The sequence below is a fragment of the Sorex fumeus genome, unplaced genomic scaffold (assembly GCF_029834395.1).
Source record: "Sorex fumeus unplaced genomic scaffold, SorFum_2.1 ptg000051l, whole genome shotgun sequence".
In the NCBI taxonomy this organism is placed as follows: domain Eukaryota; kingdom Metazoa; phylum Chordata; class Mammalia; order Eulipotyphla; family Soricidae; genus Sorex; species Sorex fumeus.
Genome location: NW_026606108.1, coordinates 13,728,568 through 13,800,656, shown reverse-complemented (window position 1 = coordinate 13,800,656; position 72,089 = coordinate 13,728,568). Strand labels below are relative to the sequence as shown.

The 72,089-nt window shown below is 39.2% G+C and overlaps 1 protein-coding gene and 1 pseudogene across 1 annotated transcript; both read right to left on the bottom strand.

Annotated features, from left to right (window-relative positions):
- Positions 1 to 28,914: 28,914 nt before the first annotated feature.
- Positions 28,915 to 29,483, bottom strand: LOC130033127 (protein FAM136A-like; annotated as a pseudogene).
- Positions 29,484 to 42,249: 12,766 nt separating this feature from the next.
- On the bottom strand, positions 42,250 to 49,831 carry SPINK1 (serine peptidase inhibitor Kazal type 1). The gene is made up of 4 exons (XM_056124805.1): positions 49,764 to 49,831; positions 48,300 to 48,331; positions 45,802 to 45,908; positions 42,250 to 42,362 (listed from the first exon to the last, which is right to left on the bottom strand). Exons 1-4 carry the CDS (start codon positions 49,816 to 49,818, stop codon positions 42,317 to 42,319), a joined length of 240 nt encoding a protein of 79 aa, XP_055980780.1. The 5' UTR covers positions 49,819 to 49,831; the 3' UTR covers positions 42,250 to 42,316.
- Between the last annotated feature and the right edge of the window lie 22,258 nt (positions 49,832 to 72,089).

Genomic DNA, 72,089 nt, shown 5'->3' with positions numbered 1-72,089 from the left:
TCTTTCTGTCACGCTTTCTTTGTGTTAATGTATTTAGGGGATTAGATTTTGTCAATAGCTAAGGATATGACATGCTATAATGTGGGATGAAAAAGCATAATGGAAAGCCAAAAGATTGATTGTTCTTACAGCAGAAAAAGAAGTGTAATGCTAGCAATCATGACCACAACTCCATTATAGATTTATTAAGTAAGCATTACATAATAATACATACCTTTGCTCTAATGTTAAAATGAGGAACATTTTTTCCACTTTCAGGTCAGGCCCTGAGCTGTTAATATTATGTGAGAAAGATTCAGATTAGTAAATCAGAGACATCAAAAATTACAAGAAGTTCCATTTTAATTACCTTTACCAAAACTTTGCAGCCAGAAGATGTACACTTTATCCTACTTAATTTAAGGATATGTGTGTTTTCTTTTAATTTTAATATAGTTTTGCCCTTGAGTTTTTGGTTAAAAAAACCATAATTTTCATAATTTTTACAATGTATAGAGACATTAAATATGAGCCAGGAAATATAATAAGGACACACATCTACCCCAGAGTGAACAAAACATATGATTACTATCTTGATGGAGTATAGGCCTAGTGGGTAAGGAAAACGAAGAACCACAAAACCAAGTCACTCAAATATAGTAGATTTTCACACGTGCTATGGAGCAATGTACAGAAAAGCAATGGAAGACATGAAAGAACTAGAAATGGTTCAGCATAGACAGACATTTAAACTGAAAAATAAAGGCTGGATGTGTTGGTCATGTAAGAAAAAAACTAGGGAGAATTTCAGCGAATAGGCTGTATTCTGAGGAGAATACAAAAATACTGGAATGAGGGAAATATTTTAGAAGGTCATTGGCAGCCAGAAAAATGGTAAGAGAACTTAGGAGGGTGGGTAGGGGCGATTCTGCAGTATTATCTAGCCAGTCATTGTAAGACAATTCAAAAACAATTTTTAATGCAATGATCTAAAATTGCCAAAGAAGCTGAAAAGTCAAACTACATGTGAAAAGGTGATCTTGATGGATTCATTCTATGGGGTCCCCGAAGAGGAGAAAATCGACTCACTCTTCTAAATGAAGGCTGAAAGAACTGTTCTCACCTCATTAAAAGTGTCTGACATAGAGGGAAAAGAACTTTCCCCTTCCTGATACAGTATAAATAGAGACAAGGTGAATTGCTCTTGGTAAGAAAGGAACTGTTGAGTATGTCTCTGTCTTGCAACGACTGAAGGCAGGGGTATGGGGTTAATTCACTGCACACAGAGATGGGACTGTATCCGGGTGGTAGGAAAATCAGAGCACGAGTGAGGGGCATTAAGTCGGGTCTGCACTTTTTAGAGGCACCCATAAGAACCTGGTCTAAGAAGTGGAAGTCATGGTATGCAGTGCAGGTATTAAGGAGAGAGCATAAAAGGGAATGTGCCTGCCACAGAAGAGGGGTGAGGGTGGGGATGGGTGGGTGGGAAGGGATACTGGGAACCTTGGTGGTGGAGAATGGGCACTGGTGGAGGGATGGGTATTCACTCAATCATTGTATGACTGAAACGTGAGCATGAAAGTTTGTAAGTCTGTAATTGTATCTCATGGTGATTCATTAAAAAATAAAACATATAAAAATAAATAAAAATAAATACAAGAAAAAGAAGTGAAAGTCAAGAAGTTTCTACTTGATTCTTTGGTTCATCAAATAAGTTCTTTGGGAATCTTACTTTTGGAGAGAAGCTAGAGAGTGTATATGATGACAGGACTGTAACTTTTCAGCATGTGTGAATTGACACTGGTGAATTCAGACATACAATTCAGGGTTTGGAAATGGTTACTTTAAATTTATTTTTTTATATCTTCCTTGCACTAGGTTAGCTGAAAATAAACTATAGAAAGGAAGTGTATTTTCAGGCTCTATCCTTTTCGTTTGTCTGGTTTTTCATGCTTCATTGCTTCTACATTAGAACGTGGTGGGACACTGGTAACAAATACAGCTGCTGCTGCTTCTTTCTGCTTCTTCTTCTTCTTCTTCTTCTTCCTCTTCCTCCTCCTCCTTCTTCCTTCTTCTTCTTCTTCTTCTTCTTCTTCTTCTTCTTCTTCTTCTTCTTCTTCTTCTTCTTCTTCTTTTTCTTCTTCTTCTTCTCCTCCTCCTCCTCCTCCTCCTCCTCTTCCTCCTCCTCCTTCCCCCCTCCTCCCCTCCTCCCCCCTCCCTTTCCTCCCCTTCCTCCTCCTCCTCCTCCTCCTCCTCCTTCTCCTTCTCCTCCTCCTCCTCCTCCTCTTCTCCTCCTTTTTCTTCTTCTTCTTCTCCTCCTCCTCCTTTCCCCCTCCTCCCCTCCTCCCCCCTCCCCTCCTCCCCCCCTCCCCTTCCTCCCCTTCCTCCTCCTCCTCCTCCTCCTCCTCCTTTTTCTTCTTCTTCTTCTTCTTCTTCTTCTTCTTCTTCTTCTTCTTCTCCTCCTCCTCCTCCTCCTCCTCCTCCTCCTCCTCCTCCTCCTCCTCCTCCTCCTTCTTCTTCTTCTTCTTCTTCTTCTTCTTCTTCTTCTTCTTCTTCTTCTTCTTCTTCACAGAATTTGTGCTACTTGGCTAATGTTTGGTGTTATTAGAACTATGTCATCAGCAAAGTGGAGATGGTGTAGTTGCCAGCCATCTATCTTCACTCCCGTTCCTTCCCATTCCAGTCATCGCATGATGTTCTCGAGGGTGGCACTGGAGAGTTTCAGTGAAATGGTATTACCCTCACGAACCTCTCTCTTGACATCGATGATTACTTCCTCATAGAATGGTGAGATCCTGGTAGTGAATCCATAATACAGCTCGTGGAGCATCCTGATGTATTAAATTTGAATGCTCTGTTTGGCTAGGGCTTCAATGACCACTTCAGACTCAACAGAATCAAAGGCCTTCTTTAAATCAATGAACGTTAGACAGAGCGGCATCTTGAACTCCCAAGAAACCTCAATGAGCTTCGTTATTGTGTGGATATGGTCAATCATGCTGAATCCTTTGCGGAACCCAGCTTGCTCACATGGTTTTCCTTCATCTAGTGTTCTGCCAATCCTATTCACGATGACTCGAGTGAACAGCTTGTAGATGACAGACAACAGGCAGATCAGACGATAGTTGCCAATGTCGTGGATGTCTCCCTTCTTGTACAGTAAAACAGTCCTGCTGGTTTTCCGTTGGGATGGAACCTTGCATTCAGACAGGTAGTATATGAAGAGCTGAGCCAGGTAGTATATGGGTACTTAGATCGTTTCCATATTTGGATATTGTAAATAATGCTGCAGCTAACCATAGTGATAAATCTATTACATTCTTCAGATACATATCTAGAAATGGAATTGCACCAAATGCACCATTCTTCCTGCATTAACATGTGCCTCAGAGACCTAGGCCCTAGAAACTCAAGTGAGAGAATTGATGATTACTGACGGCACAAATGCTGGCCGACTTTGACTGTGAGTGTGGAAATGTTGGATTGCAGTTGAATCTCACGAAGACAATGTTTATGAGAAATGAACTCATTCCTGACATTCCATTCGCTCTCAATGGAATGAACATCTCCAAATGCAACAGTTTCGTGTACCTAGATCGAGAACTCAACATGACTGAATGACCTGGCACCTGAGTTGCACAGGAGGAAAAGAGTGTCTTGGAACACCTTCAAGAGAGTCCAAGAAATAGCTAAGAGGACGAAGAGCCTCTGGCTCTGGGCACATCTCTTCGATTTCACCATTCTTCCTGCATTAACATGTGCCTCAGAGACCTGGGCCCTAGAAAACAGGATGAGAACGTTAGTCGGGTCTCCCAAAGAGGAATCGAAAGAGGCATGCTTGGAGTATTACAATTCACTCAAGTGAGAGAAGGAATCTGGAGTTCTGACCTCCATCGACAATGGAGAATCAGGGATGCTGTCTCATTTGCTAAGGTGTCAAAAATCAGATGGACTGGACACATAATGCAATTTGGAGATTACTGCTGGACTAGAGCCGTTACTGACTAGATTCCATGGGATGTTAAAGATCACATGGCTGCACACCTACGAGTTGGTCAGACTTCTTCGTCAAGGCCCTGAATGATTTGTTTGAGGCTCTTCATGTTCCTGGAGTGAGCAGATGCAATTGGGCTACACTAGCACATGACAGGGATGAATGGAGAAGTTACTGGCATCCACTCAAACAACTCGATGAGTAACTGGATGTCAAGTGATCAAGTGATCAAGTTATCAGTATACAATTTGTTCTTGCTCCAATTTTCTATTTCTCTGGATGTTGGTCTTTAAATGGGCACTGGTGGAGGGATGGGAACTCAATCATTGTATGACTGAAACACAAGTACGAAAGTTTGTAAGTCTGTAACTGAACCTCACAGTGATTCACTAATAAAAAAAATTTTTAAAAAAAGAATTTCTTGAAGACCTGAGGAAAAGAAATAGATTTTTATGGGGTTTTCTTCTTTTGTTTAGAGTTGTTTGGCAAAGGCCTAGAGCTCAGGATTAGAAATCAAGCCTAGAGAAAGGATTGTATACCTGTCCTCTGCTCAATGGAATGTAAACTCTGTTATTCTTACTTCTATATTGCCCTCTTCCTGTGGAACATCGTGTTAGCCTGAAATTTGGGCCACAGTTCCCTAAAGAGCTATTTGAGCTATGCAGAGAGACTCAGAATTATACCATAGAGATACCTTTAGGAATCTCTGACATTCAACTTAAGGTAGATTTTTAAAAATCAAGATAACATTGATGTGACATTATATACATTTTAGCAATACAATTGAGATTCTTCATAAACATATATTAGCATCCCTTACTCTCAACTAAACTGCTAAAATCATTTTGACTTCATTGTCCTGGTAACTTCTGTTCTGTAGTCAAAATCCAAGGATTGGTTTTGATTTGTTTTTGTTTGTGCTTTTTAAAAAAAGAAATATTTATTTTTGTCTTTTTGGGTCACATCCAGCAATGCTCAGGGGTTACTCCTGACTCTGAACTCAGGAATTACTCCTGGTGGTGCTCACGGAACCATATAGCCTTACTTGCTGTACTATTGCTCAGGCCCCAGGTTTTTGTCTATTTTTATGCTTTATTTTAAACCAGTGTTTGTCTTTTAACTTATTTCTCTTAGCTACCTCCCTCCAGTTCATCCATGTTATTACAATAACAATATTTTATTTTTAATAGCCATATTCCATTTTATGAATTTTATTTATGAAATATCCTGTATTTGGGTACTTAGATCGTTTCCATATTTGGATATTGTAAATAATGCTGCAGCTAACCATAGTGCATAAATCTATTACATTCTTCAGATATATATCTAGAAATGGAATTGCTGAATATTGTAGTAGTTCTATTTTTCACTTAATCACTTAACTTCCCGTTAGTCGTCGATTTGCTCGAGCGGGCGCCAGTAATGTCTCCATTTGTCCCTGTCGCGTGCTAGTGTAGCCCAATGGCATCTGTTCGCTCCGTGAACATGAAGGGCCTCAAACCGATCGTTCATAATCTTGACGAAGAAGTCTGACCATCTGGTAGGTGGGCGGCCACGGGGTCTTTTGACATCCCGTGGAATCCAATCAGTAACAGCTCTAGTCCAACGGTCGTCTTTAAATCTCATTACGTGACCAGCCCATCTGATTTTCGACACCTTGGCATATGAGACAGCGTCCCTGATCCTTGATCGTCGACGGATGTCAGAACTCCGGACTCGTTCTCTCATTTGAGTGAAACGTGATATTACAAGCATAACTCTTTCTATTCTTCTTTGGGAGACCTGAATAGTGTTCTCATCTTGTTTGCATAGGGCCCAGGTCTCTGAGGCATATGTTAATGCAGGAAGAACAGTGGAATCAAAGAGATGTGCCCGGAGCCGGAGGTTCTTCGTCCTCTTAGCTATTTCTTCGACGTTTTTGAAGGCGTTCCAAGCCGCTCTCTTCCTCCTGCGCAGCTCGGGTGCCAGGTCATTTGTCATGTTGACCTCTCGACCTAGGTACACATAGCTGTTGCATTCGGAGATGGTCGTTCCATTGAGAGCGAATGCGGCATCAGGAACAAGGCTGTTTCTCATAAACATTGTCTTCGTAAGATTCAGCTGTAGTCCTACCTTTCCACACTCACGGTCGAAGTCGGCCAGCATTTGTGCCGCTTGGCTGATGTTTGGTGTTATTAAAACAATGTCATCAGCAAAGCGGAGGTGGTGTAGTTGCCGACCATCTATCTTCACTCCCATTCCTTCCCATTCCAGTCGTCTCATGATGTTCTCGAGGGTGGCACTGAAGAGTTTTGGTGAAATGGTATCACCCTGCCGCACCCCTCTCTTGACATCAACGATCACTTCTTTGTAGAAGGGTGAGATCCTGGTAGTGAATTCGCAATACAGCTCACGGAGGATCTTGATGTATTGGGTTTGAATGCCCTGATTGGCTAGGGCTTCAATGACCGCTTCCATCTCAACAGAATCAAAGGCCTTCTTTAAATCAATGAACGTTAAACAGAGCGGCATCTTGAACTCCCGAGAAACCTCAATGAGCTTGGTTATCGTGTGGATATGGTCGATGGTGCTGAATCCTTTGCGGAACCCTGCTTGCTCGCATGGTTGTCCTTCATCTAGTGTTCTGCCAATCCTATTTAGGATGACTCGAGTGAACAACTTGTAGATGACAGACAATAGGCAGATCGGGCGATAGTTGCCAATGTCATGGATGTCTCCCTTCTTGAACAGTAGTACGGTCCTGCTGGTTTTCCATTGGAACGGAACCTTGCATTCAGACAGGTAGCGTGTGAAGAGCCGAGCCAGTGTATTGATGAGTACTGACGGCAGGTTCTTCAGGTGTTCAGGTCTGACCTTGTCTGGGCCGGGTGCTGTTTGTTTCTTTACTGACGAAATGGCATGTCAGATTTCGGAAGGGAGAATGTTGGGAACGACATATCCATCCTGTGGAATTTGGTATGTCGGCAAGTGGACATGGCTATCGAAGAGATTTGAGTAGAAGTCATGGATAATCTTCTCCATTGCCGTTCTGGAGGATGTGATGGATCCATCAGGACGTCGGAGGGCAGTCATCTTGGTCTTATAGTTGGCGAAGGACAGGCGGGCGTTACGAATACTTTTCCCGGCTTCTGCCGCATCTACCAGTACTTCTGCTCTTCTCTCTTTGAGGTCTTCCTTGATCGCATCTCTGCACTGCTTTGCGAGCTCGGATGTTAGCTTGCAGTTGCCTGAGGCATGCACCAAACCACGCTGGCAAATTAGCTCAAGAGTTTTCGAAGATAGGCGATTTTTTGTGGCTATCTCTCTCTTGGCGTTCCTCGCACATTCATGGAGGTGCTGAACCAGTCGATCATATTCCTCGTCAATGTTGTCAACAATGGCATCTTCCCATGTTGCCGCAACAGTACCAAAGAGTTCCCAGTTGGTGGTCATTCTGGGAGTTCTCTTTTTGAACTTTGCAGCCTTTTCTCCCCGCTCTGTGAAGTAGATTTTTGCACGAAGGAGACGGTGGTGGTCCGATCCTGTTCAAAATTTTGGGACAACAGTGACATCAGTCAGGCAAAACCGTCGATTGAATATGATGTGGTCTATTTCATTGTGGAATCGTCCACCGGGAGACTCCCATGTCCATCGTTTAGATTCTGCCTTCTGGAACTGTGAGTTACCATGAATGGTCTTGGTCGACATGATGAACTCAGACAGTCTCTCACCCTGTTCGTTCCATTCTAGGCCATGGGTTCCGATGTGAAGTTCTTCAGCTGATCTTCTCGGTCCTATCTTGGCATTAAAATCACCCACAATGATCTTGTAGAAGGTGTGGTCTTCTTTATAGAACTTCTCTAGCTCCATGTAGAACTTCTCGATTTCTCTTTCATCATAATGAGATGTTGGTGCGTAGACAACGAAGATAGAAACTGCAGGCAGTGAGCCACATCTATTCAAATGTAAATGTCCGATTCAGGTTGTTAGGCATTCGAATGAATCAATGCTCTTGGCCAAGTTTGTGTTGACAAGGACACCGACGCCTCCAACGCCTCTTTTATCGCATGTTCCGAGGAACAATTCTTCTCCAGTGTCGAAAACGGCATGGTGAGATTCATGCCTTCTTGTCTCAGTCAGACCAATGATGTCGTATTTGATCATTCGCGCTTGTACCATCAGGTCCTCGATGGATGCATCTGATGCTAGCGTACGTGCATTGAAAGTACAGACGATCAGGACGCTCCAGGACGCTTTCCGGACCCGCGCGGCAGCTCCGGCCGAGACCCACGCACGACTGAAGACCCACAGAACAAGATAAGCGGAACTCTCTGAGACCTTGGACTCTAGGTTCGGCGGACCCAGGGACAGAGCTTCTCTGCTTGCTCCCACCACCACAGGTGACAAAGGGATTCTAATCAGAAGCCCCACCCTACCCTGCCCTGTCTGCTTCCATCAACCACCCAGGGATCGAATTGTGCACAGGAGACCCACCCTACCCAGTTCTATTTTTAACACTGATAAAATTCTATACTGTTTTCCATAGAAATGAGAACATTTTACATTCTTATCCATAATGTACAAGGGTTTTCTTTATTCTACACTTTTTCCAACACTTCTTTCTTTCTTTCCTTCCTTCTTTTTCCTTCCTTCTCTTCCTTCCTTCCTTCCTTCCTTCCTTCCTTCCTTCCTTCCTTCCTTCCTTCCTTCCTTCCTGTTGGGGAACATGTTACTGAAGTTGGGGAACATGTTACTGCTATTCTTTTTTCCTTAGGGTTGCTTTGGCTTTGGAGAACTTTTTTTGGTTTCATGCAAATTTCAGTAATGTTTGTTCTTTTACCTTGAAGAATGCCATTGGAATCTTGGTAGGGTTTGCCTTGAATATTAGCATTGTATGAGGTGAGAGAAACTTTTAAACATCCGTCATTCTAATCTTTGGATATTTTCTTATCTCTGCATCTTCTATTGAATGTTTATATTTATCTTTTATTGTATTATTTTTGTTTTGGGACATGCTTTGAACAAACATGGTGCTCAAGGCCTATTCCTAGCTCTATGGTCAGGGGACATTCCCTGGTGATGCTAAAGGGACCACATGGGCCAGGAATTGAACCAAAGACTTTGGCATGCAAAGAAAATGCAGCAGTCCCTTGAACTATCATCTTGCCATCCCTAAACACTTAAATTTTTTTAAGATGTTGATGTAAAAAGAATTGATTTCCAGATTTCTTTTCAGCTGTGTTCATTGTTTGTATACAGAAATATAAGAGATTTCTGTGTAGTTTGTGATTTGGTATCACATCAAAGATATTCAAAACATTTAAACTTTTTGTATTACACTAAGAAAAATTGGCCATATTTTTTCCAGAGTTGAGTATTTGACCTTAGATATATGAGAGCAAAGTAACAGTTACAGAATTCAAGAGTACTCTTATTATACCATTCACCCCTAAAAGGCTAGCTGTGTAAGAATGTCATGAATACTGAATTAAACCTCTCCTGTCAGGATATTATATTATCCTAGCTAAGGCTTTTGAAACCTTACTTCACAAGTAAATTAATATTGGGTGAGAAGATCTCACTTCTTTCTACGTCTTCAAATAATTCATTTTCCAAACCTTAACATTTTTTCCCTATAGTCATTGCATTACTGGAAACCCAGCCATGAGGAATAGGTCATATTGCTTCATGATTATCTCTCTTAGATTCCTAGCAAGATGTAATTTGTGTTTGCAAGTCAGAGCAATTTGAAAATGTAGAGCACAAGGAAATGTGGCATATTAAATTTTATAAAATTTTTCAATAAATATTAAGATTTCTCTTACATTATAATTGGGATAAATATTCATATTTTATTTTGAGACAGCAAGTTACTAATGTCTATGTGGTTAATACCTAATTTCTGAAATTAAAACACCTACTTGAAATCAGATACAATGAAAAACTTAATATTTTCATGTCCCAACCAATTCTATTTGGTGATTCAAAGTAAATAAAAATGCTTTGCATCTTACAGTATTCTAATTTACATCCTAAGTTTTTGAATCCAACTTTATACAATCAACTCTATAGAGGTGTGGTAGAACAAGAACAGGTTTATTTTATGTATTTACCTTCAGTCATGTAATTTGGCAGGACCTTTTGCAAATTATAGAACAACCAGGAATATATTCTTTTTCTATGCTACTTAACAGTCTAGATTTGAATTTTACAGATTATATTTTGTTTAGCATATTTTCCCTGGAAGAATAAGGTTTAATTCAGCTTTACACTAATCTCTTAACAATTTTTAGAAAATTAATTATTCAGTTTATTATAGTTAGCTTAAAATGGTTGCAATAGTGTTAACATTTATGGCACCGTTGTACAAAGTTTTAATCACTTCTTCTAACCAAGGATATTTTTTAAAAATTTTTTTATTAGTGAATCACCATGAGGTACAGTTACAGACTTAAAAACTTTCATGCTTGCATTTCAGTCATATAATGATTGAGTACCCATTCCTCCTCCGGTGCCCATTCTCCACCAACAAAGGTCCCAGCATCCATTCCACAACCCCCACCTCGTCCTCCTACCCCACCCCACCTCTTTGGCAGGGCATTCTCTCTCTCTCTCTCTCTCTCTCTCTCTCTCTCTCTCTCTCTCTCTCTCTCTCTCTCTCTCTCTCCCTCCTTTTGGGAGTTGTGGTTTGCAATGGAGATGTTAAGTGGCCATCGGTCTATAGTCTACTTTGAGCACACATCTCCTATCCCGAGCGAGCCCTCCTAGCACCCTTTACCTTGTGGTCCCTTCTCTATCTGAGCTGCCTTGTCCCACAGCATGTGAGGCCAGCTTCTAAGCTGTGGAGTAATCCTCCTGGTATTTATTTCTACTATTCTTGGGTGATAGTCTCCCATTCTTTTACTTTATATTGCACAAATGAGTGCAATCTTTCTGTCTGACAAGAATCTTAACATTGAGAGCAAGCCAAGGAATATCAAAGCACCATTTACTTTATCTACCTTCTTCTGTAATCGTCTTTGCAACAAGCGTTTGTGTATGGCTCCTCATTGGCAGAGGCTTCTCCTAAGTGATACTTAGGAGTCTCCCAGATGTTTCCAAATTATTTTTAGCCAAACAGGCCATCGATTCTATATGAGGGCCTGAGAATGGGGCACTGCTGCATTGTGGAGAATGACCCAGGTCACCCAGAAAATGCTCGGAGAACTCCAAGGCTGTATCCAGCAGTGCTTGGGGATCTATGTAATACTGAGGATCAAGTGGGTTGAGTTTATGCAAGGCACAAGCCTTATCCCCTGTGTTATATCTTTGGCCCACTTTTGAAGCCAATGGAGATCATTCTTTTCCCCTGAGATCTCTGAAGTCTTTAAAGCCAGCAGGAGGGGTTGGAGAGCTAGTCCCACATGTAAAGTGTTTGCTTTCCAAGTTTGACCCCAAGTGGTCTTCTAGGCCTGCCAAGAGTGAACTTTTAGCACAGAGCCTGGAGTACAGAGTAAGGTCAGGTATGACCAAAAAAAAATTTTTTTAAAGATTTTAAAAAATAGCTGAAGTTCTGTGTGTTTCAAAGTCCAATATCAAAGACCAACATTTTAGACAAGACTTCATACATGTTTAATAATTTGTATTCAGATTTTCATTGGACTGTCTCTTATTTCTCATGCCCAAGAGGGCAGGTAGGCAGTTTATCAACAAAAATGTAGCTTGCTCTTTACTAAGAGCTTTAGGATAAACTGCAGTCATAGATGACTACACTGCAGGGAAACCCTCAGACACAGTCAAGCTCCCTGTGTCTCCGGTAGGTGGGCTGTAATTAATACACACTTTATTTTTCAGGGTGGGGAGGAGGTGGGGAGGGTCCACATCTAGCATGGTGGGGTGTAATGTGGTTCCAGGGACCGAGCCTAGGTCTCCCACAAAGCATGTATTCCAGTCCTTTGAGCCATCTCATGACACCACACTACACACTTTTAAGTGGCACAGTGAGCATTTTTCTCTTCTTAGATGTACATCTTTGAAATTTAGGAGTAGGACAGACTGAATTAAAAAATTAAATTATGAAAACAGCTTTCATTATTGAGATCCTGGGGAAGCCTACTCTGATAGATTGTTCACACAAATGAAAGTGGGGAGAAGGAAACTTAGATGTACTGTTAGTGTATCTGTTGAAAGGGCTGATACACAAGTGTTCAGAAGATCTCATCCCCAACGGGATGATACCCAAATAATCAGATCATGAATCTAAATACTACACTTAATGATAAGGAAAGAAAATTGGGCCCTCCAGGCATCAACTCAGCGCACCAATGGCCCTGATCCAGAGACACAGCAGTGAATCCCAGAAGACAGCAGCATTCAGGAGATCTCTCCAGACTCTATACTGAGTCAGTTCCACCAGGTCACCTCAGATGGAGCAGGTATGCCCTCTTCTCTCACTCCATATGATATCTCATTAGCCACGAGCTTCCAGAAGCAAAACCTAGGTATGCGGGTTCAAAGACTAAGACTCCAGTCCACATGGTGCCAGCAGAGACTGGCTGTCCCTTCCCAAATCCTCACCTGCTTAGGGTCCTGGCTGTTATGTCCACGATCTATGTCCGGTTCCCATCTTAGTGAACCAATGGCCCTGATTCAGAGGTAAACAAATGAATCTCAAAATGGATTAGTTCTCTACAGAGATGTCTCTGGACCCCAACCAGTTACAATTTTAGAATCCAGAAATTTGTGGCAGCTTTCACGGCAGAGTGACCTCTCATAATAATCACAATAAGCAATAATAAATAAATTATCTAGCTTCTGCCCCTGGCAGCCAGGCTTGAATGGTGGTGGGAAAATTCAAAATAATGGTGGTGGGAAGGTGTAATGGTGGTGGGATTGGTATTGAAATATTGAATGTAATAAATTAATGTGAACAAACTTATGAAAATAAAATTTAAAAAAAGAAAAGAAAGTTGGGATCGTTGGAAAAATGGCCGATTCTAGGACTGAGCAGTTGAAGTGCAAGATGAGCCTAGAACATTTTGTCATGCCAGAAAGTAAAAAAAGTATTCAAAGAGTGATCAAGACATTTTAAAAGTCAGCTTGAAATGACTCCCACTAGCAATGTCTGGGAAATTTAATAAAGTATAAAAATGAATAATGATAGTAATTGTTTATAATCCATTGACTAAAATGAGAATCCATGAAAATATCTGTCAAGAACAAACAACATAATGAAGTGTAATAACTAGAAGAGAATGGAAAGCTTTCAATAGAATGCCAACCAATAAGTATAAAAGGATATATTCATTATTTGGCAAGTCATCTTTTAGCAGAGAGATGATACTATTATTAGGCATGAATTGTCAATGTATGCCAAAACTAATGAGTAGAAGTTTGATGAGGAATAGAATATTTAGTCTCCCACAAGATCTCTACTAATTACAAAGGAGAAAGTGATAACTACAGTGAAGAAGACCAATTGGTATTTCTTTAAGCAAGCAATTATAATTTATATCAGGAAGAGTAGGACAAATGAAATCAAGTCCCTTCTTAACACAATGCACTGAAAAGAACATGCTACACATCACCTTTGAAGTATTTCTTCTACCTGAAGGCATTTTCTATTCTTACCATGAGCAAACAGCAAACACATCCTTTAAATTAACTGACCTGCACTGTAATAAAATTTGACATTTGCTTTGCTTTTAGGGGCACACTTGGTTGTTCTCAAGGTTTTACCTAGCTACTCTCAGGAATCACTCCTGGACGCCTCAGTGGACTCTATGTGGGGCCAGGGATGGAACTCAGATCAATTGCATGCAAGACAAGTGCCCTCCCTGCTAGACTGTTTCTCCAGTCCCAAAACTTTGAATTTGAAACTGAGAAATACTGCAGTGACTCTCGGCCCTTTCTAGCTTTCCACAAGGACTTTTTTCAGTGCAAGAACTTAGACTTAGAGGCACAACTTTGTCAATTTTATCACAAATCTAGCAAAGGGTTTAGACTGGAATAGGATATGAATGAAAAGTAAGAGTATATGTTATGTGGAGGCAACATTTAGGAGAAGTGTTGGTAATTAGGATGAGAGCAAGTGAGAAATCGAGTACAGAGCAGTGTCTAATATTGTAATAATCGTTTCCTTGAAGGCAATGTGTCCTGATGTATTCCTTCTCCCTGAGCTCTGTGTAATTGTTCTTCAGCTTCAATTGTGACTCTCCAAAAAATCAGCCAAGATTTTTGGATCATCTGAGAAATCTTTTTCCTTTTCAATACTGGAAGAAGCAGAATTCTACAGAGCAACGGAAAGTAGCTTTTTCTTAAAAATTTCTGTTCTCCAATTTATTGACTTTCTTAAGAAGATAAAGCCAGGGCTAGAGTGATAGCACAGAAGATAGTGCATTCGCCTTGCATGCAGCTGATCCGGGTTAAATTTCCAGCATCCCATATGGTAACCCAAGCACCACCAGGAGTAATTCCTGAGTGCCTGAGCCAGGAGGAACCCCTGTGCATCGCTGGGTGTGACTCAAAAAGCAAAATAAAAGAAGATAAAGCTAATGAGTAAGTTCCTAAATAAATAATATGCATACATGGTTGAGAAGGTTGAGAACAAATGAATAAAGCAGGAACTAAAAGAGGTATAAAATCGAACACATTCCCCTGTCTCCCTCATTATCACAGCAGTTCTGCTCTGTGGTTTTGCTATGAGAGGAGAGTTAGCTTGAGGTTTTGAATGATTGGGTATTATCTTAACTCTATATGTGGTCCAGTAATAATGTTCATTATTCACCAATTTTATGATGTAATTATTTTTCAAGAAGTACAATTCAAGTGTCCTTCTAAACCTACTTATTTGGAGTTGGAAAGCATCTAAATTGTTTTAATTTTTCCCTTCCCATATGGGTTGTGAGTTCAAGGTGGAAAAGGAAGTAAAGGTAGTCAATGTAAACAAATATGGCAAAAAGAAGTTGAAATAAGAGCAAGTTTGCCACAATATCCAGATAGTCATAAAGAGAATGTTATACACTTTTTTAAGAAATGTTTTAAGTCATAATTAAGGTAAAAGGTAAAGGCCCTCCTGTTGTTCATCGATTTGCTTGAGCGGGCCCAGTAACGTCTCCATTGGAGACTTTGTTGTTACTGTGTCTGGCATATCCAATACGTCACGGGGAGCTTGCCAGGCTCTGCCGTGCAGGCGAGATACTCTCGGTAGTTTGCCGGGCTCTCCGAGAGGGGCGGAGGAATCAAACTCGGGTCGGCCATGTTGGCTGCGTGCAAGGCAAACGCCCTACCGCTGTGCTAATTACTCATTAATAATTATAGTAGTGTTTTTAATTGAAAGTCAGTGTTTTTATTACAAAAATTAACATAATTTGATACACCTTTCATTTAAGTTCTAAAACTTAGAAATTTTGAGTTTACTTACAACTTACAGAATACTAGATGATGGGTCAGAGAGATAACATTATTAGTTAAGATACTACCTTCCTTGTGGCTAAAGCAGTTGGCCTCTAGCACCAAATGGTCCACTGAGTATCACCAGGTGGTCTGGGTCATCTCTTGCATTGCATTCTTGAACCCTCACATTGAATCACTAGTCTAGTTGGCTGAGAATTACTAGGAGTGATTCCTGACCCACCCAAACTCTGCATGAAAGAATTCACTCCAATACCAATATTTCGAGGGCCTGGAGATAGCCTCCTGGGGATGGTTCAGTAGCAGTCTCTGTCCTATAAGTATGGGGCCAAAGATTTAACCCCTGGTGTTACCTTACTTGTATCTACATGAGGTTCTATTGTTACTTCCACTTGGGATTCTTCTTTTTTAAAAAAAGATTTTATTATTGAATCACTGTTATATAGACCCGTACAAAGCTGTTTATGATTAAGTTTCAGTCATAAAGTGTTCCAACACCCTTCCTTCCACCAATGTACACTTCCCAGCACAGTGCCTAAATTTTCACTACCAGTGTCCCCAGTTTCCCTCTTAGCCTACCTATATGGCAGACACTTTTCTTCTCTCTCTCTCTCTCTCTCTCTCTCTCTGTGTGTGTGTGTGTCTGTCTGTCTGTCTCTCTTTCTCTCTCTCCATTTTTCAGCATGTGGTTTGCAATACAGATACTGAAGGTTGATCTGGTATATCCCTTTACCTACTTTTAACACTCAGTTCTTGTCCAGCGTGATCATTTCCAATTATTATTGTCATCCTGGTCTCTTCTCTAACTTATCACAACAAAGTGTGTGCTCTCTAGCATAAGTGCAACCCCTGAGCATTGCTAGGTATGCCCCCCCCCCAAAAAAACTCGTACAAATAACTTGATCAGATTGAGGGTTTTCACTTCTTGGGACAATTCAGACTTCAATTCTTGTAGGATCTGAGACTTTAATTGTGCTTTTTTTGTAAGGTTGCTGTAACTTTTTGTTAAATTTCTTACTGACCATAGAGTAGTGAGAGGCTTCTCAGATGGATTTGGGGACTGCAGAAAAATTCTACATGCTTCCCAATTACATAGGGGAATAACAAAACCTTAAAGTATAGGGGCTATTTCACCTCAATAACTGAGATTAAAGTCCCCATGTTTATTTGTTTTCTGAGGGACATAAGAATACCCAAACTGAGAAACTTTCATATTGTTTTCCAAAAAGGCTGGACCAGTCAGCATTCCTACCAGTAGTGAAGAAGAGTCCCTTTCTCTCCACATCCATGCCAACACTGGTCGTTTTTGTTCTTTTGGATGTGTGCTAGTCTCTGTGGTGTGAGATGATATCTCATAGTTGTTTTGATCCTGATGATTAGAGATGAAGAGCATTTTTTATGTGTCTTTTGGCCATTCGTATTTCTTCTTTAAGAAAATTTCTGTTCATATAAAGTAACAAAATAGGAGACTAACACCCAAGAGTGGCCGAGATTAGTATCAGGAATTCTACTCCATGACTTGGAGGCCACACATGCTAGGGGAAAAGGGAACTCAGATAGAGAAGGGGGCACCAAATAAAGGGTGTTGGGAGGATCCTCCCAGGATGGGAGAAGCATGCTGAAAGTAGACTATAGACCAAACATGATTGCCACTCAATGCCTCTTTTGCAAACCACAACACCCAAAAGGAGAGAGAGAACAAAAGGGAATGCCCTGCAACAGAAGCAGGGTGGGATGGGAGGTGATGGGGGGTGGGAGGGATGATGAGACCCGTGGTGGTGGAGGACGGACGCTGGTGGAAGGATGGGTACTTGATCATTGTATAACTGAAACCCAAGCACAAAAATTTTTAAGTCTACAACTGTATTTCATGATGTTTCACTAATAAAAATTAAAAAATAGAAAAAGAAAGTTTCTGTTCATTTCATCACTCCATTTTCTAATGGGATTGGATGTTTTCTTCTTGTAGAGTTCAACCAGTGCCTTGTTTATCAGAAAAAGAGGGACAGGCTATAAAAGGACTGCACTCATTTGTGGAATATAAAGTAACATAATAGGAGACTAACACCTAAGGACAGTTAAAATAAGGGTCAGGAGGACTGCCCCATGACTTGATAGCTGATTTCATATGCTAGGGGAAAAGGTAGCTGGGATGGAGAAAGGAGCAGTAAATAAATGATGGTTGGGAGGATTGCTCAGGATAGTAGATGCATATTGAAAGTAGACTATGAACCAAATATGATGGCTGCGTGTTAGCTGTATTGCAAACCATAACACCCAAAAAGACAGAGAGAGTAAGAAAGACTGTGCTTGCCACAGAGGCAGGAGGTGAGAAGGGGTGGAAGTGGGGGGAGGGATACTGGGAACATTGGGGGTGGGGAATAGGCACTGGTAGAGGAATAGGTGCTTGAAAATTGACTTAAATGCAATCATGACAGTCTCTAAGTCTGTAAATGTATCTCACGATGAGTCATTAAAATAAAAAAAATTTAAAAAATAATCCACAAACTGCCAGATGATGGTCTCATCTTTAAACAGAGCCATGTAGTACAAATATTATCACTTGGAAATTAGTACCATTTAAAAATTCATTTTTTTCAATTTTTTCTATGATTGAAACAGCAACATGCCTTGACTGTTGGTTCAAAGCATATGCCACTTCCTTAAGGAGAGTATCATACATTTGGGTAGTATTATTTGCTAGAAGTGTGAGACTTCAGTAGTCCATTCTTATATTCTTAGCGACAAAGTATATGGTAAGATCAATAAAGTTCATGGTCCAATCAGTGACTGACTCTGTTTTCTGTCGGATGAATTTATTATTCAGGACCTGTGGTAGATTGAATAACTTCACTCACATTTATAAACCTCTACCTCTTTGGAAACCGTGAATGTGCAAAATATACAGCAAAGGGATTTTTCACATGTGAGTTAAGTCTTGAGATAAGGAGATTATCTTGGATTTCTGGTTGCTTCCAATAGTGCAATCACAACTGTCCTTTATAACAGAGACATACAGAGGAGAAGGAAAGGTACTGTGTTAACATAAGTGGAGATTGCAGTGGCACACTTTGATCATGGATAAAGGGGTCAGAGTCAAAGAATGAAGGTGATCCATTGAAGTGGGGAGAATAAGATACAGCACTCTCTTCTGAGCCTCTATCATTGCTAACAATTTAAGCTTATTACAACTTTACAACTTCTGACGACACACATACAAACCCACTCCCCCCACCCCCCACACACCCACAAGGACATGCACAAAAACACCCCACTGCCTGCACTTTTACTATTTATTCTGACAAAGTCTTACCATGGAAGACAGATGTGTAAAACAGTAAGTGACTTCATTACTTGCTTAGAATATGCTTCCCACCACCATTGTCCTTAGGTTCCTCACACTCCCTCCCATCCCTTTGGTAAGTGTCCTACTAAAGACAAATTGTCAGTTTCTGTTGCCTTTGGGGTTTTGTTATTCCCCAATACAGTTTCTTCACATTCTGCATATTAGAAAGATCCTTCTGTGCCTGCCCTTCTCCTTTGACTGATTTCACTCAGCATGAAACTCTCCAACTCTCATCCACATTTCAGCAAAAAAATTGCACATTTTCACCCCTCATTGAAACAGGTTGTAATGCCTCTGGACTCAAAGTCACCATGCAATTAAAAATTTAACTCCAACCATATCACTCTACTTAAAAGTTTAGAATTCCTGGAGCATGCGACATATCATACTCTATACCACTGATATACCAAGAGTAGCACACCACATGGAGCGTAAAGTAGAAGGCAACCTATTTTGACCAAAAAATATATGTATATATTAGTACACAAGGGTTAACTTGTAACAACATGTTAGAAGTTGCTTATTACAAGGGCTTAATGGCTCCATGGTGAGATACTACATTCTTCACACACTTTCCTCTAAGGAAACTTTTGGGATCATCTTTAGTTAATTATTAGTAACAAGCAATACAAAATAAATTATTTAGGGCCAGGTTTGGGTGGTGGTTGGGAAATTTGAAATAGTGGTAGTGGAATGGTGTAATGATGTTGGCATTGGTGTTGGAATATTGAATGCAATGAATTATTGTGAACAACTTTATAAAAATAAAATTCTAAAAAACAGATTGTATCAGTGATGACTCAGTTTTCCCAATTTTTTCTTTTCCCAGATTGAAACTCTGTCAAATTTATACTCTACCTTAATATAAGATATAACAAATTCATATTTGGTTGATTAGTGGGCTATTCTGATGGTCATTGGAGCATATAAATAGACTCACTGACTGTATCAGTAATTTTCAATCAGCAGAACACCACTAGCCCCAGAATGGCAGTTTAAAATCACTGGTCATCTTTACATAGTGTTTATATATAGCACCATATAAACTCTATATCATCTTTACATAGTGTTTACTAAAAATGTTCAAAAGGTAATCCTTTAATAGTCAAATAGTAAATAATTTAAAATTTTTCACTGGTTATGAATTTCAAAAAGAACATAGAAGGCAAAATGATACAATAGAAATTTCTAAAGAACACTGGGAGCTTAATATTTATTATTATTATAAGGAAAACAAAATATTTAAAATGCAAAATATCAGTACTAAAGTTAACTTGAAAGTTAGCAACATAAATGGACATAAGTGCATAAAAGATGCACAACATTATTAGTAATTTGTAATCAGAGAAATGAAAACTAAAACCACACTCAGACACCATATACTAAACTGGTTAAAACAGGTTAAATTGGGGCTAGAGTGATAACACAGTGGGTAGGGCATTTGCCTTGCACGCGATCAACCCAGGTTCGATTCCCAGCATCCCATATGGTCCCCTGAGCACCGACAGGAGTGATTCCTGAGTGCAGAGCCAGGAGTAACCCCTGAGCATTGCCGGGTGTGACCCAAAAAGCAAAAAAAAAAAAAAGATTACATTTAAAATAATTATCAGTACTATGTATGTATGTGGTACCTGGAAATTCAAGTGTAGGGAAGAAGACACTGATGGTGGCATTGGTGCCGGAGCATAGTATGTCTAAAACCTAACTATGAATAACTTTGTAAATCATAGGAGACAGAGAAGCAGGACTAGAGCACGGATCAGCAAGTGGGTTGTCACTGTCACTGTCACTGTCCTCCCAATGTTCATCAATTTGCTTGAGTGGGCCCAGTAACGTCTTCGTTGTGAGACTTGTTGTTACTGTGTTTGACATATCTAGTACACCATGGGTAGGTTGCCAGGCTTTGCCGCATGGGCGAGATACTCTCGGTAGCTTGCAGGGCTCTCTGAGAGGGGGGTGGAGGAATCGAACTCGGCTAGGCCGGGCTGGCTACATGCAAGGCAAATGCCCTACTGCTGTGCTATAGCTCCAGCCCAAATCATAGGACATGATTTAATAAATTTAATAAATTTCTTTGAAAATTAAAAAATAATTTTTAAAAAGAGAAATGATATTTATTCTTTTTAAGTGACAAATCCCCCTAGCCCCAGCCACAGCCCCAAGGACTAAGTGAGGAAGGGTAAATTTGGAGCAATATCAGAGGGGCTTAAGAGATATTACATGGGTTAAGACACTGCCTTGCACACAGTCAACCCAAATTCAATCCCCAGTACCTCAAGTCCCCTGAAGCCACCAGGAGTGATCACCCCACCCCACCCCCCAAAGAAACCTGCTTTCCTTTTCATTCTCAGTCTATCACCTTGACATTGACAGACATCTTTTTAAGTTTGGTTGTTGAAATTTGACTCTCATTTTCAGCATTGTTGATTCTGTGTTTTGGATAATTAGCTCTACCACTTCTTTTGCCACTGATGCACTTGGACTCCTTTGGCCCCTGCTCCTCTCCCCCTTGGTTCTTGTCTCTCTCTTCTTGCCCCTTTGGTTTCTTAGCTTCTTTGCTCTTCTCCTGTACTCAGCGGCTAGGCATCCCCCCTTTCCAACATTGCATTCCCTTGCCAACTTATTTTGTACACCATATGTATATGAGATCATCCTGTGTCTGTCCTTCTTCCCCATTGCTGGTGGGAGTATCTGAGTACCCACAGGACAAAAAATATTAATTCAAAAAGATATATACACCATTATTTATTGCAGCACTCAGTCTGATAGCTAAGATATGAAATCAACAGAGTTGTCCAGTCACAGCTGAGTGGATAATGAAGATGTGGTGTACATTAACAGTGGAATGCTATGCAGCCTTGAGGAAGATGAAATTATACAGTTCACTGCAACCTGGATAGGATTAGAAGATAGCATATTAGATGAAGTATATTACTCATGAATCTGGACCAGATAAAAGTTCTGATCATTTAGACTGGATTTGTCTCATTTTAGCAGAGGCGTAAGAGCGATAGCTCAGGAGGTAGGGTGTTTGCCTTGCACACAGCCGACCCGGATTCAATTCCTTCGGCCCTCTGAGAGAGCACAGCAAGCTACTAAGAGTATCCCGCCAGCACAGCAGAGCCTGGCAAGCTACTGTGTGTATTCTATATGCCAAAAACAGTAACAACAAGTCTCACAATGGAGATGTTACTGGTGCCCACCCAAGTGAAATCGATGAACAACGGGAGGACAGTGCTACTGTGCTACTATGTATGTGGTAAGGATTACCACACTATGTGGTAAGGATTACCATACATTGCTCGTGAGATTAATAAAGATCTACTAGTCAATGAAATCATAACTACGAATTTACCAGAGTTAAGGACTACATGCACCCAGATCCAAAAAAAAAAAAACTCAAAGGATTCCAACCAAAATGAACTCAAATAGAAACACTCCAAAACACAGTGTAATTAAATGACAAAGTCAAATATAGAGACAAATTGTTGACTATTAAAATAGCAAAATTAAAGAGGAATTTATATGCAATGGATTTCCCATAAGGTACAACATATCTATTAAATGAATTTCTACATTCCAGAAGGGAATGGTGGTATAAAAATAAAATATTTATAAACAAAATAAACAAAAACAAAAAAATTGAATGAAGTAAACAAATCATCAAGAATAATCTCTCCAGTTAGGGCATTACTCAAATTTGAATAAATGATATAAATCCTTGGAGATAAGAAACAGTTTAAGAAGTTCATAGCCATGAAACCAGTTTTATAAGCAGCACTGAATTCTCTTCTTTTTAAGGATAAGAAATACCTTACTAACACTAAAAATTTTTATGAAATGAAGTAATATATTTCTTTACCTTAATAATGGCAATAAATTCCTCCATGTCAATAATGTCCCTTATCATCAATGGCCTGAGATTACCAATCAGGACATAGAGAGTGACAGGATAGATAAAAAGAAAAAAACTGAAGCCAACTTTCTGCTGCATACAAGAGACACATCTAAACAGTCATGATTAAAACAGATACAAAGTCAAAGACAGGGAAACAATCTTAAATACAATTGCATAAAATAGCCTGGGGTAGCTATCTCATATCACACAGCACAATCTTCAAATTACAAGAGGTCATAAAGGACAGGGATAATCATAGTTTACTGATGGGGGGATCTGTAGATCAAGAAGGATTTACACTCCTAGGTAGATGCACCTAATGGTGAACCATTGTGGTGAACCATTATGATTTTAATAGCAATTGCCAATAGACCTGAGGAAAGATATTGATAGCAGCACAATAGCAATAGGAGTTTTGGGCATTCCTTTTCACTGCTGAATATATTACCAAGGCAAAAAGTTAATATGGCAAAACTGACCTGAAAGGAAGAAATAGAAAAGATGATGCTTTATAGACTTGCATAGGACTGTTCAGCCCATTAGGTGAGTACCCATTCTTCATTGCACAGGGTACATTACTTAAGATAAACCACAATCTGGGAAACATAAAAGCAAGAACATGAAAACTGTATCAACTATCTTCTCAGGCCACTATGCTTTAAAGGTGAAAATTAATCACAAATAGAAACTGAGGAAAAACTAAAACAAACAAAAATGATTATAAAAGAAACAACTTACAACCAGGGAGTCAAAGTCAAAAGCAAAGGAGAAATTAAAAGATTCTTGGAAATAAATTGAAATGAAGACATTACATACCAGAACATGGGACACAGAAAGTGAGGGCTATGAAGAAAGTTCATAGCAGCACAAGCCTTCATCAAAAAATAAAAGTGACTCGAATAAACAACCTAACTGTACAACTTAAGTAACTAAAAATGTAACAACAAAGGTAGCTCAAAGTAATAAGAGGGAAGAGCATAATAAAGCTTAGAGTAGAGATCAATAAAATAGAAACAAATGAAATATGCAGAATGTCTATGAAACCAAGAGACGGTTTTTAAAAGCATAAACAAGGTCAATAAACTATTAGCTGGATTCACAGAAAAAGAAAGAAAAAAAAATAACCAAATCAGAAATCAAAGCAGATGTTACAATAGATGCCACAAAAAATCAAATAATCAGAAGAAATTACTATGAAAATATTAATTGGGGAGAGAACACACCCCATTCACAACTGTGCTTCAAAAAAAACCAAGAACCTGGGAATCAGCTTCACAAGAGTTGAAAGATTTCTACAAAGAAAATTATGCCATAATTAACAGAATAGAAGACACAGAAATGGAAACAGATCCCTACTCATAGATTAGAAGGATTAATATTTTCCATCCAATGACTGGAGAAATAAGACAGAGGCAAAGATTTTTGCCTTGCATGTGGCCCACCCCACTTTGATCCCTGACATTGTATATGGTCCCCTGAGCACTCCAGAAGTGATCCTTGAGCACAAGCCAAGACTAAGCTCTGAACACTGTGGGGTTGCCCCCCGTAACCCCCCAAAATGTGACCATACTACCCAAAGCACTATATAGATTCAAAGTAACCCCTATGTAAATAAATTCCCATGACATTCTTTAAACATATAAACCAAATGCTACTGAAATTTATAGTGAGTAACAATACTTCCCGAATGACTAAAATAACCTTAGAAATAAAGAAGATGGAGACTTGGAGAGATAGGACAGCAGGTAGGTGCTTTCCTTGCATAGGATAAGTCCCAGACACCATTTATTGTTCCCTGAGCTCTGCCACGAGTGAATCCTGAGCTCAAATCCAGGAGTAAGCCCTAAATAGTGCTAAGTTTGACTCCTCCCCCAAAATAAAACAAACAAACCAACAAAACAAGGAAGATAACAGGCTTTTCTTTTCCCTGATTTAAAGTATAATATTAAGCTGTAATAATCAGAACAGTGCGGTACTTGAGTAAAGATAGATTCTCAGATCAATGTAATAGAACTGAGACCCCAAAGACAGAGCCCAGGGACAGGTATATGGACAGCTTAATCTTTGACAAAGGAGCTAAGAGTATGAGTTAGAGCAAATAAATTCCTCTTTACAAATGGTGATGGAAAAACTAGTTAGTAACATGTTTAAAAACAGGTATTCAGGCACCTATCTCACACCGTACAAGAATGTCAGCTTAAAATGCATTTTAAAGACCTAATATCAGACGTGAACCCATAAATTATATTGAGAAAAACATAAGTAGAGCCCTTTATGTTACTGAATCTGGAGGCATCTTTAATGACTCGATGTCATTGGCCAAGTAAAGGGAAGCAAAAATTAACAAATGAGATTACATCAAATTAAGAAATTGCAAAACTCTGCACTGCAAAATAAATGATAACCAGAATTAAAAGACAGCCCAGAGATTAGGAGAAAATAACTGTCTTCCACTCTCCAACAAGGGGTTAATATAAAATATATAAAGGCACTGGCAGAACTTAGCAAGGAAAAAAATCGATCCTTTTCAGAAAGGGAATCACTTAATCACTTAACTTCCCGTTAGTCGTCGATTTGCTCGAGCGGGCGCCAGTAACGTCTCCATTTGTCCCTGTCGCGTGCTAGTGTAGCCCAATGGCATCTGTTCGCTCCGGGAACATGAAGGGCCTCAAACCGATCGTTCATGATCTTGACGACGAAGTCTGACCATCTGGTAGGTGGGCGGCCACGCGGTCTTTTGACATCCCGTGGAATCCAATCAGTAACAGCTCTAGTCCAACGGTCGTCTTTAAATCTCATTACGTGACCAGCCCATCTGATTTTCGACACCTTGGCAAATGAGACAGCGTCCCTGATCCTTGATCGTCCACGGATGTCAGAACTCCGGATTCCTTCTCTCATTTGAGTGAAACGTGATATTCCAAGCATAGCTCTTTCTATTCTTCTTTGGGAGACCTGAATGGCGTTCTCATCTTGTTTGCGTAGGGCCCAGGTCTCTGAGGCATATGTTAATGCAGGAAGAACAGTGGAATCAAAGAGATGTGCCCGGAGCCGGAGGTTCTTCGTCCTCTTAGCTATTTCTTCGACGTTCTTGAAGGCGTTCCAAGCCGCTCTCTTCCTCCTGCGCAGCTCGGGTGCCAGGTCATTTGTCATGTTGACCTCTCGACCTAGGTACACATAGCTGTTGCATTCGGAGATGGTCGTTCCATTGAGAGCGAATGGGGCGTCAGGAACAAGGCTGTTTCTCATAAACGTTGTCTTCGTAAGATTCAGCTGTAGTCCTACCTTTCCACACTCACGGTCAAAGTCGGCCAGCATTTGTGCCGCTTGGCTGATGTTTGGTGTTATTAAAACAATGTCATCAGCAAAGCGGAGGTGGTGTAATTGCCGACCATCTATCTTCACTCCCATTCCTTCCCATTCCAGTCGTCGCATGATGTTCTCGAGGGTGGCACTGAAGAGTTTCGGTGAAATGGTATCACCCTGCCGCACCCCTCAGAAAGGGAAAGAAGAAATAAATAGAAGTTTGATCAATGAAGATATACAGATGGCCAATAAATATATGAAAAAAGAGAGAAAGTACAGTGGATAAGGTGTTTGCTTTGCATACAGTTGATCTGGGTTCAATCCCCAGTATCCTGAGCACTGCCAGGTCAGAGTAATTCCTAAGTGTAGAACCAAGAGAAATCCTTGAGCATGACCAGGTGTGGCCCCAAAACAAAAACTAACAAACAAACACTAACAAAAAAGAAAGGACTGTATCACTGGTAATCAGGGAAATGCAAATTGAAACAATGAGATATGATCTTCTACAGTGAGACTGATACACATCAAAAAGAATAAAATCAACCAGTGTTGGCATGGATGTGAAGGGAAAAGGAACACTCATTTCTTACTGGTGAGAATGTTATTGGTTCAGGCTTTTTCGTAAACAATGTAAGCACTAAAAAAAAACAACAACAACAAACAAACAAAACAAAACAAAAAAAACCCACACTTACAAATTGAGCTTCCATTAGACCCTGCAATCACACTATCTTTCTCAAGGGCTCAAACACGCTATTCAGAAAAGACATGAGCTCCTAGGTTCATTCCAACTGTTCACAATAGTCACAACCTGAAAACAACCCAAAAGTTCAAGAACAGATGACTAGCCAAAAAACTTTGGTATATACCCATAACAGAATACTACGCGGAAATAAGAAAAGATGAAATAATGCAGTTTGCCTCAATGTGGATGGAACTGAAAGGTGTCATTCTGAGTAAAGTTAGCCAGAAGAAAAGGAACAAATATAGGTTGATCTGTCTAATATGTAAGATTTACAAAGAACCATAGTTAGGAAGTATTAAATGGCCTAAACTAAAAGTATTTAAGAAGTTGTCTACAGAACTCTTACAGTGGAGTAGGATGGTGAGCGCAAGTTAAGGAGGGGCCCTGAGACAATGGGAAATATAGAAACGGACAGTCTGGTGTGGTGGCTGTGTTTTTGAGACATTGTATGCACGAAATCCTATCATTTGCAGTAATTGAAACCAAGGTGATTAAAATAAATTTTTAAACTTAAATCTTATTTATGTTTTAGAACCAAACCACTAGGAAAATATATCACAATCTTGAACAGCAAACAGACAGGCTATAATATCAAGTAAAAGACTGGTAAAAAGACAAGGCTCTCATCAAATGATAAGGTGCTGGTACTGGGACAATGAAGGATGTAAAGCCCCAGGCAAAAGTGTATTTGGTGAACAGGATTGTTTTCCTTTGCTCTAAAGGAGTCATAACTCCTGCCAATTCCTAGCTACTTGCTTTTTCTCTGTTGCCAAGGGATTGCTTCCCTAGGGTTCTGTTATTTTAGGGGGGCAGTGAACAACATACAATACTGAATTTAGGCTTTCAGTGCATTTTATCCATGAAAGCCAGTTTTTTCTAGCTCCAATCAAACTCTTTTAATAGTGATGAGTTGCTCTATCACTGTTCATTCCTATACACTCAAATGCACCCAGCCAACTCCCTTGTGTCTCCCAGGGAGAGTGTTTCAATACTATCCTGTTACTCAGTTGCAGAGAGCTTGGGTCCTTCTGGCAGCCAGTAAGAGAGAAGCTCCACCTCAAACTCACTGTAATCTTGCCTGTCATGTTTCTGCAGGGTCTCCAAGATGAATGATGCAATGCTGGAAAACTTCAAGTAGTTTACATTTACATTGTAATGGCCACAAATAGACACAAAGAATTTCAAAGCTCTTAAACTATTCTTGTTTCCCAACTCTGTATCTTAAACTAATTTCTTGCGCTTGCATATAAAATGAAACCAAGCAAAATAGGACCCAGTTCCCCTCCGCCCCCACCCACAATCAATCAATCACAACCATCCTGTTATTCGTCGATTGCCTCGAGCAGGCCCCAGTAACGTCTCTTAGACCTAGCCCTGAGATTTTTTTAGAAAGTGCCATATTCAAGGCTCTTTCAGAGTTAGGAGAATGAGACCCTTCATTGTTACTGGTATTTGGCATATTGGGTACACCACGGGGAGTTTGCCAGACTCTGCTGTGTGGGCAGGTTACATTCAGTAGCCTGCCAGTTTGTCTAAAGTAGGAATGAGATGATAAGCTTCCGGGAGCTGGGTTTTATAGTCGCTGAATCTTGGCCGTTGATGGGATTACACGGCACCAGGGGACCAGTTGGTGGGTGTGACCCCCGCCTACTGGAATTTGGAGGATCTGGGCGGAGGATGCTCAGCCCCAATCTGAGTAGGCTTGGAGATCTCGGCCCTGGAGCCCGCGTGGCTTTGTCCCTCTGCCAGTACCTTCATGTGTGCGGAGAGTGGTCTCAGCATGGTGGTGGCTGGTTCTGGAGGTCTTCAGCTGCCGGAGCCCTGGTCGGGGCGGGGAGGAAAACTCAACCCGCTCCCCTCCAAAGGGCCCCGGGCGAGGACAGCCAGGCGTGGGGGCAGGGCCCCCACCCACACCCCCCTAAATTAGGGATCTCATGGAGTTTTTGCTTTACTGGTTTATGAAAAAAAAAGATGTAGTGATCTTTATGGTCAACAGGAGGTTGGAACAAACACCTTCCTTCACTCTCCATCAGATCACTGGCAGATAAGAGGAACTTGTCAGCTTCCTGGTACCCAACTGAGTGCTAAGAAGCAGCTGGCACATTGGAGAACTATGGTCTTGTATGAGAGATCCTACAGCCAGGACAAGCACTTGCCACAGATATTTAGGTTCTCAAATGTCTCCTGTATTATCTCTAATCCAGACTTAAGCACCAGTTTTTTTCTTTTTCACTTCTAAGACGCGGGGGGGGGGGGGGGGGGGGGAACCAGTGTCCAGAGGTAAATAACCAGCCTTAAACTTGCTGCCTTCCTTATTTTCTTCATTTGTTGACACTGTTTATAAAGACCAACATTCCCATTTCTCTCTTTCAAAGACACTCCTGCCCTTGGTCTCCATGGCCTGGGGCACAGACTTCTATTTTGCAGTGGATGAGAGAGACTCTTTCCTCTTCTTGGTCATGGTTGGGATGAGATGCGTATGGTCATCCACAAACTTGGTGACACAACTCTCCAGCTGTCATTTCACCTGAAGCTCTTTACTCCCTGGCATCCATTGAATATTTGGCTTTGTTGTTGAAATGCATGGTGGACTGGGCCAGCCCGTCCTGGAACTTCTCCAGCTCCCCCCCACCCCATCACCAGAGCCTGAGGTTGGGCCAGAGGTGCATTGGAGCACTCAATGCACTGGTTTACCTGCGGCAATGGTTGCCTGTGTGTCCTCACAGCAGCTGGCACTGCACCGGAACATGAAATTCTGCATTTTCTGGATTTTCTCGCAGTCCAAGTTTTCACCATGGAGTCTGTCCACCACCTCCTGCACCCAGAGCTGCTGCACCTCCACCATGGCAACCCTGCGCTCCACACCTGCTGCTCTGGTGCCCACATGAACTCGCGCTCATGGGCCCGCCCCCAGCCCTCCGCTTCCCAGGTCAAAAATAAAATTTTTTTAAGAAATAGAGAAAAATCCTTAACAACATACAAATAATCCCATGATAAAATGAGGAAAAGGGCTAACTAAACACGCACATCCTCAAAGAAGATATACTCTTGGACAGCAGGTAAATTTTAAAATGCCACAGCCATGCCCACAGTCGCTCTCCACATGCTCGGTCTGCACCTCGCCCATGAGTGAAATTCCCAGAAAACCATGTATGCGGCTTTGTGACTGAGAACTCTGGGTCCAATGGGACTGGGAACAGAAATCCTCTGTCTATATCACCCTGTGTCCGCAATTCAGCAGTCACAGCCATAAGCCACATCTGGCTGGCGCCAGGTAATCTTCTCATTGACCACCATCCAGATTACATGTCCCTCTCTTTGGGAAGGGAGCGTAACATGACACTTGTCATAACCATGACACCAGACCCCGAACCAGGCTGTTTCACTTGGGGCGCCCCCAGAGGGGTGTGGGTGGGTGAGACCCCTCCCCGCCCCAGGATACCCAGCCCTGCCAGCCAAAAACCTCCAGAACTCAACTGCCACCATGCTCACAGCTGCTCTCCACACTATCCAGCCAAGCCTCACCCATGAGTGAACCTATTCTTGGACCGCATGGCTGCTTCTGTGGCTGTGGGACACTTCATACGACACACCCTACCCATACTTCAAGAGTACCGTACAACATTCGATGGGGTTCAAAGTAGGAGGCAACCACTTTAAGACAGAAATAAATATATATAATATATATAAAAGATGGGGCTGGAGCGATAGCACAGCGGGTAGGGCGTTCGCCTTACACGCGGCCAACATGGCCGACCCGAATTCGATTCCTCCGCCCCTCTCGGAGAGCCCGGCAAGCTACCGAGAGTATTCGATATGCCAGACACAGTAACAACAAAGTCTCCAATGGAGACGTTACTGGGCCCGCTCAAGCAAATCGACGATCAACGGGAGGGCCTTTACCTTTATATAAAAGATAAATAATATATATATATGCACACAAGGCTCAACCTTTAACAACATGTAAGTGATCTCTTCTAGAAGGGCTTAGTGGATCCTTGGTGGCATACAACAATCTTCACACTCTTTCCTCTAAGGATACTTTTTTGTAGTATTTTCAGTGGTTTTTCAAACAATACAAAATATACTATTTTGGTTATGCTTTGGGGCAGGGATTGGGGTTCTGGATGGAAACATCCGAAATATGGTGGTGGGAAGGTGCAATGGTGGTGGGTATTGGTGTTTGAATATTAAATGTAATGAAATATTGTGAACTACTTTATAAAATAAAAAATCAAAAAATGCTCTAAAGCACTTTCAGTCAGGGAAATGCAAATCAAAACAATAAAATGTCTCTAGTACAGATTAAAGAGAATAAAAAATAACAGTGCTTTCATAAATGTAGGGGAATAGATCTTATCACTGCTGGTGGGAGCATTTTCTGATCAAGCCTCTAAGAGAGCACTGCGAAGAATTTTTAAAAAAATTAATAATGAGCTTCCATACAATCCAGAAATTTCACTTTCTTTATTTTTGCATCTATCCAATAGGTCCAAAAATACTATTTAGAAGACATTTGTCTTGCTATGCTCATTGTGATACTATTTCACAATTCAGCTATAAAAAAAATGAATATATCATTCATCACTACATGAGTGAAGTTAGTGGGTATCATTCCAGGAGAGAAACAATTATGGAGTGATTTCTCTCATTTGTGGGATACAGGAAAGGCAGCAGAAGCTGAGAGTTGAACTATGCAACTAAACTGGGCGGGTGACAGGGGAGAGATGTGGATGGGAAATGCCTTTGGTACACTGATGGAGGGAAGATGACAATCTAGGGAGGGTATTCAGATGTTGTGTGCCTGAAACTCTAAACTGAAGAAATTGTATAAAATTAGAAAGCTATCAATATATGCAGTGACATATATTGATAAAACAGAATACATAATGTTGAATCCAGTAATGTAAAATTTTGCAAATGCAAAATTTCTTAAAAGGCAGGATATGGACCAATGCTGCATGTCTTTATCATGGATAGTGTTAATTTTAAATGAGCACAGAGATCTTTTTTTTAATTTCTCATTTTCTTTTTTCTTTTTTTATTAGTGAAACACCATGAGGTACAGTTGTAGACTTACAAATTTTTGTGTTTGAGTCTCAGTTATACAATGATCAAGTACTTATCGCTCCACCAGTGCCCATTTTCCACCACCACGGGTTCCAGTATCCCTCCCAGCCCCCATCCCCCCATCCCACCCTGCCTCTGTGGCAAGGCATTCCCTTTTGTTCTCTCTCTCCTTTTGGGTGTTGTAGTTTGCATAAGAGGCACTGAGTGTCAATCGTGTTTGGTCTATAGTCTACTTTCAGCATGCTTCTCCCATCCTGGAAGAATCCTTCTAACACCCTTTATTTGGTGCTCCCTTCTCTATCTGAGCTCCCTTTTCCCCTAGCATATATGGCTGGCCCCCAAGCCATGCAGCAAAATTCCTGGTACTAATCTCGGCCACTCTTGGGTGTTAGTCTTCTATTTTGTTACTTTATGTTCCCCAGATGAATGCAATCTTTCATATATGGATCTTAGCAGGTGGATTTCAAACTGTTTATTTCCTCCAGTCCTCCTTACCTGTAGGTTTTGTAGACATTTGGTTTGTCTATTCTGTGTCATCAAAGAATGAATTATATAGCACTTATTGTCTTGAATACCTGTAACATTTCTTGCTATCAATAGCTCTCAGTTGGCATCAAAAATATTCCAAAGAGGACATAATGCTGTTTACCTTCTATTTTGCTGTAGGGGAAGAAGATATCTAATACATTGAATTTGAGACACTAACATGAGTATTTAGTGAGAAAATATTCATTAATTATTGTAGCATAAAGGCCCTCCCGTTGATCGTCGATTTGCTCGAGCGGGCCCAGTAACGTCTCTATTGGAGACTTTGTTGTTACTGTGTCTGGCATATCGAATACTCTCGGTAGCTTGCCGGGCTCTCCGAGAGGGGCGGAGGAATCGAACTCGGGTCGGCCATGTTGGCCACTTGTAAGGCAAACGCCCTACCGCTGTGCTATCGCTCCAGCCCCGATAGCACAGTGGTAGGGCGTTCGCCTTACAAGCGGCCAACATGGCCGACCCGAGTTCGATTCCTCCGCCCCTCTCGGAGAGCCCGGCAAGCTACCGAGAGTATTCGATATGCCAGACACAGTAACAACAAAGTCTCCAATGGAGACGTTACTGGGCCCGCTCGAGCAAATCGACGATCAACGGGAGGGACTTTACCTTTACCTTTTATTGTAGCATACTAAAAACTGTATGTGTAAAAACAAAAGCAATATTGGATTCTACACCTGCAATATAAAACAAAATTTAATTTGGTTTTTGATGATCACAAAAGCATAACCATATATTTACTTATCTAATATATATATATATATTTCTGCTTTTTGAGTCACACCTGGCGATGAACAGGGGTTATTCCTGGCTCTGAACTCAGGAATCACCCCTGGCGGTGCTCAGGGGACCATATGGGATGCTGGAAATCGAACCTGGGTCGGCCATGTGCAAGGCAAAGGCCCTACCTGCTGTACTATTGCTCCAGCCCTCATTTCTAATGTTTGATTAAGTACAGAATGGAAAATTAAGTGTGCTTTTGCTCCTAAAGGGATGGTTTATTTCTTTTTAGTTTTCAACTATTCAAAATTTTATCACAATCTTATTGAATCAAAATATTTTATTGAATTCTTTAAACATTTGATCTGATCTTTAGGGATCTGCTCAGAACTCCAGTTTATATGATGAATAATTTAAACTGAATTTTGATTCAATAGATACAATATTAAACTTTCTTTTAGCATAATTTTTCTTCATAAAGTCAGCAACTTCTGAGACATAATTCTGTTATAAATTCCCCATTTGAGGAACAAATAACAGGAGGAGAAACATTAAGAGTAATCCTATCATAAATATAAACATGGTTTCCCATTCACATTCATAGAACAACATTATCAGAAACTTCTAATGTCTCATGCTTGCTTGCCTAAAAATCTAGTGGTGTTTCGCAAGGAAACCTATTTGTTCCTCCATTAGAAACCTCTCTTTATTGAATTAGACATCTAATTACATAATTTTAACTATCAGCTATTTTAAGTTTCTTTTTGTTTTATTTTGCTTGCTGTGCAGGGATTGAACCCAGAGCCTCACACATGCAGGGCAAGTGCTCTATTGCTGAACTACATCCCTGCCTTCCAGCAAGTCATTTCTGTTGCTAGCTACTACATACAATAAACACTTTGTCCTTAATTTTCTTCATCAGTTTAACTGCAAGTTTCCAGATGCTATCTACATATCCATTTTCAATCTGGAAACTTTGGGTACTATGATAAAGGAAATACAAGTTTAAAAACATGTCAAGTGTCGGGGCGACTGAAACCTCATGGGAAGGGGGGCGTTCTGGGCTCGTCCTTCATGCCCTACCGAAGTTACGAGTTGCCACCCACGAGCAGCTCTCTGGCACGGTCATGGCTCCAGAAGCACAAGGACTTAATGCAGAACCCGGCAGCTTGCGGCAGTAAAGTGAATGGACTATGATCCATGCCACCATGCCTGTCCAGAGGGAAAAGGATGTTGCTCCCTTCTGCCTTTTTCCCTCTGGACAGCAAGATAGTGGCCGCCTCGGAGCTTTTTGGAAAGCCAGGTATGAGCTGGTCGTGCCGGGCGCAACTGAAACCTCATTGGAAGAGGGGAGTTCCGGGCTCGTCCTTCACGCCCTACTTAGGTCATGAGTTGCCCCCCACGAGCGGCTCTCCGGCACGGCTATGACTCTAGAGCCACAGAAACCAATCTCATAATTATCTGACTCTTGGCAGAAATACTTCCAGGCTTAATAAGAAAAGTGTCAGAAATCCAAAATAGCGCAGCTGCTATTGCAGCCACGCGTGATCATTTGATTCTTGTAACTAGCTATAGAAACAAATTATTTCACAATGTCTTTTCAACTGGTCTGATTTGGGGCTGAAAACTCTACATAATAATGGTGCATCTTTTGTTGAAACAATGAATCTAATCAAAGTAGATAGAGTGTTAAGTAGAATTAAACTGCCTCACAGGCATTGGGAGGGTTGGGAGGAGGTATATTGGGGTTCTTCTTGGTGAAAAGTAAGTACTGGTGAAGAAAAATGTGTTTGATGATTACATGACCGAGACTTCACCTGAAAGCTTTATAACTTTTCCCACAGTGATTCAATAAATAAATAAATTTATAAAAAGAACTTAAAAACATGTCAAGTGTCCCAGATTCCTGGGAAAAGGGGAAGTTTAAATTTTGATTTATTGAGTCACGATATTGAATATGTGGTATGCTTGTGTAGTATAGAATACTAAGATAACTATGATTCAGTTATTTCCCTTGGAAAACTAAAAAAGCAACAAACATGAGCACACTTTCTCATATCTCAGGGAGGACTATAATTATAATGAGAGAAACAGAAATTGTTAGGGGGGATTTAGAAGAGATCACTAGGGAAAGTATAGGGGGGAAAAACTCATTAAGACTTAGCAACTAAGCTTCCTCTTCATCTCCCAAGCTGTACTGGTCTTCTCCTAAACCCAGGTCAGTTTATCCACCAGTATTCAAAGCCAGGACTTGGATTTCTCCCTGCAAGTCCCCCAGGAGTCCTCTCGGACGCTGGGAGAAAAGCAGCTCTGAGCCTCTGCCTCTTCCTCTTCGTCCCCCAAGCTGTGCTGGTCTTTTCCCCTACCCAGTCTTTACTCCCCACACACACACACCAGGTACCCGTGGGGCGTGGCCTTTTCAGAAGTGGGCGTGGCTTCTGTAGAAGTGAGCGTGATCTGATTTTAGGCGGGCGCCCGCTCACATGGCCACAGATACTTTAGCCATACCAAGGAAACTAGTCCCCATACCTACACACCAACATGAAGAAACAATGCAAATTCCCCCGCATGGGGAGGACGACGAAATGAATCCAGAAACCTCTGTAGATACTGCTCACCTAAGGGACCTCTCTGACAAAGAATTTAGATATGAAGTCATGAAGATGTTCACAATAGCCAGAATCTGGAAAAAACCTGAGTGCCAGAGAACAGATGACTGGTTAAAGAAACTTTAGTACATTTACACAATGGAGTACTATGTAGCTGTCAGAAAAGATGAAGTCATGAAATTCACATACAAGTGGTACTACATGGAAAGCATCATTTTAAGTGAAATGAGTCAGAAAGAGAGGGATAGACAATAGAAAGATTGCATTCATCTGGGGAACATAAAGTAACCAAATAGGAGACTAACACCCAAGAGTTGCCGAGATTAGTACCAGGAATTTTCTCCATGGCTTGGAGGCCAGCCACACAAACTAGGGGAAAAGGGACCTCAGATAGAGAAGGGAACACCAAATAAAGGGTGTTGGAAGGATCCTTCCAGGATGGGAGAAGCATGCTGAAAGTAGACGATAGATGAAAACATGATTGCCACTCAATGTCTCTTATGCAAACCACAACTCCAAAAAGGAGAGAGAGAACAAGGGGGAATGCCCTGCCACAGAGGCAGGATGGGATAAGGGAGATGGGGGGGTGGGAGGGATACTGAGACCCATGGTGGTGGAAAATGGGTACTGGTGGAGGGATGGGTACTTGATCATTGTATAACTGAAGTCCAAGCACAAAAATTTGTAAGTCTACAACTGTACCTCATGGTGTTTCACTAATCAAAATTGAATTTAAAAAAAGACAACAACTAAGATGACAATTCAGTGGACTCTACTACAGCTCAACTGATTAAAAATATCTGGAGGGTGTGACTTAGTCATTCAAGGTTTTTGAAAATCTCTCCAGGGAATTATGGAGTTTAAGGTTTGAGATCGTTGACCATAAGTGATAGGGCATGTGTGTGATGTGCTTACGTAGGTAAAAGGTCCCAGAACAAAAGAAGCACAGAACAGCAACTTGGTCAGAAAAAAAACCTAGAGGGAAAAAAGACTTATGCCTGGTTTTATAATCCTGAGGGCCTAGAAACACCAGGCAAAATCAGGATGTTTTTGAGTACACAGTTCATAGCTACTACAGCTTTTTCCTTAAAGAAATTCCTCAACTATTGTATGGTTTAAAATCGTTCTCTGGCACGGGATAGGCTGGTAGGCTGACACTGTGCAGTGGACAAAGGAGGAGGTAGACAGGTTGAACAAATTTGAACAAATAGAGTTGGTTACATAAACACATCAGGAGTAATGCTGGACTGAGGGAGAGCAACTGGCAAGGAAAAGAAGAGAGACTGACTTTGATGAATTGTTTTATGAAGGGACTCAATTGTTCAAGTTCCATTTTATGAGTCCTTAATTTTAGCTTTACTAGATACAAGTGGTTTTCAGGTAGACTGAGGGGAGAGATTTAGTGTTTGACCAAGAAACAGATTCATTAACTACAACCTATTAACTTTGAGTGCTTAGGAAATCTAGAAAACGGAAAGAAAATAGAAAAGAAGAAAAGTTTAAAAATTTGGGGATTTCAGGGTTTCTGCATTAGCAGAGATCTTTTCAGACATTTCAAAATAGGCAAGCACTTGAAAGGAGCAAAAATCAGGGACTCGAAGAGCTTAAGAGTGTTGGAGTTTGAGAGTTTTCAGATTTCCAGAGGCTTATTCACAGCCTGATAAACCAGGAAAAGATTATAGACTGTGTATGAGTGTGTGTGTTTGTGTGTGTGTTTGTGTGTGTGTGCATGTGTGTGTGTGTGTGTGTGTGTGTGTGTGTGCTAGGGAGGTAAAAGAATGAGGATGGTTCAATCAAAAAAATAATGCAGAAACCAGAAAGCATGTTCAGGAAATCTGTGGTAATTGCTTTTAAAGAAGAGGAGGTCCTCAATGATAGATGGATTGAAAGTGCAATGTGACACTTAAGACCAGGAACTCTGCAGTTTGAATAGATCTAACACAGAGGATCAGCTTGTTCTTTTGAAAATGAGGATCTCAAGGATCCTTCAGAGAATTCAATGGGGTAAGCATTTAATGTAGGGTTTAATGTAGGGTCTAGCACATGAGTTACTCAATTGAGGTGAATTCCTGTTATCTTTAAATTTTTCATTTACTCTCATCTGGTGCTTTTTTTTTCCTTCGAAATTTTATTTTACCAAAGTACCATGAATTACAAAGTTACCCATAGCTGGATTTTTGACATAGAATATTCCATCACCGATCCCACCACCAGAGTCAACTCCCCTATGTCATTGCTCCCAGATTGCTTCTCCTACCCACCCACCCCAGCCCCAGCTTACCTTCTTGACGAGCACTTTTTAAGTTTGGTTATTAAAGTTTGTGTCTCAAAGTTGCAGTGTTGTTAACTCTGTGGTTTGGATATTTAGCTCTATCATTCATTAACATCACCAGTTTACCTCAGTCTCCTTGAGCCTTATCCCCATTGCTTCTCTTCTCTCTCTGCTCCCCTTCCCCTTCACTTCTATTTCTTTCCTTCTCTTCCCTGTACTCTGGAGCCAAAGATGATCTAGGTATGTTCCCATTAAACCATTGTATTCCCTTATCCAGGCTAACTTCAATTTTTAAATAAAATAGTTAGTTACTAATAAGTTCTTCTTTTGGAGATTTTAAAGATCTCTAGAACATCAAATTTTTAGATTTCTGAAATATAGTTAAGTTTTTCAAAGCATGCGGTCTACTATTGAACTACCCTGGACCGGAGAGATAGCACAGCGGGTAGGGCATTTGCCTTGTATGAGGCCGACCTGGGTTCAATTCCTCCGTCTCTCTCAGAGAGCCCAGCAAGCTACTGAGAGTATTCTGCCCCCATGGCAGAGCCTGGCAAGCTCCCTCTGGTGTGTATTCCATATGCCAAAAAGAGTAACAACAAGTCTCACAATAGAGATGTTACTGGCGCTCACTGGAGCAAATGGATGAACAATGGGAGTGCTATAATGTTACAGTTAAGTTTTGAAAGAGGTACAATTCATTTCAGTACATGACTTTCAGTAGTTCAGATATTAGGGGACAGCATAATAGTACAGTTGACAAGGATGCTTGCCTTGCATGTGGCAGACCAGAATCCATCCCTGGCACCTTATATGGCCCCCCAAGTCTCCCAAGAGTGACCCCTCAGTGCAGAGCCAGGAATAACCCCTAAGCACCTCCAGGAATGGGCCCCAAACCAAAATAAAGTGTTAAAAGATGGATTATATCAACAATAACAACAATCACACTAATACTTCTTGGACACTTAACTGCCTGTAGGCATTGTACTAATTGTTCAGTAAGGAAATTTTTTATTAAACTTATTTGATGTTAAAAAAAATTGAGACTTTGAGAAATTCTGTCTTCTCCCAGAACACAAAATTAGATGATGGGAAAGCCAGCTTCAGTTTCTAAATCAGATCTCTGATTTTAAGGTGAGATAATGTTTTCCAATGGACCCTAGTAAGTATTTCTTTAATCAACACCCAATGAATCTAAATTGTACCCTTTGGGGTGAACAAAACACAGTAATTTATGTCACAAAAAGGATTGCTAATAGATTTAGGGACAAAGTAACACATTCATTTACATTTTAAAAGAATGTTAATTGAGCACCTTCTAATTGTCTTTATGTAGTATAGACTTGAAAGAACAAAGTTTCTACTTTCAAGGTGTTATTAGTCTCTCCTTTTAAGTTGTGTGAAAAGATCCACCAAGTTTCTAAAAGTTTTCCTTTATTTATTTATTTTTGTTATTGGTGAGAGGCTTCATACCTGGCTGTGCTCAGAACTTAAGTCCTGGCTTAGTGCTCAGAGGTCTCTCTTGGCACTATGGCAGTGCCCAAAGGACCATATGCAGTGACAGGGGTCAACTGTGATCAACGCGGAAGGCAATTATCTTAATCTCTATACCTTCAACCTTCAACCCTAAGTGTCTCTTTTTATATAATCATACCCTTGTACTTCTAGAAAAAAAAAAAGGAACATTTTTCTATTGTTTTTTACTTCATTCATCATAGGACAAAGTTTCAATTCTTACCAATCTTGGTAGCCTCTCTAAACACATTTCACTTTATAAATATCTTTTTCAATGTAACCACAAGACACAAACACAAACATAGTAAGCACAAATAGAGTAATTCTCACGATGTCTGATAGGTCTTAAACACAAGACTATGGGCCTAAAATAGAGTCTGCTATGATAAGTCTTCTGCTAAAAAAAAATTAAGATTTAATTACATTATTCAGTTCTTCCCAGAAATGGAATCTGTTTTGTGTTGCTTTTTTTTCTCCTGAAGGTACCAGGAAGGAAAAGCCAGGTCTCCTGCGTACATGTCATCCACTTTACTTCCCCAGCCCTGAGATATTGAATTTTCAACCAATCAGAAATTACCTGATCAGCACTAATCATGTTCTCTGTATGATAGCAACCAATCTGCTTTTCTTGTTTAATGTACCATTCTTTTCCTGTTTCTTTGACCTATAATGGTATTTATGTAGAGTTCCTCAGAGCTCCTTTTCATCTGCTGGATTGGATGCTGCGCTATTAAAATGCATTGTTTTGCTGCAATAAGCTCTGACATGTTTTAATATGCTCCAGTTTATCTTTGAGTATGTCAGGTTTGAGAGGAGCTCAAAGGAGATTCTCAGAATTGCCCCCCCCCCCCTGAAAGAGCAAGAAGACATAGGTACCTGTTTAGCCTCTTGAGTTCATTGTTTTCTTGCTGCCTCTGGTGATTTGACTGAGTTTCTTCAGTTCCCAGTTCTTGCATTAAAAGCTTTCAGACATTATTTGAATATTGTTTTTTTTTTCCCAGACAGGTCTGGAAGTTACTCAGAATCAGGTTGGGTCAAACTAAGAAAGAGAACTAAATTTGTGACGGACTTGATCCAGTTTAAAAAACAGACGAGGTCTGATTTAAGTTGGGCTGTGTTCAGTGTAAGTCTTCAGGCTAATAAGTTCTTTTTAGGGGTCATATCTGGCAATACTCAGGGATTACTCCTGGGTCTGCACTTAGGAATTATTGTTGGTGGTGTTTGGGCACTACTTGGGTTGTGGGGAATTGAACCAGGATCGGCCACTTTCAAAGCAAATGCCCTGTCTTCTGTACTATTGCACGGGGCCCCAAATTTTTCAGACTGAACCAGGAGGTTAGCCTTATCTTTTGTTACTCGTTAATTGACAAAAATGTTACAGAGAACACGAGGATCATACAGAGTGGTCTGACTAGTCTAGGCCTTTTGGGTTGACCATGAGGTGTTAATACCCATTTTCTCTTAGTCATTGGTGGGTCTAAACTTAGGGGCAGAATTTTTGGTCTTCGGAAATTGCTAACCTCCTTGGAAGAGCCCAAGATTTTGCAGGGATGTTTAAAATGTGGAATAGAGATAGCTAAAATGTAACTAGCTGATCATAGCATCTGGCAAGGGCAAACGGAAGTTTCTTTTTTCAGTAACAGAATGAAGTCCTCTAGGATACCTTACTCCAAACCTTCAAATCAATTCATATATTCTCCCCTGAATCTGTTCTCCTAGTGACAAAGTGAAACCTAGCAAAAAATGAAAGTGAAATTTCACATTTTCCTTCTTTTCCAAATTTAGATTGGCAGGTAAAACCTGTTGTAAAAAACTAGATCTTTGAATTGTGAATTATGTGAATTTGCGTTTGGACACCAATCTTTGGTCTCCTGGGGACTGCTGACATCTTCTTATCTATCTCCTTTATGTTCTGAGAATTTGATTGGTGAAAGTCAGGTGTCAGGGCCCCCAAACAGAACTTAGCAGAAATTTGGATTGTCTTGGGTTTGTCTTTTCGTGGGTGGGGGTGGGAGATAATGGTGGGTTATTGTTTTGGATCCCCACCTGGTGGTGGTACTCAAAGGGTTGATACCCTGTTTAGTGTTTGTGGGCTGCTCCTAGAAGTGCTCTGGGAATCATATAGTGAACCCAGTTTCAGCTATCTTTGAGCTATCTTTTCGTGTCTTTTAACAAATGGGGGGCCGGGGAGCAAGCGGGAGGGGGAAATTAAAGACAGGCAATGTATTATTCCTGCCTATCATCTCCAAATCTATTCTTTATACACTTGGAATATGGTCAACTAAACATGACAATTTGTAGCTTTCAATGGTTTAAATTGTTTAATTTGACAAAGTTCTTAAATATTAGGAATGTCCTTAAAGTGTCCTCTAACATGATTTTTGGAAGCCATTTTGCATCCTTGATTTTTGTTAATATATTATCCGGTGAACTGTTATGTGCTTGAGTTGCCTGGCAGACCATAGCATCCTCTAGTGGTCAGACTGCAATATCAAGACATGTCCAGTTTGTATTTCACAAGCAATTAACCTGCCTTTATATCAGGCAACCGTGTTCGGCAAGTGCAGGGCAGATTTTGATTGGTTGTGTCTAGTTGATTGGGTGAGTGATTTATTTTCCACTATGGATCAGGGAATCTGAAGCATCTCAGGCTTTTTCTGTCTGCAGTCTAATTCTTTATTCTAAGGCTAGTTCTTCATATGAGCTCAAACCTTAGGATACCTTTTCTTTTAGAAAACATCCTTATTTCTATCTAATTGCTGTTATGAAATATAAACACAGGGATTTTGTTTAAAAAAAGTCTGAGTTTGCCTCAGGCCTCTGGTCCCAGAATTAAAATATATTTTGAATAAAAATCATAAGATAAGAATAAGAAATATATTTATATAAATTTTATTCAATAATCAAGCCAGCAAGAAATCCTGGTTACATGACAGGATTTCAAACCCTTGATCCTCAGCAAGGCCCAGACTTTTTAATGAGGACAGGAATCTGGCGCTTCCTGTAGAAGAAAATGGAAAAAGCAAATGAACATTTGTTGACAAAATATAATGATAATGGGAGGTAAATACTGCAAAAAAAGTTGAGTTTTATCAGAATCTTGTGATTTTTTCCAAGTTCTCTTTTCATTTAATTGTTACATAATTATACCAAAAACATTGAAAACTATTAAAGCATACTAGGAATATAACAAAAAGGGAAAGTTTGATATTACAGTTTAGAGATATAGTGGGGTTTCTGAAGTTGATCTCTCAAACCATTGCTTCTTTTACTCCTTGTGTCATTCTTCAACCACCTGATATTTTCATTTTAGCTTTGCTTGGGATATTGCAGAAGTTTCTAATTGATTGATTTTATTTTATTTCTTTGCAGTAGAACAGAGAGGGTCTATTGAAATTTACATAAAGCTGAATAATATTAAAAATTCAGCTTCTCAGTTATAGCAGCTACATTTTAAATGTCAGTAGTTAGCGCTTTCCATATCGAACAACACAGATACAGAGCATTTACTTCATTACAGAAAGTTCTACCAGAGAGTGGTAATTTATAGTAAAGAATCTGCAAGCATCGATTCCTTCAGAAGATGTAGAACAAAATGGGGGGATGGGGTGGGTGGAAAATGTTTGAACTGAATATATATGCCTGGAACATAATGGAAGTTGTAAGCTCTTGTTGGTCTGTTCATCTCAAAACCCAGAATTCAAGATGTTTAGTTTGGGGCTTTTAACTGGCTTCAGAAAGGAAGGCAGCATTTAACAATAATTGTTTTTGAGAAGCACATTTTCTTTCTATATTTTTATTTCTCCTGAAAAATATGTAGAAAGCAAAGTTAAACTTCCTGGCTTTCAAATGTTTTCTCCCATATTTATATTTTTGAAACAATAGAATGATCAAGTAGGAAATAGTAGGCTTTAAAAACTAAGGAAATTGGGAGATCCAGCTCTATGCTGGTATTCCCCCAGTGTTTTACTCTAAATATTCAGCTTTTTGGTTTCAACAGTTGGAAGATTCCCAAGTCTCATAACTAGTCTATGGTTTTTTTCCCTCCCCTTGGATGGCAATTTGATGTTTAACCTTAATGTCAACAACATAGGTCATGAGAAAATTAACAAGTGGTTTCAAGTTCCTTTTACAAATCTTTAATTTGGAAATAAATTCAACACCATGTAGAAAAAAAAAAAACCATGTCTTGGCTCTAAGAGATCAATATATTAGCTCTCTATCCCATGATAATTTCCTCAATCTTTGTTAAGGTAAAGGTAAGGTAAAGGCCCTCCCGTTGATCGTCGATTTGCTCGAGCGGGCCCAGTAACGTCTCCATTGGAGACTTTGTTGTTACTGTGTTTGGCATATCGAATACTCTCGGTAGCTTGCCGGGCTCTCCGAGAGGGGCGGAGGAATCGAACTCGGGTCGGCCATGTTGGCTGCTTGTAAGGCGAACGCCCTACCGCTGTGCTATCGCTCCAGCCCCCCTTAAGCTTTGATAATTTTCTCAAATGATTTAAAGCAGTTTGGGAAGAGGATTTGTGTTACATGGAATTTATACAGTGAAATAAAGCAAATCTGAGCCTAAATCATAGTCCTTAAAACCAAATCAGCTGCCAAATAAGTTTTCTGGATCACTTATATCATGTCCTTTGGTCGTTTACATCTTTATTTAGTGAGGAGTGCTTGTGCACAGCTACCAAATTCAGAGCCCTATTTAAATGATTCTTTTTTTCACTCCTATAGCAAATTCATCACACTTTATTTGATGGCATTTGTCACAAGTTATAAGAAGCTCACTCTCCTATTTGTGCTCATGACCTATTTTTCTCTAAAGGAAAGTAAGCACAAGGAAAGCAGAGGAAACAAACATAATACTTGGAACATGTTAAATACTTAATAGGTGAGTAATATAGACAATCTGTACAGATGTATTTATCTAAATGCCTCAGTATGATTCTTAGAAAATACGAAGTCACTTCAGAAAATGAGCCATAAAGATTTGCTCTCATATTTATGAATATATATTACAAAATAAATGTTTGGTTATTCAAACTATGAAATTCATATTTGCATATTTTAGTTGTAAACTAAATTATTACTCTCACCAAAAATTATTTTGTAATTTGAAGGCATTTTACATGAGCTTTTAAAAAATCTGGACTACATACTGTTTTTCTGGATTTTTATTTTTTTATTTTATTTTTAAAAGTTTTTATTAGTGAAACACCATGAGATACAGTTGTAGACTTATAAATTTTTGTGCTTGGATTTCAATTATACAATGATGGAGTACCCATCCCTCCACCAGTTCCCATTTTCCACCACCACTGATCCTAGTATCCCTCTCACCACCCCCAATCCCTCCCATCCCACCCTGCCGCTGTGGCAGGGCATTCCCTTTTGTTCTCTCTCTCCTTTTGGGTGCTGTGGTTTGCAAAAGAGGCATTGAGTGGCAGTCATGTTCGGTCTATAGTCTATTTTCATTTGCTGGATTTTTAATCATACACATTTTAATTTATATTACTTGAGAAAAATATTAAAATAAATTTGTATCTCTATTTTATTGTTCTTTCCCTAACACAACTTATGTTGCACTGTTATCGATTTCATTCCCACTTTTGCTGACTTTTTTTGGTTGAAATGCTTATTTCTCCTTTGTTACCTAGTCAAAGCCTTCAAAATTCCAAGTTCTAGGAGGCATAATTATATTTTATTGTATTATTGTTGTTGTTCCTTTTGTACAACTGACTATATTCAGGTCTTAGTCCTGGCTCTGCTATCAGGGATATTTCCAGTGGGCTCAAGAGACTACATGTGGTTCTGGGGACTGAACCAGGGGTTGGCCATATACCAGGAAAGTACTCTACTGACAGTACCATCTCTCTGGCTTTATAATGAGCCATTTTTAATTGCATTCTCAAAACATTGTGTTCATGGTTCCATTGAACAATCCCAAGCTAGAATTTAGTAGCAGAGAGTAGAGTGAGTGACAGTGTATGATGAATTTTCTTCTATAACTCCACAGTCTAATACTTGAGCATTATGCAAAGAACAGAATTTCATCTCACCAAGTGATTTTAGCAAGTTATTTAGGCTTTCTTATTAAAACCAGGCTTCAATTTCTTCATGTGTACATAGGCTTGGTATATTTACCTCATGCACTCTTTGTAAATACTTAATGCCTTGCACAACACTTGACACAATATTTTATATTATTGGTAAAAAATAGAAACAAAGCTTTTATAAAATTAGAACTCATATATACTATGGACGAAAAATAATTGAGAATTATTTTTGGAAACATTAGAGGCTTGTTTCTTTCATGGTAGGCTCATGTTGTTGGTACTTGAGTTGTGGCTTTAGAGGGATAAGATATAAGAAATTGAAGATAACTAGCTTACATTTATTTTGTGAAATTTAAATATTGTGTAGAAATTCAAGTTTGTACTTACTTATTTTCAAGACATAACTGGCATTCATTAGGATAAGTAGTTTCATCGGTCCCGCAGACTGGGTTATAGATCTTGGTACATCCTCCAATTTCACTACCGCATTTAGCCTAAAAATGACATTAAACAGAATTATGAAAGGAAGAAGAATCCTCTGATTTTAAAACTCAAAGAAATCTTTATTATTTTTTAAAGACAGGAAAGGGGAAAACCAAGATATATAGAACTTTTCTAGTTTATTCATTTCTTTTCTTTCTTTGTTTTCTTTCTTCCCTCCCTCCCACCTTGAGATTGGGAGAACTCTGTCAAGCTGGCTAACCTAGCAGTTATAAAAAATCTACTTTGAGTGAAATTGGAAAGACTGGCTTTATAATGAACAGTTTTTAATTGCATTCTCAAAACATTGTGTTCATGGTTCCATTGAACAATCCCATGCTAGACTTTAGTAGCAGAAAGTAAAGTGAGTGACAGTGTATGATGAATTTTCTTCTCTAACTCCACTTCTCTACTCCTGCCAGGTAGACTCATTCTACATAAAAATGCCTTCAAATCTTTGATAAAGGTGCAAGTAATGTGAAGTGGAGTAAGGAAAGCCTCTTTAATAAATTGTGTTGGCATCACTGGACGGCTACATGCAAAAAAATAGGCTCAGAACTCTGCCTAACACCATGTACAAAAGTAAGACCAAAATGGATTAAAGACCTCAACATCAGACCAGAAACCATAAGGTACATTGAAGATAAAGTTGGCAAAACCCTCCATGACATTGAAGCTAATGGTATCTTCAAAGATGCCACGCCACTGGCCAAGCAAGTGAAAACAGAGATAGACAAATGGGACTATCTTAAACTAAGAAGCTTCTGCACCTCCAAAGAAACAGTGACCAAAATACAAAGACAGTCTACAGAATGGGAAAGGATATTCACCGAATACACATCTGACAAGGGGTTGATATCCAGGATATACAAAATACTGGTTAAACTCCACAAGAAGAAAACATCCAACCCCATCCAAAAATGGGGCAATGAAATGAACAGAAACTTTCTCAAAGAAGAAATCCGAATGGCAAAAAAGCACATGAGAAAATGCTCTACATCATTAATCATCAGGGAGATGCAGATCAAAACCACAATGAGATACCATCTCACACCTCAGAGACTGGCCCACATTCAAAAGAACAAAAGCAACCGATGCTGGCGTGGTTGTGGCGAGAAAGGGACACTCCTTCACTGTTGGTGGGAATGCCGACTGGTTCAGCCCTTCTGGAAAACAGTATGGACGATTCTCAAAAAATTAGAAATTGAGCTCCCATTTGACCCAGCAATACCACTCCTGGGAATATATCCCAGAGAGGCAAAAATGTATAGTCGAAGTGACATCTGCACTTGTTTGTTCATTGCAGCCCTCTTTACAATAGCCAGACACTGGAAGAAACCTGAATGCCCAAGAACAGATGACTGGTTAAAGAAACTTTGGTACATCTACACAATGGAGTACTATGTAGCTCTTAGAAAAGATGAAGTCATGAACTTTACATACAAGTGGTACAATATGGAAAGTATCATGCTAAGCGAAATGAGTCAGAAAGAGAGGGATAGACATAGAAAGATTGCATTCATCTGGGGGATATAAAGTAACAAAGTATGAGATTAATACCCAAGAATAGCTGAGATCAGCACCAGGAGGATTACTCCATAACTTAGAGGCCAGCCGGGTATCCTAGAGGAAAGGGCTATTCAGATAGAGAAGGGAGCACCAAATAAAGGATGTTTGGAGGATCCTCCCAGGAGGGGAGATGCATGTCGAAAGTAGACTATGGACTGAACATGTTTGCCACTCAATGCCTCTTTTGCAGACCACAACACCCAAAAGGAGAGAGAGAACACAGGGGATTGCCCTGCCACAGAGACGGGGGGATGGGGGGATGGGGGTGGGAGGGATATTATCCATGGTGGTGGAAAATGGGCACTGGTGGAGGGATGGGTATCTGATCATTGTATAATTGAAACCAAAGCACAAAAAATTGTAAATCTACAACTTTAAAAAAATAAAATAAAATAAAGGGGAAAAAAAAATGCCTTCACAGTGCTATATAGCTACTAGAAAACACCTGCAAGTCTCTGAATTTTCCTTCAAAGAAAGTGCTTGTGGGACAACCACTATTACTATCTGCATTTAAAGAGGTTAACTCTTGCTAGCATTCATATTCTTTGTTTTGACTTCAGGCTAAACTGAAAGACAAAATACTGCACACTGGGGGCTGAAGCGATAGCACAGCGGGTAGGACATTTGCCTTGCACGCAGCTGACCTGGGTTGATTCCCACAACCCATATGGTCCCCGGAGCACCACCAGGAGTAATTCCTGAGTGCATGAACCAGGAGTAACCCCTGTGCATCGCCGGGTCTGACCCCCCAAAAAAAGCAAAACAAAAAATACTGCACACTTGCTGGAGTAAACTGTTCCAGTCTGAGAGATAAGAAATTATACAATTATCTTTACCTCTCTTCCCAGGGATTCAGCATCTGTATTACCTACAAAACACAAATCAGAAATATTAAAATTGGGTCCTGAGTAGTTTTGGGACCACACTTGGTTATACTTGGCCCTTATTCCTGACTCTGCACTTTTAATTACTCCTGTTGGGAGTTGGGGGACTATATGGGGTGCTGGGGATTGAACTTAGGTAGTCCACATTCAAGGCAAGCACCCTACTTGCTGTACTACCACTCCGGTCTCTCCAGATATATTCTTAATAGGTTCAATTCACTTTCTTGAATTTACAACAATATACTTTGAATTGTAATACTGCATTTTCCAGAATAGAAGGTTTTGTTAATATTACATATAGGATAGAAATTATGAATGAACTGATTGAGGGAAAGAAAATAATCTGAGCAGCCAAAGAATAAAATATTCATCTGGTTTAATTTTGACATTAATAAACCCTGAGGTGATGTAGGTAGGAGGTGGTTTTCCTAGGATAAATGTGATAATTAATGAAATGAGAGAATTCTTGAAGCTGTCAAAAACGATGCCACTGGGGTTATTTAATTTAATTAAATTAAATTTGGGAATTTAATTGAATTTAAAATTGATGAGGTATCTTAGCATTCCATGTGTATAATCATAAATCTTGGGAAGGGGATAAGGGATTACTTCTCCCCTAAACATTTAACAAATATAAACATTTAACAGGACATTATTCTTCTTAGTAAAGTGCTCACTTGGCTTTTAGTAGTACTTTGTTAGATCTGACAGGAAGTTGGAAATGCTATTTTTAATGATCAAAAGAAAGTTGATTCCAATAACGTGGTTTTCAAAAAGGTAGAAGTTTGTGTATATACTCATGACATCTTTTCAAGTCAAATACTTTCTGTTTAAATATCTGGCAGTTCAAAATAACAATCTCTTAATCAGTACTGCTTTACCCTTTATACGGAACAACTGGAAGCCATTGTTAAACATTATATGAAGTTCCTTCATCAAGGGTCTGCTTCTGACTAGAGGAAAACTATCCCAACACCTAATAGTTCTCACTAGTTGGTGAGGATTGTTTTCCTTGTGCTTTGTTAGAGTCTCTATTACTATAATTCTCATCCATTGATTTTATTTCAGGTTATTGGGACAAGAAGATCTGTTCGAGACTAGACTCAACTTGATTGTGATGTGTTCAGTAAAATAGTGGACAAAAGTGCTTTACCAGCTCAAGAGTATGAAGTGTTAAATTCAACTTCAGTTCCTGAGCTTGGCTCCTGGCATTGTCTCTGTGGCCCTTGTGGCCCACAACACCACTGGGTTCAAGCAGCGTCACTAAAACCAAACCATTAAACTCCTGTAGGTTGTCTAAGAATCTCTGGAAGTGGTCCCCTTCTGCTGAGCATTATTTGGGAATCATCCACCCTTTACCACCCCCCATGCAAGAATATATTTTGCTTATATCAAAAAATACGTAAAGATACTTACCAGCTAAACATAAAATGGCCAAGGCACTCAAAAGGAAAATGCTTGTTACCTTCATGACTGAAGTTCTATGTCCAGAGTGCCTCTGAAAACTGCACTGAGCTTATCACTTCTCTTCAAATCTCAGGGACTACAAGGGTCATATAGGCCAAGGAAGGCAGCTAGGCTCCACCTGCTGCCCTGTATCATACATCTCCTTGGTTACTCATTGACTCATTAGGTAGCCTGGCTCTTAGGTTTTGGGAAGGTAAGAAGTGAAAGTTGTGCCATGGTCTAAAATATACTAGGCCATGAGTCAGTCAGGAGAAGTTCTGACTATTTTGGTTCTCTCCCCAACTTCTCTATGAATATCAGAACTCCTTTATCAAAGCGTGTTTTTCAGACCTACTGAGTGGACTGAGAGATCCCTTTTACTCTTTAATTGCAGATATATTAGGATAAGTTGATATATATAATTAATTATATATTACACATGTCATTTAATATGTGTATAGCATAAGTATAGCTATTTTATTATGCATTTTTATTGCGTACATATATTTATATAATTATAAGTAATATATAATGTACATAGCTCAAACCTTTATTGTTATCTTTCCTTTTCTCAAACTTTTCCTTATTTTATTGTCCCTTTTTCTGTAAAATATTCACAAATACTGGGGGTTAAGTTAGAGACAGGTTTCTGTTGCATAAACCGTGTGTGTGTTCTGAATTGGTCTGTGCTTATTCGATTCCTGTCTCCTGTGTTTGTTTATTTTGCATGCTCATGGTCTTGGGTGCTGGATGAATCTCACAGCGAGCCTAAGCATGAGTCACTCAGCTGGCTGCTCCTAATCTCAAGTCTCAGGTTCCCCTCCCCAGCCCCAGTCCATAGGTGTGGGTTTGACCCCTCCACCCAGGCTCTTAGATGCCAAGTTAAGGAGATTTGAATGGTGACAAATATTAGATTCCATCTGAGCAAACTATTCTGTCCCCCCAACTTTATTTAAACTCTACCGCTTAAAAAGTTGTTCACAATATAGTTGTTAGGGGGATTCAATGTTACAAACCAGTTCCACCACCAGAGTGACCTTCCCTCCACCATTGCCTGGTTTTCCCAACCACTCTCCAAGCCTGCCTTTTTAGCAGGCACAAAATAATTTATTTTATATTGTTTGTTGCAATTAAATGTCTAATGGAATTATCAAAAAATACTACAGTAAAAGAAAACTTGTCAAAATTGTTATATCTCAACACAGGGTCATTAAGTCCTTGTCTGAGGGTTTACTAAACTGTTACTAATTGAGCCTTCTGTGTTATTGTTTGATTTGAGTTTAGTTGACTTCTATGTTTCTTTCCCATTGACTTTGTTGTGCCCTTACAGAGTTGTCAATATTGTGGAGTGAAGTGTGGATACACTTGGGAACTACAGGATCTGCCTGCCCAGATCTACAAACCTATGGCAAAATTCTGGAAGAGATGTAAACCAAGCCACTAAAATTCTTGATACATCAGTCTCCTGCCTGAAAACTCTGAGGCACCCTGGGGAGGGGAAGCCTTATTTTAAGTAGGAAAAAAAGAAGTTTTATGTATACTCAAAATAACCTGAGATTTTTCTATTTTGGTGTGAACCGTTGTTTAAATATATATTAAACCCATGTGTTTTAATAAATACAACACTAAAATAAAGCCCCCATTTATGTGGGGTATATTCCTATAGGACTCCAGGGAACCAGATGCTGAGTGTGGGAGCCCTGATGTTGAGTTATGAACCTTTGCCAGCAATTATCAAGCCTCTGGTATCAGATCCTCCAGAACAGATTCATGGGCCCCACCTTCTGACCCCAACCACAGCATCATCTTCCTAATGCCAGTGGCTTACCAAAAGTTGTCAGAGACAAGGAGTGTGTGTGTGTGTGTGTGTGTATGTGTGTGTGTGTGTGTGAAAGAGAGAGAGAGAGAGAGAGAGAGAGAGAGAGAGAGAGAGAGAGAGGAGAGAGTTTCCTTTGGTGTTTAGACTCTCACTCATGCAAAGCATATATTCCAAGTCAGATCATGATGCAGAACTCTGTACTGTGGAGGTCTGAGTAGCAATGTGGTCAGACCCTCTCTGGTCCTGTTGTCCTTTAGGATGATGGAACTTGTCTGGATTATCATAAGGAAAGTGGAAGATGAAGCAAGAATAGAGCCTATGGTAAAACCCTGAAAAAAAATAAGATTTACTCATTAGATAGAGGGAAAAGGAAAAATATCAAAAAGAAAAAGATGATATGGCAGTGGAGAAGGTATGAAGAAAAGAGACAAATGAGGAGCTAAGGGCCCCAGGGAAAAATATTCTATGGAGTGTACCCATTTTTTGGTGTGAAAAAGTAGAGGCTCTGTGCACTGAAAAATATGTCCTTGGGTTTAAGCAACCTGAATTGATGGCCTCAGTTAGAGGAAGTTCCAAACCACAGTAAAAAATGGAGAAGCGTAAATGAAAGTTGAGTAAGGGACCCCCGTACACAAATGATTTCAACAGTGTGTTTTGGGTTATTTAATAAAAAGAATTTTTCTTTGGTCTTGCAGTTTGAGGAGGTGGGGATTTGCTGAGATTTTGCCATAACTCTCTAAGTAATAACACCAACCGCAATAACATTCAGGTTTAGTACTGTCAGATGGTAAAGACTGGGATCTTCCTGGCTTTAATAAACCTTGAGTTACATCCTACTAAATGTACAAATATACAAGCAAAATTATTAAATAGAAAAAGATAGTACTATCATATGTGATAACTTGATTTCTTTTATTCCATTCTGACTTACACCTTAAAAATATTTCTCTACAGATATGCTCTGGACCACCTATGATCTTATTTTCTTTCAATCACTACAAAACTAGAATATAATTCTCCATAGAAACTGACCCAAATTTGTGATGGGGCATGGTCTTTGAAGGCAGCAAGTTAAAGAGACAGACCTGGTTCTAATTATAAATCTGCCATTTTCACACTATTCCAAATTAGTATGAAAATAAACTTAGAAAAATTAATTAATGTGGTACAAAAATTTATCTTCCCTTTCCCTTGAAATAATAATTTCCATCTGGTAATAATCTCACTTTCTTCCGGAACTGGAATAATATATTCAAGTTTTTTTGTGATCAATGTCTTGACAGATTGTTGTTTGCCCTGGGGATAGGATGCGCATTGATTGAAACAACTCCTCTACTGTACTGGTCTGCTAGTCATATTTAAATGTGTTCGCATGACCTAAGCTTGTGTAAATATCCCCTTCCTTCTTTACCTCTCTGGGTACGTATCAGTGCACATATATCATCGGGAACTTAAGCAAACAGACTATGACCTATTACACTCCTTCTCAAGGACTAATTACTCACCTGAATAAAGAATTATGACAAAACTTAAGAGAACTGTTCTGGAATGGGGATGTTGGTCACATCTGTTGATTTTCACATCCTGTACCCAAGGTTTGACTAATAAGAAAGAAAAATGACGGAAACAAGAGATATAGAGCATAATATATTTAGCCTGACATTTGAAGCCTATGTTGACCTCGCTGCTTCTCACCTTTTTCAGCCTAGTTTTTTTTTAATTTTTCAGAGTTTTATGGCTTTTATTCAATTATTCTTTTTCATTAGGGATAATTCATTTTTCTTAGAAATCACTAACAAATTACTTAGTAGGAACTATTAACTTTCCCCAAAAGTTCCAATGGTATTAATTCTTAATTCCATCCTTCTCAGAAGCCTGGATAAAATACACATGGTCCACAGCTACAACATGCTGATATTTTTTAAAAGTTTCTCTCCCTCTGACCCATTTTACTAATCATGATTCTCTCCATGTCAGTTCACTTATACTTGAATTTCATGACTTCATTTTTCCTGGAGACAGCATATATTGTAGAAAACTTTCTGCATCTTATTCTCTTATGGCTAAGTTTTTTCAGTTACCAAATGGAACTTTTGATAGAATGTATTTTTAATCTATAACTTCTACTTACCTTAATCAGATACATTAATTTGTTAACTCATGCTTATAATGACAATCTACAACATCTTTCTATGCTCTTCACTAATGTTTACTGATTTTATAGAGAGATACATTGCTGTGATGGAGAAAAAAAATTCTACTCTGACTTACCTATCAGATGGCTTTGGTCTCATTAAAATAGGTCTTTAGCTGTACCATGAAGACCTTAACAGAGTTGAAACATTATTCTCTTTGGCCTTTGTTTTTTGGTAATGTTGGTGTTAAGGTGGGAGTTTATTCAGACACTATTCCTGGCATGGTGCTGAGGTGACCATGCAATGCTGTGAATCAAACACAGGGCTCGTGAATGCAAAGAACCCTGGCTTCTGGACTTGCTTTTGGAATAGAGAATGTTAAAGATAGTAAAGATAAGCACTTCCCATCTAAGTCTGAGTGTTATGCTAAGCTTAGATGCTTTTCAAATATTTCAATCAGCTGTTTTGTTAATTATCACTAAGAACATCTAGGTGTGGCCCAAAAATCAAAAAGTGAAAAATCAGGAGTTTTCATATTAAAAATTACATATTGCAAATATGCCTGCAGCTCTTACTCCCATTTCAGTTTTACAGATTTAAAATCTTTAATTTATTTAACCACTGGAAAGTCAAGAATCATAGAGCCTCTGAAAAACTTTGCATCATTTAACAAATCAAACACAAATGATAAGTATTTACTATGGTGGTACTAGCAAGTGAAAACAACTTGAGACAGCAGTAGTTATGAATAAATGATTGCCGAGAGAGTTCAGAAAGAACTGTTGGAACCCAGAGGGAAATTTCTGTCAGCATTGAGAATCTAAGAATATTTACACTTAAAAGTCTTTAATAAAGCACTTTTTAGTATCATATGACCTCCTCTGCACCTTTGCCCTGACTGCTCCCATTGATGTACCCCTTTCACCATTCCTTTGCAAACCTTCATTTATTATACTTAGAAATTTTTAGATATAGATTGATATAGAACTACATATTGATATAGAACTACATATGGTACTCTGCAGGGCAGAAAGAATTGCTCTCCTAGCTGTGTCAACCATACTTATGCATGCTTCCAATATAAAATATTAAACTAGGAATTATGAATTTTCTTTTTCTTTTTTATCTCCTCTATGAACCTCCTAAATCATTATCTCTTAAAAAATATACAGCACTGAGCATATTGTCCAGTATAGAGGTACCTGATAAAGTGGGAAAATCCATTTGCTCTAAACATTTCTAAGCATAATAGATTGAGGTATGCAAAGGAATGGTGAAAGGGGTATATCATACAGCACTTGACAGAATGCTTAAAAACAAAAACTTTTTATAGTTACTCACCAAAAAAAAGCAAAAAATCATGAACGTTTGGTTGATTGTTTTTCCTCTTTCTTTTATTTACTACTTTCACTCAGATATAAACCCACCGATACTGTGTAAAACGAAGTGTTATGTAGCACCTCAAATACCACTCCCAAAAAGTTCTGTACTGGGTGTTTTCCCCACAACAGTAATTTTTTCCTGACATAATTCTGGTGCCACCTTTAATAAAATCACATTTGTAGTACATTATCTAATGTTTGAACACTCAGTCTTCAGTCAACAACCTCAGTTCAAATTTCTGTCTGCATAACTTTCAGCTAAATTAGGCAGACGAAACTTTGTGACCGATAGTTTTCATGATATTTTCTCTAAAACCTTTGGTTTTAGATGAGTCTCAGAATTTATATTTTTAAATTTTTAAAGAAAAAATATGAATACACTGTTCATTAAAGAAAGCTCAGTGGTGTCTAAATGAAAGACACTAGTCATACTATACCATCCACTGAACATACTGACATATTTAGTGTTTTGAAACCTTATGCTCATACAAAAACTCTGCATGTGTGAGTGTTTATAGAAACTTATAATTTCTCCAGCTGGAAGTAACAGAAGCCTCTATCAACAATAAAATATCATTCAATTTTCGGTGACTCAGACTGAAACATTTGAACACCCAAATAAGGTAGTATTAAGTTGAAACCCACAGCACACAAAAAATAAATAAAACCATACTGATAAGAATAAGCTATTTAATAAAAACATGGTACAAGGAAAATAAATTCCCTTGAATCTCTTGACAGGTTTTTGTTATATATTGTTATATATTGCAGTTCCATTGTAATTACTATAAAACATACTAACATAAATTGAGCACTATATTTCATATTATATTAATTTTATAATATATGATATGAATACATTTATTTTATATATTTATTGAGCTATATGATAGTGTTTATATTTTACAAATTTGTGGTTTCCCTTTTTTTCCCCTTGGTTGAATTTTAACTTTATAATTTTGTGACCTGAAAAGTGATATGATATGATTTCAATCTCTATTAATTTAGTGAGGGTTTTTTAGCATATGGCTATAGATATGTTTTGATGTCAAATGACTTATAACATAAAACTTCCTGAATTTTAGACTGAAGGGTTTAAAATGATGGATTAAGAATAAGGGTGGCATGGGGCTGGAGCAATAGCACAGCGGGTAGGGCGTTTGCTTTGCAAGCGGCCGACCCGGGTTCAATTCCCAGCATCCCATATGGTCCCCTGAGCACTGCTGGGGTAATTCCTGAGCGCAGAGCCAGGAGTAACCCCTGTGCATTGCCAGGTGTGACCCAAAAAGCAAAAAAAAAAAAAAAAAAAAAAAAAAAAAGAATAAGGGTGGCCAATGTCTCTTCTGCAGACCACAGCACCCAAAAGGAGAGAGAGAACAAAAGGGACTGCCCTGCCACAGAGGCAGGGTGGGATGGGGAATGTGGAGGGGAGGGATACTTGGATTGGTGGGGGTGGAGAATGGGCACTGGTGGTGGGATGGTTACTCCATCATTGTATAACTAAAACCCAAGCACAACAATTTGTAAGTTTACAACTGTGCCCCATGGTGTTTCACTAATATTTAAAAAAAAAAAAAAGAATGAGGGTGGCAAGAACAGTAAAGATAAGTATCAGGAGGATTACTCAACAGCTTAGAAACCAGCCTCGAATGCTGGGGCAAAGGCAGATCAGATGGAGAAGGGACCACCAAGTAAAGGGTGCTAGGAGGGCCCATTGGGGACTGAAAGTAGACTATAGACCAAACAGGATGGCCACTTAATACCTCTACTGCAAACCACAACACCCAAAAGGAGAGAGAGAACAAAAGGGAATGCCCTGCCACACAGGTAGGGTGGAGAGGGGGAAGGGGTGGTGGTGGTGGGAGGGATACTGGGATCATAGGTGGTGGAGAATGGGCACTGGTGGAGGGATGGACTCGATCATTGTATGACTGAAATGCAAACACAAAAGTCTGTAACTGTACCACACCGTGATTCACTAATAGAAAATTAAAAAAAAAAAGGATGAGGGTGGATGGGCCTATGTTGATTTTATGAAGTTGTCATTGGGAAAAAAAAGATTATTCATATAGCTCAGAATATGATAGTAAAATTTTAATAAATGTTTATTAGTATTACTGCCATGTTTTCACTCATGTTAAAGTTGGGACCAATTTCATGCTTTTTCTCTTTTAGTTATAATATCTTTCTACATGATATATTTAACTTACTGTTAAATTTATACATTTATTTAAAAACTCTCATATTATATTTTAAAGATGCTAAACATCTAATGCAAACCATCTTCATCGGAACCAGAACAATTTTGAATGTTCTTATTGATAGAATTCAGTCTTGTTTTTCCAGTAACTTTGCCCTTCTCACCTGATACTTTTTTTTCCTTCAACAATGTTTAAACAAATACTCAAACAGAAGAGGTGGAAGCATTCCAGTTGAGAAATACAAATATTTACTGAAATAAAAGAAAATATTTTTCAGATACTTTGGAAGCAAAAGTAGAAATTTTATAGACAAAGGTAGAAGAATATATTTTAGGCAAAATATCACAATACAACTAACCACATTTCAAATAAGAACATACAGTGTGGGTATTATACTATTCAACAAAAGTGAGAATATATGATGAAAATAAAAACAATTGGAATAGGTTATGATTTCTGGTCCTACCACGTTTAAATGAACCTCTCACATTTTATTAAATGAATTAATTCTTACCTATTACAGTAATCCTTTCTTAGTTGTGTTACTTTTCTCTTCATATACAGTATGAATTAAACCTGATTTCATTTTACCACGGAACATTTCTTTCAAATACCTGATATAATTTATAATTTATATATATATAATTTATTATACCTATATTATAAAATGAATCTGATCATGTCTCCTACCGATTCTCCTTTTTCAAACTTCTGTCCACTTGAGAACATTGTCAGTTCAACTTTTAGGCTTAAAATTGTCTGTGCCCCTATTTTCCCACTCCATTTGCATTTAATTTAAAAAATTAAAAATTGTTTAAATTTTTATATGCATTCCTCTTTCTATTCCTATTTTGTCACTTTGGCCCATAATGAATTATTCCCGTATATTTTTTACCCCCCAGAGAGATTTTCCTATGCTATGTATCAAATGGTCCTAAAGAGGCAGAGAACTTGTATTTGTGACTTGTTTTGCTTTCTCACCAATAAGGTTATCTCTATCTCTCACCAATTTCCCTTGCCCCTTAACATAGTCACCAAGTTATGCTGAGTCTACTTTCAAAACCTGAATTCAGTTTTCTTCTGCTGGTCTCTTTGTCAGTGTCTTTTATTTAAGTTAAAAAAATTATTTTTATCTTTTGAACATTTTTATTATATTAAAAGTTTATTATATTTTAAAATTTAAAATATTTATTATATTAAAAAGTTTATTATATTTTAGGTATTAGGGTTACAATGGTTTTCAATTTTCTGGTACTGATGTACATACAAAGATACTGCTTACCTTTGCTGTCAAAGTGCCCACAACCCTCCACCATCCTTACATCATCCCCAGTTCGACATTCCTTCCTTCCCACCCTTGCCCTCATTGTTTGTTAATTGACAGTTTAAGTGAATACTGCCTACTCTTCTCAGCACCACCCATGTGCTTGAGACTCTTCATCTATATTCTTATGTGACTTTCCAGAAACCTATTTATTCCCTTTCCAACCTTCCCACCAATTCTGACACTCTCAGGTAAACAGGATCTGAGGTTTACAATCATTTGATAGTGCCTATACACTTGATTTTTTTTTCTTTCTGCATTGCAGGTGACCCATCATCTTGTATATGTCTTTTTGCTTCTGAATTTTTTTCATTCAGTGCAATACCTTCCAATTCTGTCCAAGCTGACATGGACTAAATGTCTTGTCAGTTTTTTTTTTCTATAGCTAACTTTCCTAATTTGAACCATTATCAACTCAATGAAACTATTGTCTCACAGTTCCCACTACATTGTTATTTTAAAAATACATTTATTTTTAGGTTAGTTTTAGATTTACCAAAACACTGAAAAGATAGTAGATGGAGTTCATCCATGCTCCTAACCCAGTTTTCTCCTTGCTTAGTTAAAATTTCTTGTCACCTTAGGACAGCTGCTGACCAATGACAGATGAATGGATTATGAAGAAGTGGTATATAGACACAAAGGAATACTTTACCATTGTGAAGATAAAATCATGCAATTTGCTGCAACCTGTATGGAACTGGAAGATATCATGCTGAATGATGTAAGCCAGAAGGACAGACACATTTATCTCACTTATCTTTGGCATATAGAATAACTCTATGAGGAAATGTAACATAGTAAATGAGCCATGCCTAGGTCCCCGTTGAACCCAGAGTATGGGGAGGAAAAGGTTAGAGAAGAGAAAAAAATCAAGAGGAGGAGAAAGAAGAGAAAGGGAAATAATGGGAAACAGAGGTTAGGGCCCCCAGTTACAACTGGGAATGTGGAGAGTGATATAACTATCCAAAAGCACACTTGCAATAACATTGAAAAAAAAAAAAGACATCTAAACTACAACCACAGAACTTTGATATGTGCTTTTCAAGGTGGTAGGTGTGTGTTTGTGTGGGGAGGGGTGGAGAAAGGGAACATGGGAACACTGGTGCGGATAGTTGACACTGATGGTGGGATTGAACTTAAAATATTGTATGCCAAAAACCCAACTATTCAATAACTTTACAAATCATGGTTCTTTTTTTTATTCGCTGTAGATTTGTATTTAGATAATGCAGTTGTCTTTATGTGCATTTAAAAAAAATTTTTATTAGTGACACACCATGAGGAACAGTTGTAGATTTATACATTTTTGTGCTTGGGTTTCAATTATACAATGATCAAACACCCATCCCTCCACCAGTGCCCATTTCCCACCACCACGGGTCCCAGTATCATGGTTGTTTAAGTAAATAAATTTTATTTATGAATGGCCTCTCTGGCTCCTGATCAAGCTGCTTAACGGCCATGATCCAAGAGATTCAGGAACAAATCTTGGAACCCAGCAGATTTTGGCAGAAATCCCTTCAGATTTAATTGTTGAAATTTCAGAATTCCAAAATTGCGCGACCACTACTGCAGCTGCGTGACCTCATATGTTATTCATAACCAGCAATGGAAAACAAATTGTCTACTGTTGCCTTTTTGGCAGATCTGAGTGTTGGGTTGAAGTCCCAGGTAATGATGATGGGTCTGGTGTCAAAATGTTGAGTGTAGTCAAAGTAGAGAAAGAGTGATGTGGAAATCATCTGCCCCACAGGTAGGGGGAGGGTGTGGGATGGGGGTATACTGGGGTTTTGGTGATGGAGAATGGGCACTGGTGAAGGTAAGGGTGTTTCATTGTATGACCGAGACTTAAACCCGAAGGCTTTGTGACTGCTCTCATGGTGATTCAATAGATAAAATTATAAAAAATGGGAAAACCCCCCTACAGAATACAAATTATTAATTTAACTTCAGAGTTCATTTTGTGTTCCACCTGCCCCGCCATTAATGTCATTTGCTTATTTAAGAATCTCATTCAGGATACTGCTTTACATTTAGTATGAATGTTTCTTAAGTCTTCCCTGCTCTGTGATTATCTCTATTACCCATTATTAATTTGCCTTGTTAATGTTCCTGAAAAGTTTAGTGGAGTACTATCTAGGTATTTTTACTATGTTCCTTTGGGTTTGTACTTATTTTCAAGTGGTTATTTGAGTTTGTCTAGTGTTTTTCTCATGGTCAAATTTTCTCTTGGACACAGCTGTGAATTTGGGGAGGGGTGATGGACATCATAATTACACTTCTCACTATACATCACAGGCAAGTGCTATTGACTTGACAAGGTAACCTCCTTCGGGGTGCTTGTCAGGTTCCTTAATTGCAGTGTTACATTTTACCCCTTTCTCTGTCTATCACTTGTAGGAAAGTCAGGTGGTGTGCCCGCATGAAGCAGAAAGGGAGTTAAGTGTCACCTCCCTGAGGGTAAGTGTCTGCATAGTTTTGATTCCTCTATAAGGAGGAGTTTTGTAATCTTATTTATTCACAAGTATAATACCTTATTGATATCAGTAAAGCAACAATTTAAATAAGTACAACGTCTCATGGATATTAAAACCTATATTTTGGTTATAATGCAACACTATACTTCAAATTGTACAACTACTAGAATAGGGACACTGGTGGGGGGGGTCTTGGGTACTTTGTAATCTTTCTTATTTATTCACAAGTATGATACCTTATTTATATCAGTAAAGTAACAATTTAAATAAGTGCAAAGTCTCATGGATATTAAATTTATATTTTGGTAATAATCAAATACTATACTTCAAATTGCCCAGCTACTAGAACAGAGACAGTGTTGGAGGGATCTTGAGCACTTCATGAAAGTGAAGTGCAATAGCTTTGTACATCATAAACAGTGACACTATTATAATTATGTTTCTCAAATTACATTAAAAATGAATCGGAAAAAACACTAAATTTGCCATATGAAAAAACCCAACAAATCGTTCCAGCCTTTGCCAATGTGGAGTCTTTCACATTGACATATGTAGTCACATGGCCATCCCTCATTCTTCAATTTTTTGAGCAGTTGCTTAGTTTAAGCCACTAAAAAACATTTGAGACTCATTTTAATTTCCCTACCATAGTCCAACAATCAGTCATTTATCTTATACCAGCTTTTAAATTCTTTAATCCATTCTTTATTTGAAACCAGAAAGATCATGTAACTTCCTAATTAAAAGTTTTCATGAACGCTTTTTGAAGTAATGATAAAATGCTAGTTTCTTAACATAAATGATCTTTTGCGATTGTTCCTCGTTAATGAGTTTCCTTTCCTTTTTAATAAACTTTCTAATTCAACTGAATCTTAATTTAGTTTTAATTCTTCTGGGAAATGATCTTCCATCAACCCCCGTTCCCCCCCGTCCCCCCCAGGTCCGCAAACATGGTTTTAAGAAACCTGTGTGTTTCCACAGTGCTCTAACTGCTTGGTAGTAGACTCTGAATGAACTTTTGAATGAATAATAGTATTGTCCTTACAATGACAGCTGGCCATACCCTACTCATTTAAAAAAATGGGCATGGGAAATCTTAGAGATTAACAGTTTGAATATGATAAAGTAGTTTTGTAAGCATTTAGAGGAAATTTTATCACCTCTATAAATTACGCATAAAAATGAAGACAAGCAATGAAATAAGCTGTAATACTTTGGACCAGCTCCTTTCCTAATGCAAAGCTCAAAATAAATAGTTTACTTGGCAGGGAACTAAAAGTGGGAAACAAAAAAGGAGAAGAAAACGATGCATTATTGGCCCTATTACCATCTGGACAATTGAAGGTTCTCAAGGAAATGCATAGAACTTGTAGCCAATTCCAGTAAAGAACTCTGACTCCTATTGCTTAAGGGTGATTTCCTGGAGCACAAACATTTTTGCATTTGCTTAAACTTCCTGGAGGAGATAAGAGGTTCTGAGGCAGAAGGCTGAATGACTTAGTAATGTATTTATAAAAATATTTCTTTAGGGGCTAGAGCATAGCATAGAGGGTATGGCGTTTGCCTTGCACACGGCCTACCCGGGTTCCATTCCCAGCATGGTGTATGATCCCTCGAGCACCGCCAGGAGTAATTCCTGAGTACAGAAGCCAGGAGTAACTCCTGAGCATCACCGGGTGTGACCCAAAAAGCAAAAAAAAAAAAAAAAAAAAAAAAAAACCTTTATATTTTGTTATTTTATTTTTTTATCATTATGCTTGATACAGGTACTTTGTAGATACCTTTATGCAGAATAATGATTTTCCTTGTATTCCCATTATTTCCTTTTTGCTTCATTTTATCATGATTGGATAAAAAGTCTTATCAAACTTTTTTTGTGTGTGTCTTCTGATGATCAAATGACTTTTAAAAGTTCTTAATACATACTTGTCCTAGAAAATAGGAAAGGCTCAAACCAGTCACCTAATCTTATATCTCTAGAAAATAAAAATAGCAAATGAAACCCAAAGTATGTTGAAGAAAGGAAATTAAAATTAGAGCAGAAAAATACTGATACAAAAATTACAGTACAAAGGGTCAATGAAATCAGAAGATGATTATTTATTTATTTATTTATTGTTTGCATTTTGGGTCACACCCGGTGATGCACGGGAGGTTACTCCTGGCTCGTGCACTCAGGAATTACTCCTGGCAGTGCTCGGGGGACCATATGGGATACTGGGAATCTAACCCGGGTTGGCCACGTGCAAGGCAAACGCCCTACCCACTGTGCTATCACTCCAGTCCCAGATGATTATTTTTTTAAACTAATAAACAAGATTGTCAGGCTGGAGCGATAGCACAGCGGGTAGGCTGTTTACCTTGCATGCGGTCGACCCGCATTTGATTCCTTGGCGCCTCTCGGAGAGCCTGGCAAGCTACCAAGAGTATCCCACCTGCATGGCAGAGTCTGGTAAGCTCCCTGTGGTGTATTTGATATGCCCAAAACAGTAACAAGTCTCACAATGGAGACGTTACTGGTGCCCGCTCAAGCCAATAGATGAGCAAAGAGAGGACAGTGCTACAGTGCAGTGCTAAAGAACAAGATTGTTAAACCCAGAGTCACAGGAGGTATATAAATAGTGAAAACTCTATTTGTCTGTGCCAAATAGAGTTAAATTTTAAAAAAGGAGTTAAATAAAAAAAAGTGATAAATTACAACAAATAGTTCAAACAAAGAAAAAGCACACGAGACTATTATAAACAACTCTGTCACTAAACTGGAGAAACTAGAAGAAATGGATGAATGTTTAGAATTTCACAACCTCCCAAGACTGAATTAGGAAGAAGTAGAATTCCTGAACAAGTGAGGAGATTGAAACTGTCTGCGTAAGTCTCTGAAAGAACATAGGTCAGGTCTAAACAGATTCATTCCTGAGTTCTACCAAATCTTCAAAGAGAAAATTTTACCTTCTCAAGATCTTCCAGATAATCAAAGAAGCAGCAATTCTTCCTCACAGTTTCCATGAAGTATTAAAACCAAAAGCAGATAGACACATTACTAAAAATAAAATAGAACCATATCTCTGATGAACATAGATGCAGAATCTTCAATATATTAAAAAAATGAAGTAAATGATATATCAAAAGAATCATACATTATGGTCCAGTAGTTTTCATTCTAATGCTATAAAGATGATTCTGTATGTACAAATCAATTAATGTGATATACCACATCAATAGAGAAATATATATATATATATATATATATATATATATATATATATATACCTCTTGGAGAGCCTGGCAAGCTACTGAGAGCATCCCGCCCACACAGACAGAGCCTGGCAAGCTCCCCATGGTGTATTCTATATGCCAAAACCAGTAACTATAACAGGTCTCATTTCCCTGACCCTGAAAGATCCTCCAATCATTGGGAAAGCCGAGTAAGAAGAGGCTGCTAAAATTTCAGGGCTGGGATGAATGGAGACATTACTGGCGTCTGCTCGAGTAAATCAGAGAACAACCAGGATGACAGTGATACAGTTATACCACATCAATGAAAGGCAAGGCAGGCTAGCTCTTCAGTTGAGCCCATGTTTTCTCTTGAATATGTATCTCACTTGCTTGTCTCTGTTTCATCGCTGGCCTATTTCCACTCTGGAGAAGCCCGTATTCTCTCTTGAACACATGTTCTCTTTTGAACTATCTTCTCTGTCCTCATAACTTTCTAACCAAGTTTCAATGAAAACTGTCTTGCTTCACAAAAAAAGGGGGGCAGATAAAAGGCATATAATCATATCAATAGATGCAGATAAAGCTTTTAATTAGATTCAAGACCCATTAGTAATGGAAACTCAAATGAGGATAGAAAGACATACTAAAGGCCATAAATGACAAACCCAAAGAAAGCATATCAGTGATAAAAATGTGAGACCTTGTTTTCAAGATCAGGTACAGGACAAGGATGTTCATTCTCATTGTTATTATTTAATATAGTATTAGAAGTTCTAGCCTCAGCAATTTGAGAACAACAATAAATCAAAGGAATATATATTAGAAAAGAAGAAGTTAAAATATAACTACTTGCAGATGACATGACATGATATATACATAGAAAATCCTAGATATTTCACCTAAAACATTTTAGAAATAGTAAAATAATGCAGTACTTTAGAAGACTTAATAACAAACATCTTTCATTTATATATGATAATAATGAACTGGAAGAAAAAGAGGCTTAAAATACCCCACATTTATAATTGTTAAAATGACCATCCTACCTATTGATAGCCCTATCGAAATTCCAATAACATTCTCCAAGGACTTAGACAAAAACACTACCAACATTTGCACGAATTGTAAAACTTTCCAAATAACCAAGACAATTCTTAGAACAAAAATGTCAGGCATTGAATTTCCAGACTTTAAACTATAAAGGCATGCTAATTAAAACAGTGTAGTATTGGAACATCAGCAGACTATAGGTAATGGTCCTCCCGTTGATCGTCGATTTGCTCGAGCGGGCCCAGTAACGTCTCCATCATGAGACTTGTTGTTATTGTGTTTTGCATACCGAATACGTCACGGGTAGCTTGCCAGGCTCTGCCGTGCGGGCGAGATATTCTTGGTAGTTTGCAGGGCTCTCCAAGAGGGGTGGAGGAATAGAACTCAGGTTGGCCATGTTGGCCACTTGTAAGGCAAACGCCCTACCGCTGTGTTATGGCTCCAGCCCAACAGCAGACTAAGAAAAGATAAATATAATCAAGAGCCCCAAAATTAACCCTCATATGTATGGAAATTTATTTAATGACAAGGTACATAAAGTGGAGGAAAGAAAGCTGCTTAAACAAATGATGCTGGGAAAATAGGACACACGCATACATATACAAACACACACACACACACACACACACGAGATTGGATCTCTATCCCACATGAAAGATTTTCTGTACATGAAAGATAACTCAAAATGGCTTCAAGATCTTCACATTAGAGAGCATAACATGACACTCGCCATAACCATGCTGCTGACCCCGCACCAGGCTGTTTCATTTGGGTCGTCCAGAGGCAGGCGGGTCAGAACCCTCCCTGCCTCAAGGGCCCAGCCTTGGCAGCCGAAAACCTCCAGAACTCAACTGCTGCCATGCTCACTGCCACTCTTCACATGTTCTGGCTGAGCATTACCCATGAGTGAACCTATTCTTGGACTGTGCAGCTGCATTTGCAGTCATGCAACACTACATATGACATACCCCCTACCCATACTCCAAGAGTACCATACCACATTTGATGGGGTTTAAAGTAGAAGGCAACCAATCTTAGAGGGAAATATATATAATATTTATGTATTATATATTTGCACATAAGGATTGACCTTTAACAACATGTTAGTGATCCCTTATGAAAGGGCTTAATGGCCCCTGGGTGACATACAACAATCTTCACACTCTTTCTTTCCTCTAAGGATACTTTTTTTTTGTAGAATTTTCAGTGTTTTTCTGTAACAAAAAATACAAAATATGTTATTTGGGTTCTGCTTTGGGGCAGGGATTGGGGTTTGGGATGGAAACATCCAAAATTGTGGTGGTGGAAAGGTATAATGGTGTAACAGTTTGAATATTAAATGTAATCAAATCCTGTGAACTACTTTATAAAATTAAAAAAAAAGACCTTTACATTAGATCACCATTCATAAAATACATTGAGGAAAACATTAGCAAATATCTGCAGGAATTCAATCTCAGAGGTATCTGTAATTCTTTCTTTCTTTTTTTTTCTTTACCAATGGAATCCACTGGTAAATAAAACAAAAACAAGAGTTAAAAAATAGAACTACATTGAACAAAAGTTTCTGCAATGTAAAAGAAATTCTGGCTAAAGCAAAAAGATGTCCTAACAAATAGGAGAGAATATTTTCACACCATACATTTAATAAAGGTATACTGTTTAAGATAAATGAGATACTCATACAACTCAACAACAAAATAACCTTACCCAAATGAGTGGAGGAGCTAAATAGATAATTTCTTAAACAAGATATAAAAAAGGCTAATAAGCATATGAAAAGGCACTCATTATCACTATCAGGGAAAAATCAAATCAAAATGATATTGTTCCAAAATACCTAGAGCAATCAGTGCTGGCCAGGATATGGTGAAAAAAGAAACTTTCATCACTGTTGGTGACAAAGCTGTTCAATTCAGGCTCTATAAAAAACAGTATGGAGACTTCTCAAAAAATTAAAAATAGAAATATCCTATAACCCAGCAATTCTACTCCTTGGCAGCTATCCCATGAAGATAAAAACATTAATTTAAAAAAATACCCATGTTTACTTTATTAGCACTGTAGCACTGTCCTCTCTTTGTTCATCAATTTGCTTGAGCGGGCCCAGTAATGACTCCATTGTGAGACTTGTTGTTACTGTGTTTGGCATATCGAATACGTCACAGGTAGCTTGCCAGGTTTTGCCTGTGTGGGCGAGACACTCTCAGTAGCTTGCTGGGCTCTCCGAGAGGGGTGGAGGAATAGAACTCGGCTCGGCCAGGCCGGCCTCGCACAAGGCAAACGCCCTACCGCTGTGCTATCGCTATAACAAAGAAGGGCAGGAAATAATCAAATGCCAATAATATATAAGTGGATAATTTTTTTTGTAATTTTACAAAATGGAATACTATTCAGCTATAAGAAAATATAAAATTATGCTTTTTACTAAAACTTGAATGGAACCACAGGGGCATCATTTTAAGAGAAATAAGTCAGTAGGAGTACAAATGCTATATGTTCTCAACTCAAGTATTATGTATACAGAAACAAACAAAGGAAATGATCAGTATCCAATGGAAACAAGCCCATGGACTCCGACAATAGAACTCCCAAGTGAGGATGAGGAGGGAGTTAGATTAGCAGTGATATTAGGGCAAGGTTAGAAGTAACATAAGTAAAACGGTGGAGGGGCTAGAGCAATAGCACAGTGGGGAGGATGTTTGCCTTGCAGGTAGCTGACCTGGGTTCAATCCCCAGCATCCCATATGGCCTCCTGAGCACTGCCAGGAGTAATTCCTGAGTGCAGAGACAAAAGTAACTGCTGAGCATCGCTGGGTGTGACCCAAAAAGTAAAAAAAAAAAAAAAATTAAAAAAATGGTGGAGGCTTTTAGGCACTTGGTGGTGGTGTAGATGTAGTAACTTTGTACACAAAACCAATATATATTTACACTATTCTACATCTTGTTACTTTACTCTCGGAGAGCCCAGCAAGCTACCCAGGGTATTTTGCTCGCAGGGCAGAACCTGGCAAGCTACCTGTGATGTATTCAATATGCCAAACACAGTAACAACAAGTCTCACGATGGAGATGTTACTGGGCCCGCTCGAGCAAATTGATGAACAACGGGAGGACTGTGACCGGACCGTGACCATGACACCTTGTTACTTTAATAATAAAAATGTTTTATAAAACTGGAATTTTGATAGTGATTACATTGAATCTATCTATCTATCTATCTATCTATCTATCTATCTATCTATCTATCTATCTAACTATCTATCTATCTAGAGAGAATATAGATTAGATGACCATTTTGGCTACATTGATTTTCCCCTTCATGAACTTGAGGTACCTTTCCATCTCTCAATATCTTGTTCTTTATCTTTTCATAATGTCTTGTGGTTTCAGTTGATTTTTACTTAACTTGATTTTTACTTAGGTCTATGAGTAGGTAATTGTAGGATAACACTCTTTTGTCCTTCCTTAGATACCTTAGGTTTGTCAGGTCTCAGCCATCTAAGGACACTGAACTTGTATTGTAAGCAATGTCCTTTCTGTGTGGACACAGGAAGACAGTTAATATTATGCTTTGTAACTTGGGAGTTGATTGACTCTGAATAATATTTACTCTTGGGCATATGATTTCTTGACTCAGTTGCCCTTAGTTCCTAGCACCCCAAAAGCAGGGTCCCGACGAGGAACTGAATGGACCCAGGGCAAGCGGTGAGCTACCCTGGCATCGAAATGGGCCAGGCCAAAGAGCCACAATACTCAACTATAAGTTGAGGGCATGATCATGGACAAATGCTGTCATAATCCAAAAGTAAGTGACGACGAGACTAGGACCCTGCTGGAGCTAGGAAGATTAACCTGGCCTGAGGACTGCGGAATGTATAGTGAGATGTTCTCAGGAAGAACCAAACTAAATTTATATCTCTTACTGGGCTCATATAGAATGACATTGCTAGAAATATTAGAAGTAAATTTATTACAATTATTTAAGTAGATTACTAACTGAGGGAAGAACACACCCTTGTTGGGATCCCACTCTTGAGCGGATCTCCTAGTAATCTGAAGTAATCTCTGTAGATGAGATTTTATCCTTGAGTTAATCTCTTGGAGGAGTGGTCTTACCTCTCTTTGTTGATTCGTCAGTATTCAACCCACCTTTATGTCACCGCCTTATGTGACTGCTGTATAAACTAAGACGTAAGCTCGGAGAGGGAGTCAGAATCGGAGAGGGAGTCAGAAGCGAGAGAGCTCGAGCTCCAGAGATCCAGAGTCAGAGCCAGAAGGAGAGAGGTTCCAAGATTGGGGCCCAGGAGAGAAGGAGGCAGAGAAAGACAGGAGTGAAGAGGATTGGAATAAACTACTATTGATATAGACCGGCCTGGCCCTCGTTTCTTCTTCCGTATGCCCTTGGCCAACAGCCGTTCCAATCCAGGCCACACATAGTGGCTCAAGAGCACCGAACGCAGGCGGTGAGACAGTGCCATCCAGTGAGCCCGTGAACACACAACCTTCGGCGAGATAAGATTTTACATCACATAGGCCCGCACGGCTCTGCTGCTGCCCTCCGGCCGGTCCTCTCCCCGTGTCCCAAAGGTTTTGGATTCTCTGACAAACTTCCCTGTGTCTGGAAACGTGTGGGGCCCGGGGCTTCCGTGCAGGGGTTGGCATAATGAATACGTCACGGGTAGCTTGCCAGGCTTTGTCATATGGGCAAGATACTCTCCCAGAAAAGGAAGAGAGAAGCAAGCCACAAAGATGCCACCAGACCCCAAAGTACCATCCAGTTAAAAATTTAATTCTAGCTGTATCACCCTATTCAAAATCTTAGAATTCCTAAGAATTTCTCTCTTACTCTATACAAGGGTTTAATGACTCCAGGGTGATACAACAATCTTCATACATTAAGGAAAGTTTTTTGAATCAGCTTTAGCAATGAGCAATACAAAACAAATTATTATGTTATGCTTAGGGTTCAGGCTTTGGAGATCGGAGTGCAAAAATTTGAAATATGGTGTAGGAAGGTGTAATGGTGATGGGATTGGTGTTGGAATATTGAAAGCAATTATTGTGAAAAACTTAAGAAAAATAAAATAAAATTCAAATAAAAAAAAGAGAATAGAATAGGGCTATGAATAGCAGAACATCTGGTCAAAGACCAGTGATAGTTATGAGCCTCCATGAAGAGATGGAGAGCAACCAGAGGATGATAGTGAAGCCTGTTACCGGCAGTCTGCCTCACTTGTTGGCTGTAGCAGAGTGGCAGTAGGAAAACCACATGAAAAACTGCAGTGGATAAAAAGCCTAAGAAGAAATTCATTGACTAAACTGTTATAGAAAGGGGGTCAAAAGCAGCCTTTACATTCTCTAAGAATTATTGTACTAGTTGATACTAATATGAAACTCTAAGTAGGTTGTTTTTCATTTCCCTCTGACTTTATTCAGGGTGTGTGCTCACATTAGATATTCTTTGACCTGAAAATTGTATGTCCAGAGATTAATTTTTGCATTTGTGTTTAGCATTCATCCTGTGTGGTGTTCTCTAAGTTTCCAGTATCTGTGGTTTGGTGTCTTACACTAATCTAGAAATGTAGCACTGTCCTCCCGTTGTTCATTGATTTGCTTGAACGGGCCCAGTAATGTCTCCATTGTGAGACTTGTTATTGTGTTTGGCATATCGAATACGTCACGGGTAGCTTGCCAGGCTTGCTGTGCGGGTGAGATACTCTCAGTAGCTTGATGGGCTCTCTGAGAGGGCCGGAGGAATCAAACCCGGCTCCACCAGACCAGAAGCATTTGTATCCATACATTCCATGGCTTAGATTCTTTCCTAAGCCTTGTCCAGTATAGTAGTAAGGTACTGAATGAATTCACATTTTCTTTATTTATAGGTTTTTAAATTTTTTTTGTCTAGAATTTCTTAGGTTTTCATTCATCCAATTACATAGTCTTATATCTTTGAATGTTGTCTTTCACATCCTAACCAAATTAAGAGTGTCTGCATAGTCTCATCAGGCCAATGTCACTGTCATTTCTGATTCTGATATTTGTTCAGTCTTTTCAGATTGTGGGTTTTGTTTATTTTGGGGGTCATGCCTGGCTGTGCTCAGGGGTTACCTCTGCCTCTGCACTTAGGGGTTACTCCTGGAGGGCTTGGGGGACCATATGGGGTGCCTGGCATCAAACCTTGTTCAGCTGCATTAAAGGCAAGTGCATTGCCTTCTGTAGTATAATTTCCTGGCTCCCAAATTGTGTTTTTTTAAGGGGGTGGGGGTGGGCACTTTTATGTTCCCTGAATTCTTTTTCAAATTAGCTGGCTATGATTCATTGGGCAAAAACTTGCTGCAAATAGGAGTTTTGTAATGAGGTATTGACATGTGTGTGTAGAGAAGTGTCTTTTTGTCCTATGATTAAGACTTCTTCTTTTAGTGCATTTATGTCCTTGAGTGTGAATTTTAATGCGTGCTGTTTCTTTTTCCTTTTTTTCTCTTCCCTTAGGTGGGCCCTGATAGCTAACAAGTGTTTGGGGTTTCCCTTTCCTGAGTCAGTTAGGCCGTGCTAGTACAGAAGCTGGTTAAGAATGCTTTCTCAGTATTCTGACATGTTTCAAGATGGATCCTTACTCCTTTCCTTTTATGAAAGCCTGCAAAAATTTTCCTATTGCTGGGGGGAATCTTGGGGAGCTTCAAGAGTAAA

What these genes read in the sequence shown, in the direction of transcription:
- SPINK1 (XM_056124805.1), bottom strand. Translation starts at nt 49,818, where the DNA reads ATGAAGGTAACAAGCATTTTCCTTTTGAGTGCCTTGGCCATTTTATGT. An exon ending in CTGAATCCCTGGGAAGAGAG is followed by an intron (nt 45,909 to 48,299) that starts GTAAAGATAATT and finishes TGTCATTTTTAG; the next exon opens with GCTAAATGCGGTAGTGAAAT. An exon ending in CAGTTATGTCTTGAAAATAA is followed by an intron (nt 42,363 to 45,801) that starts GTAAGTACAAAC and finishes TTTCTTCTACAG; the next exon opens with GAAGCGCCAGATTCCTGTCC.